Source organism: Talpa europaea (assembly GCF_964194135.1).
Source record: "Talpa europaea genome assembly, chromosome: 8".
NCBI classification, from domain to species: domain Eukaryota; kingdom Metazoa; phylum Chordata; class Mammalia; order Eulipotyphla; family Talpidae; genus Talpa; species Talpa europaea.
Window position 1 is genome coordinate 1,218,157 of NC_140075.1, and position 72,089 is coordinate 1,290,245.

General features: G+C 47.3%; 1 protein-coding gene across 1 annotated transcript; it reads right to left on the reverse strand.

Annotated features, from left to right (window-relative positions):
* Positions 1-6,562: 6,562 nt before the first annotated feature.
* LOC311176122 (olfactory receptor 14A16-like) lies at positions 6,563-30,692 on the reverse strand (the record flags this gene model as incomplete). Its single annotated transcript, XM_084241443.1, has 3 exons — positions 6,563-6,619; positions 8,513-9,027; positions 30,374-30,692. The coding sequence occupies 3 exons, from the start codon at positions 30,690-30,692 to the stop codon at positions 6,563-6,565; spliced, it is 891 nt and encodes a 296-aa protein (XP_084097569.1).
* Positions 30,693-72,089: the final 41,397 nt, after the last annotated feature.

Consider the following 72,089-nt stretch of genomic DNA (forward strand, 5'->3'; position numbering starts at 1 on the left):
CTCAGAGGAAGTTGCCCCATCAGGAATCGGAGCAGTGGGGCCCATGCAGATGACTCCCCTCCCTCCACAGGGACGGGCCTCAGGGGTGACACACACAGGCTGTGGGACTGAGCCCCAGGAATGGAGTCCTGTGACCGTGTGCTCCCGAGGATAGACCCCTTACCACTGCTGGATTTCATGAAAATGTTGGGGATATGTGAGTTCTAGAACATGCTTTCACATGCCAGCCGTGACATTTAAAGAACTAGAATTCACATGACGTATGTCACATGGATGGGTGTTTTGTAAATCGATGCCTTATTTTTGTAAGTAGATATTTGAAGAATAGAACAATGTTAAAATTTGCAAAGGAAATCTGTAATGAAAAGACTTAATTTACTATAAAGGTGACTGGTAATAGTTAGAGGGGAAATCTAAATAACTGCTGGGGTCATAAATGTAGGTTGCATGATTAATTTAGGAAAACAGTGATACCTCACATGCTGGTTATTGGGCCTTTAACAGTCTCCCCACAGCCGACTTCATGGCTTGGTTCCTCAGGCTGTATATGATGGGATTAAAGGTGGGGGGCACCATCGTGTAGAACATGGAAATGACCAGGTCAGACATGGACGGAGTCTCTGAGGTCGGCTTCAGATAATCAAAGCATCCAGTGGAGATAAACAGCACCACAACCAGCAGGTGGGGAAGGCAGGTGGAGTAGACTTTGTCCTTCCCTTCAGTGGATGGGATCTTCCTGACAGCAGAGAAGATGTGCACATAGGAAACGATGATGAAAATGAAACAGCAGATACTCCAGACCACACTGATGAGAATGGGGACAAGTTTCTTCATTAGATTTCTTGAGCAGGAAATAGGCAACAACTGGGGGACATCACAGAAGAACTGGTGGACCACTCTGGACCCACAGTAGGACAAGGAGAAGGTAGCAGATGTGAGCATCAAAGAGATGACACTCCCACCCAGCCAGGACACAACTGTCAGCTGCACACACCTGTCCCTGCTCATGATGACGTCATAGTGCAGGGGGTGGCAGATGGCAGCATAGCGGTCAAGGCTCATCACCGTGAGCAGGTGAAGCTCTGTAGATGCTGACATAATCACCATGAAGACCTGGACGACACAGCCCTGGAAGGAGATGGAGCTGCTGTGCCTCACAGAGTTGGCAATGGACTTGGGGACCGTGGTAGTGATGAGGCAGAGGTCCGAGAAGGACAGACTCCTCAGGAAGAAGTACATGGGGGTGTGGAGGTGCCGGTCCATGGTGGTGATGAGGACGATGAGCCAGTTCCCCAGCAGGGCGCACAGGTAGACCAGGGAGAAGAGCAGGGGGTGCAGGAAGCCCATGGTCCCCTGGGTGGGGAACCCCAGGAGGATGAATTCTGTCACGATGGACAGATTGGTCACCCCTAGAGCCGTCATCTGTACAAAAAAAAAAAAATAAGAGGAAGAAAACATTGTCATATCTTCCAATGTTGAACACAAAATGGGTTATCAACATATCACAATCACACAATCAATTTATGCTTATCGTTATCTGAGCAAATTTATATTTTATCTCATGTGAATGCGCTATTGATGTATTGTCAAAGCATGTGTCCATTAATTTGTGAAGAAATGAATTTTTAGGTGACCGTGATAAAACCTGAATATCAGATCGCTCTGTAAACTGAATTGGCAGACCACCAGTGCCCAGTCATTCCCTGGCCCATGGATCCCCCGCCTACCAGGCCCCAGCATCACTGCCCAGCACACCTCCCAGAGGTTGTCCAGGGCACAGCCCCAGAGGACACATGGTCAAGCCCAGCCCCTCCCCACCCTGGAGAGCTTGTCCCTGCTCCTCCAGCACAGACCTAGTCTGGGGAAGCCCCACAGTGATGGGTGTGCAGGGAGATGGGGTGTGTCTGTCCGCATATTTTTGCTCCCCAGGACCAGACACTGCCCTGGAACTGAATGATCTGGGCTCGGCGTCCCCGTGTGGCTTGTCCTGACACTTCCTCTGTCTGATTCCTGCCCCTTTGGCCTCACTGCTGCCTCCTGGTCCGTCCCCTTGTCTCCTCATCTCCCTGCCCCTGACTCCCCACATCTGAGGACCCAGAGACCACGTTTCCTGCAGTCTCCTCCTGGTCACACCCACACATCCCTCCTGCAGGATGGGCTAGTCCACCCCGGGTCCCTCCCCGGCCCCTCTGTCCCCCTCAGACGCATGCTCGTCTGTGCAGGGAGGAGGCCGCTCCGGAGCTGATTCGGATGGTCTGTCCGTGTGGCTGTCCCTGCCGGTCCCAGGGCCCAGGGTCCCCGTGGTGCGGGTTTATTCCTCCCCCCAGGCCCATTCATGAGTGGGGACACCTGGACACGGGGCAGCCCTGCCCTCTCTCCTCCACGCCAATCTCACCTTCTACCCCCTCTGTGGGGTGACGGAATGGCAGGCCCTGGGGAGGCAGGATTTTTTAGGAGAATATAGGAATATAAAATAATTGCAACACATTGGTGGGAATAAATCCAGAAATTTCATGAAAATATGAAAATAAATCAGGGTTCATGGTGGTGAAAAATGTTGTCATCTTTCGTGTGACCATATTTAAAATGGATAAAATAATGTGACATATCACCCCATGCCCTGATTAAATACTGTGACACATTTTAAAATTACACTGACAATCCCTGAATGTAGAGTTGGGGAAAAATCCCAAGTTCACATCCACAAATAGACAGATGTCAGTGCCACAATCTTGTTATGCCAGAGCCATGAAGACTTCAACAGTGTCACTGACAAATTACTGAATTTGTTCCTGACTCATATCTGTCATCATGTTCAGGAGAAAAGGACTCATATCTGTCATCATGTTCAGGAGAAAAGGCATAACATTCTGAATCGAACAATAGGTGTAATTTTTAATTCCCTCTGGAATGTCTTAATCACCATGTAATTCTATTGATTGCTATGATTTTATACAGCGCCCAGAACCCACTGAGTGTGCTGATGCTCATCCCAGGTGTGCAGCAGAAATCATCATGTCTCCCATGTATCAAAACCTATGCTCAATGTATTAAAAGTCAATGTGTTTGACTGTCATAAATTACAAGAGAAAATGTTTTCTCTCACGGAGTCTCACCCAGGCTGACAGGGCAGTGGGACATGATGACTTGGGCCCCGTCAGCATTAGTTGTTGTGATTTACAAAGTGAATAGTTTAACTACGGTGCATTCTCCAGTCTAAAATGAAGCTTGAGAGCCTCCCCGGTGGCGCAGCGGTTGAGCGCTGGGTTGTGAAGCTGCCCACGGCCTCTGCAGCACCAGTTCAATCCCTGGCTGCTCCCTGGCTACCGGAGGAGGGTCCCACATGGCGCGCTGACCTCTCCTGCCGCCCGCTACTCCCCTCAGCAGTGTACTTCGGTCCTTCTGCCTTCTCTGCTCCCCACTCTGGCTCTGGTGAATTCTCTCACCCTCCCGCGCTTCTGACTGTACCCAGTGCATGTATAAACAAAACAAACAAACAAACAAATAAATAAATAAAACACATGCCTCTATTAAAAAAAATAAATAAATAAAATATAAAATGAAGCTTGATCTGAAAACACTCAATTGTGAGTGGATTCTCCCCTGCAAATGGATGGGGGCAGATACCTGCATTCTGGGGAGGAAGTTCCCACTGTCATGTCGAGTCTCTGTCCTGAGGTTGTCCTCATGGCAGGAGAGACTGTGTCCCGGCTTCTCACTCCATGGCCGGGGTTCGTGGGGAGACTCTGAGCACTCACTGGTTGTTCCACCCAGTCCTGCGCCGCCTCATGGACAGAGCAGGGCCTCAGGGCTGGGCTATTTGAGCTCTGGAGCTGGTGTCCACATGTTGGACATGGCCCAAGTTCCATCCACCAAGTGACTTTACCCCAGAGGGACAAGCGCCCTTTCTCAGGTCACTGTCTTAATTGGTGTCATCTTGTGGCTCATCCCAGTGATCATTAGTGCCCTGAGTGTGTCAGAGGCCATTTCCTTAGTATTTACCCCTGTGAGGACAGAACCTGGGCCCCCCTCAGGGGCCCCTGATGTCTGGAGGTACCATGGTGGCCCCGTTGTCAGAGCCAGGAAGAGCCCGTCCACAGGGAGCAGGAAAGTCACCTCCACCCCCGTGTGCCCTCCTGGGCCTGGCAGGTGTTGGGTGATGTGTTGGCGGGTCGGGAGGGGCCAAGTGGTGGAAAGGGTGAGCAGGACAATGAGCACACACCCCAGACCGGGTGGAGACGGGGCAGAGGCTGAATCCCCTGAAGTGTGAGCATTAGCGCCGCAGCTACTATCCCTGTGTTGACGCTCCTGCCGGCCCCTCTATTGGTTGAGAGTCTGACTTGCTGCTGACCTCTTATGAACATCGCCTTCACGTGGACAGTCCTGCCCGGGTGAGCGTGGGGTGGACACGGCTGGGCTTGGGTCCCCTGGGGGGTGGAAGTCTGGGTCTGCCTGTGCCACCCAGGCCACCGCCTCGGCCACCGGAACCCAGCCAGCAGCTGGGGGATCGTGGTCAGCCACTGGGAGGGGAGGACAGGACTCAGGGCACGCTGAGGAACCTGCATGCCATGAGCCTCCTCCATGCTAGGAGTCGGCAGCAGGTCACTCTCTGGCATCAGAGCCAACCTGACAGTGGTCAGTGGAGAGCTATCTACGCCCAAGGGAGCTGTGTGGACCCTGAGGCCGGGGGAGGGACACAAAGTGACCGAAGTCCGTTTCCTCCCCTGACGCGAAGTGACCCCTTCATGTGAGGTCCCGGCTGGGCCCGCGGGACAGGAGGACACAGGATAGTCCCAGAACTCCCCAAAGGGCTCTGCGAGGCGGAGGCGGCCCCAAGGGCAGGAGGTGGGGGTCAGGCAGTATCTGCTCGGAGCCCGGGACTGGCCGAGTCCGGGGTGAGGGATCACGTGATGCCCAGCAGGGACAGATAATGGCCGCAGACAGGAGGACGCCTGGCGCTTCACCCAACTCTGATGATCCCCGTGGGTGCCGTTTAGGGTTACAGACCCTGTGCCCCAACTGCCCGCTCGTGTGCCCACATGCCCCCCCCACCTCAGCCTTGCAGAGGACACATGCCTACCCCTGGGGGATCCTGCCTCTGGGCACTGTGACCACCGGTGCTCTGGATGCCCTAGACCGCCCGGGGGACGACACCCAGTTCTTCCTGCTCTGCCTATGTGGTAGGGGCAGGCAGTGTCAGCACCGGGTGGGGTGTCCTTTAGGCCTCAGACAGAGGGTCATGGGTGGCTGGAGGGTCTGGGGTGCTGCTCACGTGGGTTGTGGGGGATCCCGCATCCTCATTTAAACTATTCTGGTAGAAACATCTCAGCCAATGAAGGGAATGGTCAGTCCTTCCTGCTCAACCCGGCTGAGAAAGGCTTCTCAGTCCCAGGAGCAGATTCCCCACATTTAAACGCTCCGGACACAGACTCGAGTCTGTCCACCGTGTGGATCCCGGTGTCCAGCACCCGGTGAGGGAAGGGGACATGTGGAAAGTGTGGGCTGGGTGTGAGGAGCTGAAGTGTCGTCATTGGCAGCTCTCAGAAGTCCCAGGAAGCAGCAGGGCAGAGTCCGCCCAGCTTATTAGACGTTAACGCTGAATAATGACATGATCACACCCTGGACTCCGCTGGTCCCGCAGAATGAGCCCATCCCAGGACGGGAACAAACACATCCATGCCGGAGTCATGACGCACCAGCAGCTCGGAGCAGGGTCTGGAGCCTGAATCCACCTGCCCGCGACTCTGCAGGCACTAGTGTGTCCTCCTTAGGGACTGTCCGTGTCAGCCTTGGCCCATGTCTTGACTGGGGTGCTGCTCCCTGTTGTGGTGAGACACACGTGTGTGGATGGAAACTCACCCTTGTCAGGAGTATGGGGTGCACATGGCTTCTCCCAGCGCATGGCCTGTGCTCTCAGTGGTTTCTGAGGCCCAGGAGAGATCTAGTGTGGGTTGGCCACTTGTTTATTACCCTTTGGGTTCCCTGTCCTTGAATTGTGGAGGCAGGAGGGAGTTCACATGGGTGTTCCGTGGAGTGTGAGGGTGGCACCACACACAGAGGGGCAGCAATGGAATCCCAAAACAGACAGCAAAGACATGACAAATGTCAATTATTACCATGACCACACATCACCGCTCTTGGAAGGTCAAATCCTCTTCTCAACAGAGTCTAGAAGCTTCACTCAAAGCCAAGACAGAAAGTGTGTAAAGGCTGTGGCCCGACAATGATGGAGGCCCAGCGGGGAGACACCTGCCTTCAGGGTCGTTCATAGAAAGATGAGCAACTTGGGGGACTTCCCCACACAGATTTTATTCTGAAATATCGATGGTCTCAGTCTAGTCATTAACATGCATGTTATCAGAGAAATATTGTCTGGACTGAGTCTGTTATGATCCTTCAGATGTGTTTGGAGGCACCGTGTCCCGCTGCAGAGAGGACGCGTGAGGGAGGAGCCTCCCCCCAGCTCATGTTCTCTGGATGGGTGAGCAGCCATGAGGGCCCGGCGTTTACAGCACAGAAGCTTCCAGAGAATAAAAATTTACAGATATTGCCGTGCTTCACTTTACATGATGTAGAAAGTGACATGAACTCCGATGTACCAGAAAGTGGAGAAGAAGACCTGGTGCAGGACATCAACAAACAACCTTGTGAACCCCTAAATGTGGACTCCTAAAAATAAACACAAGAGCAACAAGTGTCTTAAAAATTATAAAACTTAATTGACAAAACGTAGTTCTTCAAAAATAGTTCACATTTTTAAAACAAACACGCATTAATGGACTGCAATCAAATCAGAACAACGTATAAATGACCATGAAATAGAGGTTTCAATCATAGACTCCGATTCTTTTTTATTTTTCATTATTTTTATGTGTTTTTACATAATTCTTCATTTTTTGCACAATATATGCTTTCTCATATCAGATGTGGTCCCTGTGAGATCCCAGCACCCTCTCCCCCGCGAGAATCACTGATCACTGCCGTCCCCTGTGCCCATCCCACCTGTTCTGATCCTGCTCCCTCCTGCCCATTGTAGTGTGTCTGAATGATAGTCACCTGTTGGTGTTGATTTTTACTTTATTATAATTACTTTATTTTTCCTGTTCTCTTATTTGAATCCTCTATTTCCTGCTATGAGTGAGATCATCTGGTATTTTTCTTTTTCTGTCTGGCTTATTTCACTGAGCATGATCCATTCCACCCCATCCACGTGCTGTGAATGACACAAGTTTATCTTTTTGATTGCTGAGTTATATTCCATTGTGTGCATAGACCACATCTTCTTGATCCAGTCATCGATGAGGAGGCATCCAATGTGGAGAAACACGAACTCTCCTGCACTGCTGGTGGGAGTGTGAACTGGTCCAACCACTATGGAGAGCTGTGTGGAGATTCCTTACACTGATAAAAATGGAGCTTCCATATGATCCAGCAATCCCACTCCTAGGTACTTACCCAAAGGACAAAAACACATTAATTCAACAGGACGCCTGTACCGCTAGTTTATTGCAGCACTGTTTACAATAGGTAGGCTATGGAAACAACCCAGATTCAGATTGTTTAAGAAACTTCCACCCATCCATGGGAGATTCATTTCAAGTGCAATTCCTACTTAACTTTTGAATAGAATAATGAATTTCTCTTGGAGGATATTGGCCCATTATGAATCCTGAGGGTTGGGAGGCCCCACATTCTGTCTCCCCTCCCCTCCACTCCACAAGGCGGGGTCATCAGTGGAGACACACGCATGGGGCTATGGGTACCCAGTGCCCAGAACTGAGGTCCCGTGACCGTGTACTCCCAAGGACAGACTGCCTTTACAACTGCTGATTTCACATAAATGTTGGAGATGAGTGAGTTCCAGAACATTTTTTCATATACCAGCCATAATATTTAAAAAAAAAAAAACTAGGATTCATATATTGAATGTCACACAGATATGAGTTTTGAAAAATGGCTGCATTATTTTAGGAAATATATTTTTAAAGATTTATTTATTTATTTATACAAGCACTGGGAACAGTCAGAAGTGCGGGAGGGTGAGAGAATTCACTAGAGCCAGAGTGGGGAGCAGACGAGGCTAACTGACGAAATAAACTGCTGAGGGCAGCAGTGGGCACAGCAAGAGAGGTCTGTGAATCATTTTGGACCTTCATCGGTGACCAGAGATCGAACAAGCACTGCAGACTCTGCGGGCAGGTTCGCAACACAGTGCATAACCATTGCACCACATGGGAGGCCCAAGGTATATATTTTTGAAGAATAGAAAAATGTTAAATTTGTCAAAGGTAATCTGTACTGAAATGTCTTATTTACTTTAAAATGGTGATGGTAATAGTTAGAGGGAAAATATAAATAACTGCAGGATTCCTGAATGTAGATGGTGAAATTAATTAAGGAAAACAACGATATCTCACATGCTGGTGTACTGGCCCTTCATCAGTCTCCCTACAGCCGACTTCATGGCTTGGTTCCTCAGACTATATATGAGGGAATTAAAGCTGGGAGTCACCACCGTGTAGAACATAGAAATGACCAGGTCAGACATGGACAGGTTCTCTGAGGTGGGCTTCAGATAAGCAAAGCATCCAGTGGAGATAAACAGCACCACAACCAGCAGGTGGGGAAGGCAGGTGGAGTAGACTTTGGCCTTCCCTTCTGTGGATGGGATCTTCCTGACAGCAAAGAAAATGTGGACATAGGAAATGATGATGAAAATGAAACAGTAGATACCCAAAACCACACTAATGAGAATGGAGACAAGTTTTTTCATCAAATTTCCTGAGCAGGAAATAGCCAATAACTGGGGGATGCCACAGAAGAACTGGTGGACCACATTGGATCCACAGTAGGACAAGGAGAAGGTTCCAGCTGTGTTCATCATAGCATAGAGACTCCCACCCATCCAGGAAACAGCTGTCAGCTGCACACATCTGTCCCTGCTCATGATGACGTCATAGTGCAGGGGGTGACAGATGGCAGCATAGCGGTCAAGGCTCATCACTGTTAAGAGGGTCATCGCTGCACCTGCCAAAAAAGTCATCATGAAGAGCTGAATGACACATCCTGGGAATGAGATGGAGCTGCTGTGCCTCAGAGAGTTGACAATGGACTTGGGGACCGTGGCTGAGAAGAGGCAGAGGTCCGAGAAGGACAGATTCCTCAGGAAGAAGTACATGGGGGTGTGGAGGTGCCGGTCCAGGGTGGTGATGGGGACGATGAGCCCGTTCCCCAGCAGGGCACACAGGTAGACCAGAAAGAAGAGAAGCGGATGCAGGAAGCCCATGGTCCTCAGGGTGGGTAACCCCAGGAGGATGAATTATTTCACGGCAGTGAGATTTGTCACACCTGGAGCCATCATCTGTATAGAAGAGGAAAGAGGAACAAAATCTTAATTCTTCCTATATTGAAAATAGAATGGGTTATCAATACAAGATAATAACTGAATGTATTTTCTACATGATTATTCCTTCCAGTTTTATGGACACTAATATCAGATATGTCTGCTGTTTCATTCAACCCGTTTATTACCACCTCATGTGAATATGTCATTATTACACTCTCCACATAAGTCCTGAAAATTGGTGAAAACTGAAAATTTCATCTGTCCCCTACAAAACATGAACAAATTAGAATCTCGTATTTGTCAAGAAAATCAGCAGAGCTCCCACGCTATGCTCCTTGCCCAAGTTGTGCTGCTCCCCCTCCTGCCCAGGCTCCAGCGTCACTGCCCAGCACACCTCCCAGAAGTTGTCCAGGGCACAGCCCCAGAGGATAGGTGACCCTGCCCAGACCCTCCCCACCCTGGAGAATCTGTCCCTGCTCCTCCAGCAAAGCCCTCTCTGTGGAGGCCCCAAAGTGACGGGTGTGCAGGGAGATGTGGTGTGCGGGTCCCTGTATTATTGCTCCCCAGGACCCGACACTGTCCTGGAACTGAATGATCTGGGCTTCAGGTCCCCGTGTGACGTGTCCTGATGCCTCCTCTTTCAGATTCCTGCCCCTGTGGCCTCACTGCTGCCTCCAGGTCCGTCCCCTCCTCTCCTCATCTCCCTGGCCCCTACTCCCCACATCTGAGGACCCATAGACCACATTTCCCGCAGAGTCTCCTCTTGGGTCACACCCACATGTCCCTCCTGCAGGATGGGCTTGTCCACCCCGAGTCCCTCCCAGCCCTCTGTCCCCCTCAGACTCATGAATGTCTGTGCAGGGCAGAGGCCGCTCCAGGGCTGAGCCGGATTGTCTGGGTGTGTGGCTGTCCCTGCTGGTCCCCGGGCCCCGGGTCCCCCTGGTGTTGGTTTGTTCCTCCCCAGGCCCATGCGTGAGTGGGGACGTCTGGACACGGGGCAGCCCTGCCCACTCTCCTCCCCCCAATCTTATCCTCTCCCCCCTCTACTGGGTGATAGAGGGGCAGGCCCTGGGGATGCAGGATTTTTAGAAGAGTATAGTATTATAAAATAATTGAATCACATCGGTTTGAATATTCCAAAAAATTAATAAATACAAGATAATAAATCAGGATTTTGGTTGTGAAAAATATTGACATCTGCTGAGAGACCTTAACTAAATATTAAAATGGATAAAATAACTTGACACATCTCCTCCAGGCCCTGTTTAAATACTGTGGCTCATTTTGCAATTTTACGGACAATCCCTGAGTACGGAATTGGGTAAAAATCCCAAGTTCACATCCATAAATAGTCACACGTCCCTGCCAGAGCCACGTTCATGTCAGAGCCATGAAGCCATCAACATGTTGCTGCAAAAATTATTGATTTTCTACTTGACTCATTTATGTCATAATGATTGGGACAAAAAGGCACAACGTTCTGAATTTAACAACTAGTTTTATTTTTTTACTTTCTTCTGGAATTATTTTGTTACAATCTAATCCCATTCATCGTTGTGATTTTATTCAGTGCCCAAGACACAGTGAGCGTCCTAAAGCTAAATTCCCAGGTTTGAAGCAATAATCGTCACATCTCCCATATATCAAAACCTATGATGAATATATTAAAAGTCAGTAACTTTGAGCATCATAATTACAAGAGAATGTGTTTTCTCTCACCGAGTCTCACCCAGGCTCACAGGGCAGTGGAACATGACGACTTGGGCCCCATCAGCATTAGTTGTTGTGATTTACAAAGTGAATAGTGTAACTGTGGCACATTCTCTAGTCTAAAATGAAGCTTGATCTGAGAACCCTGAAGTGTGAGAGGATTCTCACCTGCAAACGGCTGGGGCTGGGGCCAGATACCTGCTGTCTGGGGGGGGGGGAGTTCCCGCTGCTGTGTCGAGTCTCTCTCCTGAGGTTGTCCCCATGGAAGGACAGAGGGCGTTCCGGCCTCTCACTCCGTGGTTGGGGCACGTGGGGAGCCGCTGAGCATTCACAGGATGTTGCACCCCGTCCTGTGCTGCCTCATGGACCGAGCAGGACCTCAGGGCTGGGCTATTTGAGCTCTGGAGCTGGTGTCCGCGTGTTGGACAGTGTCCAGATTCCATCCCTCAGGGACCTTCCTCCCGAGGGAAAGTGTGTGTTTAATTGACGGTGTTAATTGGAGCATCCTGCAGTGCGTCTCAGCGAGTAATTATCACACTCGGTGTGTAGAGTGATGTTGTGTTTGGCTCACGCCTCCCTGGACGTGAATAGACAAATCCCCATTTCCAGGTTCCATCTCCCACCTGTCGTGTCCGCCATGGTGGGCACCATCAGTCATAACAGTGCCCTGAGTCCCTGTCTAGACAGCTGGACAGTCACCCGTCACCCACCATGTGCTCTTCCCGGAGAGGCCCTGGGGATGGGTGTGAGATGGATGTGGGAAGTCTGGAGGTGGGAGGGAAGGGACATGGAGAAAGGCAGGAGGGACACAAGGGAGGGGGAGTGGGGTGGAAAGACAATGGACGTCCAGCAGAAGAGAGTGAGCACGGGGTCACCAGCCCTTCGGGAATAGAAACATTATTGGTCTCTGAAATTGTGTATCCTGTGGTTCTTTTCCACCCCAGCACCTGTCCCTGCACTTACATTAGAATTGTCATTTTGATGGGATAATTTGCTTTTAATCTTTAGGAAACAGTATTTTAGGGTTTCCACTCATGTTGTCATATCCTTAGGTTTGCTGCATGACGATGGTGATGTCATACATGGAAACAGGTGTTTATCTGCTAGAGTTTACTCTTCTGTAGGGGGTGGGCAGGACCTGCTTCACTCTGCTGTGTGTGTCTGTCTGCTTCTCCCAGCACCATCTCCCCACTTTCCTGCTCCAGTGCCTGCTCTGGCTCCTCTGTCGTAGAGTCACTGTCCATCCTGATGAGGGTGGGTCCCTGGGCCCTCGTTATGTTCCAATGGCCGGCCTGTTTTTCTCCCATTTCCATGCTGCTTTAACTATTAGAGCTTTATTGTATAGACTTAGGTCTGGAACGTGCTGCCTCCACCATGCTTCCTCATTTTTGTTATGGTTGTTTTGGCTGATTGGAGTTTTTGAGGTTCCATATACATTTGAGCATTTTTTATTATAAAATTTATTTTTATATTCTCCATACAATTGTGACCCTCTTATTTTTACTTACTTATAGTTATTCTTTTTCCTGGTCCCTTATTTAAGTTTTCTAGATTCCTGCTATGAGTGAGACCATCTGGTATTTTCTTTTTTTTTTTTTCTGGCTCATTTCGCTGAGCATAATCCCTTCCAGTGCCATCTATGTTGCTTTAAATTGCATGTGTCTATCTTTTTTGAATGATGACTAATATTCCATGGTGTGTATGTACCACATCTTCTTGATCCAGTCATCTATTTTTGGGCAATTGGGTTGTTTCCAAAGCTTAGCTATTGTAAATAGTGCTGCTATAATCATAGGGGTGGAGGTGCTCTTTGGAATTGATGTTTCTGTGTCCTTTGGGTAAATATCTAGGAGTGGAATTGCTGGATCATATGGAAGCTCTATGTTTAGTAGGTCAAGAAATCTCCATACAACTCTCCATAGTGGTTGGACCAGTTTGCACTCCCACCGGAAGTGCAGGAGTTCCTTTTTCTCCACAACCTTGCCAACATTTCTTGTTGCTCGTTTTTTTTTTTTTTTTTTTTTTTAATATGTGCCATTCTCACTGGTGTGAGATGGTATTTCACTGTAGTTTTGATTTGCATTTTCCTGATTACAAGTGATGTTGAACATCTTTTCATATGCCTGTTGGCCATTTGCATTTCCTATTCAAAGAAGTTTATTTTTAGCTCTTCTGTCAATTTTTTGGCAGGATTATTTTCTTTGTTGTTGTTGAATCTCATCAGCTCTTTGCAGATTTTTTTGATCAATTCTATATCATTAGTGTTGTGTGCAAAAATGTTCTCCCAATCTGTGGGGTTTCTCTTTGTTTTGGTTGTTGTCTCTTTTGCTGTGCGAGAAGTTCTTTAATTTGTTGTACTCCCAGCTGTTTATCTTTGACTTCACTATCACTGCTTTGGGTGATGTGTCTGCAAAGATGTATTTGATGTGCATATCACAATGTGTTTCGCCTATATTTCCTTCTATGCATTTTATGGTTTCAGGTTTTATGTCTAGTTCTTTTATCCATTATGAGTTGATTTTTGTGTATGGTGTGAGGTAGTAGTCAAGCTTCATTCTTTTGCATGTAGCGACCCAGTTTTCCCAGCACCACTTATTGAACAAACTTTCTTTGCTCCAGTGCATATTCTTTGCTCCTTTGTCAAAGATTAGTTGACCATACATCTGTGGGTTTATTTGTGGATTTTCTATTTGATTCCATTGGTCCATGTGTCTGTGCTTGTTTCAATACCATGCAGTTTTGATGATTATGGCTTTGTAGTTTAGTTTGAAATCTGGGAGTGTGATGCTTCCATTCCTTTTTTTTTTTTTTCAGGAGAGCTTTGACTATTCGGGGTTTTTGGTGATTCCTTATGAATTTCATCAAAAAATTGTTCTATTTCCTTGAAGAATGGCATTGAGATTTGTATTGGAATAGCATTGAATCTGTATAATGCTTTTGGTAGGATGGCCATTTGAATAATGTTTATTCTTCCAATCCATGAGCAGGGGATGTCTTTCCATTTTTTTGTGTCTTCTTCTATTTCTTTTAACAGTGTTTTATAGTTTTATTTGTATAGGTCTTTCTCTTGTCTTATTGCTCTGGCTAGGACTTCCAGTATTATGTTGAAAAGCAGTGGTGAGAGTGGATATCCTTGTCTTGTTCCAGATCTTAATGGAAATGCTTTCAGCTTTTCAACATTGAGAATGATACCGGCTGTTGGCTTGTTATATATATAGCCTTTATGATGTTGAGGTATGTTCCTTATATCCAAATAATTTCAAGGGCTTTTATCATGAATGGGTGTTGAACCATGTCGAAAGCTTTCTCAGCATTGATTGATATTATCATATGGATTTATATTTCTTTTTGTTGATGTGTTGGATAATGTTGATTGATTTTCGGATGTTGTCCCATTCTTATGTCCCTGGAATGAATCCTACTTGGTTGTGGTGAATTATCTTACGGATACATTGTTGGATTCTGATAGCTAAAAGTTTATTGAGACTTTTTGCATCAGTGTTCATTAGGGAGATTGGCCTGTTTTTTTCCTTTTTGGTGTTGTCCTTGTTCAGTTTGGGTATTAGTGTAATGTTGGCTTCATAGAAGGTGTTTGGTATTACTCCTTCCTTCTCAATTTTTTGGAAGATTTTGTGAAGGATAGGCACTAATTCATCTCTGAATGTTTGGTATAATTCATTTGTAAATCCATCAGGTCCTGGGCTTTTGTTTTTTGGGAGGTTTTTGATTACCATTTCAATTTTGCTGCTTGTAATTGGTCTGTTTAGGTGTTCTATTTCTTCTTTATCTAGTTTTGGGTGATTGTAGAGTTGTAGGAATTTGTCCATCTCCTCTGGATTGTTGAACTTGTTTCCATATAACTGTTCATAGTAGTTACTGATAATTATTTTTATTTCTGTGGTGTCCATTGTGATTTCTCCTCTTTCATTTATGATCCTATTTATTTGTGCTTTCTCCTTTTTTTTTCCTTTGTGAGCCTGGCTAGGGGTTTGTCTGTTTATTGATTTTTTTCAAAGAACTAGCTGTTGGTTTCATTGATCTTTTGGATTTTTTTTTGTTTGTTTCTATTTCATTTATTTCTACTTTGGTTTTTATTATTTCTTTTCTTCTAGTGTTTTTTTTTTGTTGTTGTTGTTCTTTTCTAGATCTTTGAGCTTTGAGATTAGGTTGTTTCTTTGAGTTCTTTCTTGTTTCTTGATGTGAGCCTCTATTGCTATATATTTTCCTCTTATTACTGTTATTGCTGTATCCCATACATTTAGGAAATTGGTATCCTCCTTGTCATTCAATTCAAATAATTTTTTAATTTCCTCTTTGATCTCCTTGTTAGTCCAGTGGTCTTCAAGTAGTGTTGTTTTAAATCTCCATTAGGCAGGAAAATTCCTTGCCTTCTTTTTATGGTTTATTTCTAGTTTGATGCCTTCATGGTCAGCAAAGATGGTTGGTATGATTTCAATCTTGGTGTATCTGTTGATATTTGTCTTGTGTCCCAGTATGTGATAGATCCTGGAGAATGATCCGTGTGCGCTTGAGAAAAATGTGTACTCCATTTTTTTTGGGGGTTTAGAGTTCTATTGATGTCTGTTAAGCGCAAGCGCTCTAGGTCCTTATTTAGAGCTTTAGTGTCTTTACTTATTTTTTGTCTGGTTGATCTATCCATTGTTGATAGTGGTGGGTTGAAGTCTCCCACTACGTATGTGTTTTCTCTGATGTCTGTTTTCAGAGATGACAATAGTTGTCTGATATATTTTGGTGCTCTTTCGTTTGGTGAATATATGTTTATGAGTGTTATTTCTTCTTGAAGTATTGTCCCCTTGATCATAATGTAGTTACTGTTGGGTTCTCTTTTTATCTTTTTGAATTTGAAGTCTATTTTATCTGATATAAGTATAGCTGTTCCTGCTTTCTTTTTTTGTCCATTTGCTTGTAGGATTGTACTCCATCCTTTAACTTTGAGTCCATTTTTAAATTTGTAGCTAAATGTGTTTCGTGGAGAGAGCAAAACATTGGATATTGTTTCTTTATCCAGACTGCTGCTCTGTGTCTTTTTATTGAAGAGTTTAGTCCATTTACATTTAGAGTTAATATTGATATGTTAGCATCTGTATTTGCATTGTGTTTGTCTTTCATTTGATTTTATTTAATTATTCTTTTAGTAATTTTTTTGGCCTTCTTTCTCTGTTATTTGTCCCTCTGAGGTTCTGGCTTTAGGACACCTTGTAATATTTTTTGGAGTGGGGGTTTAGTTGTAATGAAATTCCAGAGTTTCTGTTTGTCTGGGAAGGTCCTTATTCTTTCTTCATAGAGGAAGGAGAGCTTTGTGGGATAAAGTAGTCATGGTTGATATCTGTTTTCTTGGAGTCTGTTGACTTTGTCCCTCAACTCTCTCCTTGCCCGTAGTGTTTTTTCAGAGAAGTCTGATGTCAGCCTGATTGGTTTTCCTTTGAATGTTATCTATCTGTTTCTTCCCTCTTGTCAGCTTCATTATTTTTTTCCTTGTCCTGGATTCTTGGGAGCTTTACTATTATGTTTCTTGCTGTATTTTTCCTCTCGTCGTTTAAGTTTGGTGTTCTTCTTGCTTCTTGTATATCAATTTTCAGCTTCTTCTTCACATTTAGGAAGTTCTCTTCAATTATCTCCTTGACTATTTTCTCTGTTTCTACATCTCTCACCTCTCCTTCTGGGATTCCTATAACTCTTATATTTCCTTTCCTCATGGAGTCAGATAGTTCCCGAAGTCTTTCTTCGGTATTTTTCCTTCATACTTATCTTTCCTTTTCTGTTTTGGTTCTTTTTATTTCTGTGTCTTCAAGAGTACTTATTCGTTCTTCCATTTCATCTATTCTTCTTTCATTGCTTTTCACAGAATTCTTTAGCTTGTCTGTTAATCCTTTGATCTCCTGCATTCTTTCATTTCCCTGTTTAGTAACTCAATGTCATTCTTCTGATAGTTGATAATTTTTCCCTTATAATTGTTTTACTTTATGAGTTCTGTCTTTTTTTTTAATTATGGCAATTTTAAATTCTCTTTCTGGAAGTTTCAGAAGTTCTTCTAATTTACTGTTTTTGCAATCTAGGGGGTGGTTTTCTTTTTGTGGTATGTTTTTTTCCTGAGGATTTGCTGGGTTGCATGTGGTTCTTCTACTCCCTACAGTCTGTTTTCTAATTTGCCATATGCATTGTGACACTGTGTTGCTGGGACTGGCCGGCATCTTGGGTGAACTTCTCCACTCCCCTATGGCTCTTCCGGGATCCATCTGTCAGTTTCAAGCAGTCTTTACTGAAGAAAGGTCCCTGTTCTAAAATGCCGATGTGGGGACAAACTCTCCTCCATGTCTGGTCTGCCCCGGCGGTAGGTTCCAGCTCTCCCTCAGTGTTTGGACTGCAGGTCAGAAGGAGCCTGGCGTGGGCGAATTTCCCCACTCACCTCTGGCTCATGAGGGAGCCTTCTGCTTGTTTCAGGCAGTCTTTACTGAAGAAAGGTCCCTGTTCTAAAATGCCAGGGACGCACTCCCTGCGTGCCCGGTCTGCCCTGGCAGTGGGTTCCCGCTCCCCCTCTGGGTTTGGACTGCAGGTCAGAAGGAGCCTGGCATGGGCGATCTTCCCCATTCACCTCTGGCTCCTAATGGAGCCTTCTGCTGGTTTCAGGCAGTCTTTACTGAAGAATGTCCCTGATCTACAATGGCGATGTGTGACACACTCCCTTCGTGCCCGGTCTGCCCTGGCGGTGGATTCCCGCTCCCCCTCTGGGCTTGGGAAAACCTCAATGGCTTTGGGGTGCTGTGTCTCCCTTGTGCCCCACTGTCATGGGGATCACACATCCGGAATTTTGTGCCCCAGGTCTCAGTTCCAAAGCCCTCAGGTCTAGGACGCAGGCTATAGCCCAGTTCAGTGTCCAGAGAAATGGCGCCATTTGCTCCCCGCTCCCGTGTCTGGGCGCCTGGTTTCGGATTGCTCAGTGGGGGACATTCAACTCAGTAAGGGCCCCTGCACGTCTCCCCGCAAGCCTAGGTCGCAGGCATGGGGACCTGGGCAGCTGCGATCCGTGTTTGCTTTTCAAGAGTGCTGCTTCTCCGTGCAAGCTTGCTGGCTGGCCTGGGGCTGTGTGCTGGTCTCCAGGAGTCTCTGTTTTCCTCCAATGGCGCCTGGAGCTGTTCGCTCACTCTGCGGCAAATCCTGCAGTGTTCTCCACAGCTCCAGTTCCCGGGGTGTGGTGGCTAAAATAGTTCCTTTCCACTCACAGTCCTGCTTGATGCATAGTTTCTTCTTGTTAGTTGTTTTAGTTTTCTGTTTTGTTTTGTTTTTTCCTCCTTTCTTTTGGTCGGAGAGTGCCGACTTTGTGGGTGGAGAGGGTAAGAATGCCAACAATATTTAACTCTCATTTTTTAAAAAGGGGATTTTATTGTTGGCTAAAATGGTACCCTTAAAATGAATTTTATCCACTGTCAATGAAAGGAAGTCACTGACACAGAACAGACAGGTATTACCATGTCTATCTGTGACCTTTATTGTTTGTGACAGTGTGATTTTCAAGGTAGCAACAATGGAAACAGATGTTCTAGTCTCAACCCATTTGAGCAATGTTGAAATGGAATTGCACACATGCCCCATAAAATGGACATCCTCAACAACATTTCCACCCAAGATGTGAGAACACTCAAGCCTTCCCCATTCATCTTTCATTTTTTACATTGTCACGATCTTCAGAGGAAACCTGGGCTATTTACATGTAGCTCACTTTGAATTTCCACACCATCATGATGCAGCGGGACCATCGGGTGGGTGTCGCCACCGTGAGTCGTATCCTGCCATAGCCATGCTCCTGTAAGATTTGCAGTGAAGTCCCAGCTTGGGCCTGCGGGGTGGGGGGTGGTTATGGGGGGAGTGGGGCCAGCAGGGATTGGGGCAGGAACCTGGTCCTGTAGGACCCAGAAGGGTGGCACCCTCTGTGCTTCCATCTGGGCAGAAGGGGAGACCAGAGGGAGGCGAGATTGAGGAGCATCTTCTGTGGGTGGCTGATGGCAGAGTGGGGGGGCACTGGTCTGGAGGACCCAGAAGAGGGAGGGCTGGATGTGGAAAACTGCCAGGTGCTGGCAGGTTGTGTTGTGGGCACGGAGGAGCAGAGGTCCTGGTTCACTTCTGAGCAGCCCACTGGGTCAGAACCCGCACTGTGAAGGGGGGCCAGGAGATCCACCAGCACATGAAGCTGTGCTCTGAGTTCTCTGAGCGGAGGACTCAATGGAACAAAGGTAAAAATGCACCTAGATCTACCCCGGAGCTCGCCCTGCAGCTGTGGCCACCACACCCGGGTCCCGCTGGAGCTGGTCGCTGCCTGGGACAGAAGCTGCACAGACTCTCTGAGCACCTTCACCCTCCCTGTGGCTGGAAGCCCCACCCTGGGTGTGTGACAAATGCACCCTCTCCTCAATGCCCATGAAGGATGAGCGCCCGCCTGGCAGCATCATTCGAGGAGGCCCCTGACTGCTGAGAGAGAGGCTGGTGGGGCTGCCCCAGCACCTCCCCCCAGCAGGCGCCAGGGCTGCGCCTCTGACTGTACCGAGTAGGGGAGAGAGAGGAGCCAACAGGCCAGAGCCCAGAGACCACCCACTCTGACAAAATGGAAAGTTCTATGCTCATTAGGGAGGCCCAGGGGCAGTGAAGATAGTTTTTTCCCTTAATATCTGAGCCTCCGTTTCCTTATCTGCAAAGGAAAGTATCCCTTCGACTTGAGAGGCAGACATGACCCCTTAACATGTTGTTGCTGAGCGCCTACTGTCTGCTGGACAAGGACACGGGCTGAGCCAAGCCCACAGCTCAGAGCACCCACAGGAGCAATCGGGGCACAGGGAACCTCAAAAGACCCACAAGAATTGTGACAGGGAGCTTGAGATGCCACAGCCTTCCCTAGAAGGGACACCTGACATGCTCCTGGCCAAGGGGGCGACAAGCAGGGCTGCTGCGGAATGATCCTTGATACGGACTCGGTCAGGTGAATGGGGAAGCCGGAGAGAAGGAGGTTGTCAGAGAGGGGCCATGGGCCTGAGGCAGCAGGAGCAGATGGCAAGACTCTCTTAAGCTTGTCTGGAGGCTTGGACTTTAGCCTGAGCATGGACAGTGGGAGCCACTGAAGATATTTTTGAGGCTGTAAATAAATAACGTGACAAACAGGTTGTGTTCTGAAGGCAGCAAGGACCAAGGGAAGGACTGCTGACAGCCCTCGGGAAACATTTGGTTCCTCCCTTCCTCTCCCCAGGGAGGCAAAGATAGGGGGACGTGAAACAACCCACTGAAGACAGCAGCGATGTGCCCTTGCTCACCAGGTACAAATTCAGACCCCAGGGCCAGCTTCAGAAAGGACCATCCACGGATCAGTGGGTCTGACCCTGCCTTATCCATTGGTGGGTGACCAGCCCACAATCGAGGATTGTGGATTTTACAGACACACGTGACCAGAGACGTGGCTCTAACTTAATTATCAACTTCATGTTTTCCAGTTTCACGTTTTGAATTTCCTGACTTAATTCCTCTCCTTGATTCCTTTATAAAGCATGCAAGTAAGTCACTTAAGTGCAATATTTTCTCAGGTGGCACTATGAAGCAGATGACAACGTGACGATCTTACTGAGGGTTCCATCAGCAGAAAGGTGGAAGAATATCCTAATATTATATGATCAATAACTGGTCATCTATTATATGATAAAATGCCTTTGCCTTTCAATCTGAAATATTCCTTCTTCATCCGGAGAACAGACCTACTTTGTCTTTTTAGAATTTATAGAAAATAACACCTACATTTTTTTATTAACACTCTGTTTGATGAATGTTCCATAATTGGGAAAAGGTAACATGCTTAGATGGGGCATCCTATTTGTACACAATTTACAGATTCAGTGCAATTTCGATGAAACTTTAAATGGTGTTCTTCAACAAAATGGAACCAATACTGTTCAAATTCATATGGAATCACAAAACCTCAAGTAGCGAAAGATCTCCTGACTAAAAGAGAGGGATAATGGAGGCCTGAGACTCCCAGGCAGCTGACAACATGACAAAGCTATTCTCATAAAAACTGTGTTGTGAAAAAAACAGACAGAGACCAATGGAATCAAATTTAAGCTCAGAAATAAAACCACCCATATATGGTGAACTAACCTATGACAGAGGAGCAAAGAATATACATTGGAAAAAAAATAGCCTCTTCCATAAATGGTTCTGGGGAAACTGGATTGCAACATGCAAAAGAATGGAACTAGACCACTACCTCACACCACACACAAATCAACTCCAGTGGAAGAAAGACTTGCATGTGAACCTGGCACCACAGAATACACAGAACAGAACATAGGCCAACACTCAATGACACGATCCTCAGAAACGTCTTTGAGGAGTTGTCTCCAGAAGCAAGGAAACCAGGGAGAATGTAGATAGATGGGGCTACAGCAAGCGACAGTCATCAACACAGAGACACCCGCTGCATGAGGGAAAATATCAGCACACCACACCGCAGAACAGCTAAGGGACTGATATCAAAGATCTATAAAGAGCTTACACGACTCAACAAAAACAAAAAACCTGTCAAAAAATGCCAGAAGTAAAAAGACACTTTGCCAAAGAAGAAATGCAAATGGCCAACAGGCACAGAAAAGATGTTCAACATCACTGATATCAGGGAAACGCAAATCAAAACCACAATGAGCTGCCACCTCACTCCACTGAGAAGGCTCCACATTGAAAAAGAGAAATTGGAAACAACAAATGCTGGAGAAGTGGGGGAGAAAAAGGAGCCTCTGACACCACCGGTGGGCGAGCAAACTGGTCCAGCCACTATGGGCAGCTGTGTGGAGGGTCCTCTGAACACTGAAAATGGGTCTACACATGATCCGTTGTTCCACTCCTAGGAATCCACCAAAGGGACAAAAAAAAAAACAAAACAGGAAACCCAAACTGCTGTGTTCATTGCAGCCCTATTTATAATAGCCGTGACATGGAAACAACTAATGCCAGAAAACGGATGAATGGATCAACACGCTGTGGTACAGGTACACCACGGAATATTGCTCAGCAATCAAAAAAGACACTTTCATGCCACTGGTGGCGATACAGATGGAGCTGCAAGGGATGATGCTAGCCACAATAAGGCAAGAGAAAGATAAAAATCAGGTGGTTTCACTTACATGAAAAATAGAGAAACTGAACAAAAGGTAGAGAAAAAAACAACACTAGCAGGCTGACCAAGACTTGAGGCACCCAGCGGGGATGGGGAGGGAGTGGGGTGAACAGAGGGGAGGGAAGAGCACAAGGGATTATGGTAATGGAACACGGGGCCTATTTTGTGGGAGCACTATGGGGACCACCCCTGAGGGGAGACACCAATAACTAAAAAATGAACAATGATGCAAGAAAAGAAAAGAAAAAAAAAAGAGAGATGGTCTTTAAGGACAGGGAAGACCCTAAGACAATATAAATAAATAAATGCTCTAAAGGGGGTCTCACCTGAGCACTGCTGCAGGCACTGCCGAGGCATCCCCTCATCAGTTGTTCTAGATCTCAAGGAATTGTCTCTGGCCTGTGCAGCAAGTAAGCCTGCTGTGTGTGAATAATTAGAAAAATTCTATTTTTATTTTTGAATATGTATTTATTTATACAAGAACTGGGGTACAAGCCAGAGGTGCGGGGGTGAGAGGAGTCACCAGAGACAGAGTGGGGAGCAGAACTGGTGGATGGATAGAGATCCAGGGCTGAGGGGGGCAGCGGGGAGAAGGGGAGGTCTGCAGCCCCCTGAGGGCTGCCCCTGACCCGCGGGGGTGGACTCAATCTGCAGCGGCTGGCCAGAGCTGGGGATCTCCATCTGCACCCCCCATGCCCCACAGGACACCCATGAATATGACCTGAAATGGTCCCCAGTTCTCACCGGGAAGCTGAGCATGATCTGAGCTGTAGGAGAGATGGCTCTGCCATGGGGATGATGATGGCGAGACCTCGCTCAGGGCAGCGACCTCCTGCCCCAGGACCGTGCGGGGGCTCCTGAACCCAGCTCCCCCTGCGCGGGCAGCAGTTGCCGGCCACGTGCCAGTGCCCCCCGGCCCCCACCCCCTGCCAGGGCCTCTCAACCTGCTGGCTTTCAGCAGAGGCAGCGCCGCTCAATGCCCCGCCCCGCCCGGAATCCTGGATATCCAGTTGCTGCATCCCCAGGACTACCCAAAACCTCTGAGCACGCCCTGGCCCTGGCCACACTCGCCAGGGGCTAGAGGGTCACCTGCACCCTCCGTTCGCACTAACACTCCCAGAAGCAGCCTGGGCCAGGGCGAGGTCCCTTGTCAGGGAGCCTACCCCAATCTACCCACAGGCAGTGACCATGCCCACAGCCAGGAAATGCAAATAGGCCCCTCGCAGTCACCTCAACCCATTTAAGCCCCGGACAACCCGCATCCCTGATGGGGAAAAGCCTGCACCTGCCCCAGCTGACCTGAGAAACCCCAGGCTCAGCCCCCAGGTGAGCCAGGCCTCACCCACCCACTGTGAAGGCACAAAAGTGACAATTTCAGAACCGTGGGTAGGGGCCGCCAGAAACCCCCTAGGTCATCTACTCCCTGTCTTCTCAGTATGTGCTTCACAACGTGTCATTACTCCTCAGATACGTCTCAACACTCCTTACTGCAGTATTTCTCCTCAGAATTTTCTCCACAGAGGCCTGGCTTCTCGCCAGAATCTGCTTCCAAGGGTGTCACTCCTCAGATATTTCTCCTCAACACTCCTTACTGCAGTATTACTCCTCAGATTTTCTCTTCAGAGGCCTGTCTTCTCCTCAGAATCTGCTTCCCAACGTGTCATTTATCATCAGATATTTCTCCTCTACACTCCTAACTACAGTATTTCTCTTCAGTTTTTTTCTCCTCAGAGGCCTGTTCTCCACAGAATCTGCTTCCAAGGGGGTCATTTCTCCTCAGATATTTCTCCTCAGCAGTCCTTACTACAGTATTTCTCCTCATATTTTCTCTTCAGAGGCCTGTCTTCTCCTCAGAATGTGCATCCCAATGTGTCAATTCTCAACAGATATTCCTCAACACTCCTTACTGCAGTATTTCTCCTCACTTTTTTATCTTCAGAGGCTGGTCTTCTCCTCAGTTTGTGCTTCGCAACATGTCATTTCTCACCTGATATTTCTCCTCAACACTCCTTACTGCAGTATTTCTCCTCACTTTTTTCTCCTCAGAGGCCTGCCTTCTCCTCAGTTTGTGCTTCACAACATGCCATTACTTCTCATACACTTCTCCTCAATAATCCTTACTGCAGAATTTCTCCTCAGATTTTTCTCCACTAGGCCTGTCTTCTCGTCAGAATCTGATTCCAAGGGGTGTCATTTCTCCTCAGATATTTCTCCTCAACACTCCTTACTGCAGTATTCCACCTCAGATTTTCCCCTCAGAGGCCTGTGTTCTCTTCAGAATCTGCTTCCCAATGTGTCATTTATCATCAGATATTTCTCCTCTACACTCCTAACTACAGTATTTCTCCTCAGATTTTTCTCCTCAGAGGCCTGCCTTCTCCTCAGAATCTGCTTCCAACGGTGTTATTTCTCCTCAGATATTTCTCCTCAACACTCCTTACTGCAGTATTACTCCTCAGATTTTCTCTTCAGAGGTCTGTCTTCTCCTCAGAAGCTGCTTCCCAAAGTGTAATTTATCATCAGATATTTTTCCTCTACACTCCTAACTACAGTATTTCTCTTCAGTTTTTTTTCTCCTCAGAGGCCTGTCTTCTCCACAGAATCTGCTTCCAAGGGGGTCATTTCTCCTCAGATATTTCTCCTCAACACTCCTTACTGCAGTATTCCTCCTCAGATTTTCTCCTCAGAGACCTGTCTTCTCTTCAGAATCTGCTTCCCAACATGTCATTTCTTCTCAGATATTTCTCCTCAAGAGTCCTTACTACAGTATTTCTCCTCAGATTTTCACTTCAGAGGCCTGTCTTCTCCTCAGAATCTGCTTCCCAGGGAGTCATTTATGGTCAGATATTTCTCTTCTGCACTCCTACTAAAGTATTTCTCCTCACTTTTATCTCCTCAGAGGCCTGTGTTCTCTGTGCTTCACAACATGTCATTACTCCTCAGATACTTCTTCTCAGCACTCATTACTGCCATATTTCTCCTCAGATTTTTCTCCACTAGGCCTGTCTTCACATCAGAATCTGATTCCAAGTGTGACATTTCTCATCAGAAATTTCTCCTCAACAAGAATTATTGCAGTATTTCTCCTCAGATTTTCTCCTCAGAGGCCTGTCTTCTCCTCAGAATTTGCTTCCCAACGTGTCATTTATCATCAGATATTTCTCCTCTGCACTCCTACTAAAATATTTCTCCTCACCTTTTTCTCCTCAGAGGCCTGTGTTCTCACTAGGTGCTTCACATGTGTCATTACTCCTCAGATACTTCTTCTCAGCACTCATTACTGCCGTATTTCTCCTCAGATTTTTCTCCACTAGGCCTGTCTTCTTGTCAGAATCTGATTCCATGGGTGTCATTTTGCCTCAGATATTTCTCCTCAACAAGAATTTCTGTAGTATTTCTCCTCAAATTTTTTCTCCTCAGAAGCCTGTCTTCTTCTCAGAACCTGATTCCCAAAGTGTCATTTCTCCTCAGATACTTCTCCTCAACACCGCTTACTGGAGTATTTCTCCTCAGATTTTTCTCCTCAGAGTCCTGTCTTCTCCTCAGAATTTGCTTCCCAACGTGTCATTTCTCCTCAGATATTTCTCCTCTACACTCCTAACTACAGTATTTCTCCTCAACTTTTTCTCCTCAGAGGCCTGTGTTCTCACTCTATGCTTCCCAACGTGTCATTTCTCACCTGATATTTCTCCTCAACATTCCTTACTGCAGTATTTCTCCTCAGACTTTCTCCTCAGAGGCCTGTCTTCTCCTCAGAATCTTCTTCTCAATGTGTCATTTCTCCTTAGATATTTCTCCTCATCAAGACTTACTGCAATATTTCTCCTCAGTTTTTTTTTTTTCCTCAGAGTCTTGTCTTCTCCTCAGTATGTGCTTCCCAATGTGTTGTTTCTCCTTAGATACTTCTCCTCAACATGCCTTTGTACCGTATTTCTTCTCAGATTTTTCTCCTCAGAGGCATTTTTTCTCTCAGAATCTGCTTCCTTGGATGTCAGTTCTCCACAGATATTGCTCCTCAACACACCTTACTACAGTATTTCTCCTCAGATTTTTCTCCACAGAGGCCTGTCTTCTCCTCAGAATCTGCTTGCCAAGGTGTCATTTCTCATCAGATATTCCTCTTCAACACTCCTTACTGGAGTATTTCTCCTCAGTTTTTTCTCCTCATAGGCCTGTCTTCTACTCAGAATATGCATCCTAGGGTGTCATTTCTCAACAGATATTCCTAATTCATTGCCTTTGCAAAAAGAAATAGAGGACACAATAGAATGAAAATCCTGTATTCCAAGTCAACTGTCACAGATCGATATAAATCTAGTGTCCTGCCAAACAGAACACGTTCATTTTCTGTCTTATCCTAGAAATGAAAACCTGATTATTTCAGCAGATGTTCCATCATTGACAGGAAAGATGGTGGTGTCAAAATTTATACAGATTCTTTTGTGGTAGTTCAACAGTGGTTTTACTTCTGGGTAAACCTGTAAACTGTACAAGATCAGAAGTTTCATAAATGAAAAGGGTGCTAAGGCTCAAGGAAAAGGAAGAGAAAAAAAAAAAAAAGAACAACTGGGAATAGTGAGAGGCATCAAGGAAAAAAAGAATGCCAAAAATATTTAACTCCCGTTTTTTTAAAAATGAATTTTATTTTTGGCTAAAAAGGTCCCCTTGAAATGAATTTTATCCACTGTCATTGAAAGAAAGTCACTGACACAGAGCAGACAGGTATTGCCATGTCTATCGTTGACCTTTATTGTTTCTGACATGGTGACTTTCAAGGCAGCGACAACTGATGTTCTAGTCTCAACCCAATTGAGCAATGTTGAAATGGAATTGCTCACAGGCCCCACAAAATGGACATCCTCACCAACATTTCCACCCCAGACGTGAGGACACTCGAGCCTTCCCCATTCATCTTACAATTTTTACATTGTCACCATCTTCGGAGGAAATGTGGGCAATTTACCTCTATCTCACTTTGAATTTCCACACTGTCATGATGCATCGGGACCATCGGGTGGGTGTCGCCACCGTGAGTCCCGTCCTCTCCCATCCAGGCTCCCGTAAGATGGAGTGAAGTCCCGGCCTGGGCCTTCAGGTGGGAGAAGGATGGTTAAGGAGGGAGTGGGGCCGACAGGGTGGGGGTAGGAACCTGGTCCTGTAAGACGCAGCAGGGCGGCATGCTCTGTGCTTCCATCTGGGCAGAAGGGGAGCCCACAGAAGGGGGAGAGTGAGTAGCATCTCCTGTGGGCGGCTGATGGCAGAGTAGGGGGCACCAGTCGGGAGGACCCCAGGAAGGGAGGGCTGGATGTGGAAAACCGCCAGGCGCTGGCAGGTTGTGTTGTGGGCATGGAGCACAGAGGTCCGGGTTCACTTCTGAGCAGCCCACTGGGTCAGAAACCACAATGTGGGGGGGGGGCAGGAGGCCCACCAGCATGTGAAGATGTGCTCTGTGTGCTCTGAGCGAGGGCCCAATGGAACAAGGTAAAAATGCACTGCACTCCACCCCGGAGCTCGCCCTGCAGCTGTGTCCACCATACCCGGGTCCCACTGGAGATGGTCACCGTCTGGGACAGAAGCTGCACAGAGTCTCTGAGCCCCTGCACCCTCCCTGTGGCCGGAAGCCCCGCCCTGGATTGCGGCAACTGCACCCTCTCCTCACTGCCTAAAAGGGATGAGCGCACGCCTGGCAGCGTCATTCCAGGAGGCTCCTGACTGCTGAGAGAGGCAGGTGGGGCTGCCCCAGCACCTCCCCCCAGCAGGCGCCAGGGCCGCGCCTCTGCCAGCACCTAGTAGGGGAGAGAGAGGACCCGACAGGTCAGAGCCCAGAGACCACCTGCTCTGACAAAATGGAAGGTTTTATGCTGATAAGGCAGGCCTGGGGGCATGGAAGATAGTTTTTTCCTCTAATACCTGAACCTCCATTTCCTTATCTGTACAAAGGAAAGTATCCCTTCGACTTGAGAGGCAGACACGACCCTTTCACCTGTAGTTGCTGAGCGCCTACTGTCTGCTGGACAAGGACACGGGCTTAGCCGAGCCCACAGCTCAGAGCACCCTCAGGAGCAATCAAGGGCATAGGGAACCCCAATAGACCCACAAGAATTGTGACAGGGTGCTTGAGACGCCACAGCCTTCCCTGGAAGGGACACTTGACATGCTCCTGGCCAAGGGGGTGACCAGCAGGGCTGCTGAGGAATGCACCTTGATACGGACTCGGTCAGGTGAATGGGGAAGCCGGAGAGAAGGAGGTTGTCAGAGAGGGGCCGTGGCCTTAGACAGCAGGAGCAGATGGCAAGACTCTCTTAAGCTTGTCTGGAGGCTTGGACTCTATCCTGAGCACAGACAGTGGGAGCCACTGAAGATATATATATATATTTATAGAAAATGAGATGAATTTTAATTCCATTTTATTTTTTTCTTGGTGAATATGATTTTTTCCTAAATAATAAATTTTATTTTATATTCCCCATACAATTGCAACCCCCCCCATTCTGACCCCAATCCCTCCCCTCCCGCCCCCTACCCCCAAAAAAGTGTCTCTGATTCATAGTTTTTTGTTGATTTTGATTTTCACTTTCTTATGTTCTTTTTTATGGTCCCTTATTTAAGTTTTCTAGATTCCTGCTATGAGTGAGACTATCCGGTATTTTTATTTTTCTTTCTGGCTTATTTCACTGAGCATGATCCCTTCCAGCGCCATCCATGTTGCTGCAAATTGCATGTGTTTATCTTTTTTGAATGCTGAGTAATATTCCATGGTGTATATGTACCACCTCTTCTTGATCCAGGCATCTATTTTTGGTAATTTGGGTTGTTTCCAAAGCTTAGCTATTGTAAACAGTGCTGATATAAACATAGGGGTGCAGGTGTTCTGTGGAATTGATGTTTCTGTGTCCTTTGGGTAAATACCTAGGAGTGGAATTGCTGGATCATATGGAAGCTCTATGTTTAGTAGGTCCAGAAATATCCACACAGCTCTCCATAGTGGTTGGACCAGTTTGCACTCCCACCAGCAGTGCAGGAGAGTTCCTTTTTCTTCACATCCTCGCCAACATTTGTTGTTGCTAGTTTTTTTAATATGTGCCATTCTCACTGGTGTGAGATGGTATCTCATGGTAGTTTTGATTTGCATTTCCCTGATTACAAGTGATGTTGAACATTTTTTCATATGCCTGTTGGCCATTTGCATTTCTTCTCACTGAAGATATTTTTGAGGCTGTAAATAAATGACGTGACAAACAGGTTGTCTTGTGAGGGCAGCGAGGACCGAGGGAAGGACTACAGACAGTCCTCGGGAAACATCTGGTTCCTCCCTTTCCTCTCCTCAGGGAGGCAAAGATAGGAGGACATGAATCAAACCACCCAAGACAGCAGCAAGCTACACATTCAGACCCCAGGCCTAGCTTCAGAAAGGACCATCCACGGATCAGTGGGTCTGGCCCTGCCTTGTCCAGTGGCAGGTGACCAGCCCGCAATCAAGGATTGCGGATTTTACAGACACACGTGATGAGAGACGTGGCTCTAACTTCATTATCAACTTCATGTTTTCCAGTTTCACGTTTTGAATTTCCTGACTTAATTCCTCTCCTTGATTCCTTTATAAAGCATGCAAGTAAGTCACTTAAGTGCAATATTTTCTCTGGTGGCACCATGAAGCAGATGACAAAGTGACAATATTACTGAGGGTTCCATCAGCAGAAAGTTGGATTAATATCCTAATATTATATGATCAATAAGTGGTCATAATTCTATGATAAAATGCCATTGCCTTTCCATCTGAAACATTCTTTCTTCATCTCTACAGTACATACCTATTTTGTCTGTTTTAGATATCATAGAATATAACACCTTTTTAGAAATTACAGAAAATAACACCTACATTTTTTATTAGCAATCTGTTTTATGAATGTTCCATAATTGGAAAAAAAGAAACAAACCTAGACATGACTTCCTATTTGTATGCAATTTACAGATTCAATGCAATTCCAATACAAATCACAATGGTGTTCTTTAATAAAATGGAACCAATAGGGCTCAAATTCTTATGGGATCACAGCAACCTCTAGTAGGGAAAGTTCTTTTGATTAAAAGGGTGGAGATGGCAGCATAGCGATCAAAGCTCATCACCGTGAGCAGGTACAGCTCTGTACCTACAGATATAATCATCATGAAGACCTGGAGGACACAGCCTAAGAAGGAGATGGAGCTGCTGTGCCTCAGAGAGTTGGCAATGGACTTGGGGACCGTGGCTGAGATGAGGCAGAGGTCCATGAAGGACAGACTCCTCAGGAAGAAGTACATGGGGGTGTGGAGGTGCCGGTCCAGGGTGGTGATGAGGACGATGAGCCCGTTCCCCAGCAGGGCACACAGGTAGACCAGGGAGAAGAGAAGCGGGTGCAGGAAGCACATAGTCCCCTGGGTGGGGAACCCAAGGAGGACGAATTCTGTCACAGCTGAGAGATTGGTCATCCCTGGAGCCATCATCTGTGTAAAAGAGGAAAGAGAAACAAAATCTTAATTTTTCCAATATTGAAAATAAAATGGTTTATCAATACAAGATAATAACTCAGTTCATTTTCTACGTAATTAATCCTTCCAGTTCTATGGACACTAATATCATCTATGTCTGCTGTTTCATTCAACGCATTTATTAGCACCTCATGTGAATATGTCATTATTACACTCTCCACATAAGTCCTGAAAATTGGTGAAAACTGAATATTTCAACTTTCCCCTACAGAACTTGAACAATTAGAAACTTATCTCTGTCAAAAAAGTCAATACACAAAGCTCCCCCACAACACTCCATTCCTGCTGCTTCGCCTCCTGCCCAGGGCCTAGCGTCTCTGCCCAGCACACCTCCCAGAGGTTGTCCAGAGCATAGCCCCAGAGGACACATGACCATGCCCAGCCACTTCCCACCCTGGAGAGCCCGTCCCTGCTCCTCCAGCATAGCCCTTGTCTGGGGAGGCCCCACAGTGACGGGTGTGCAGCTAGACGTGTTGTGCGGGTCCCTGTTTTCTTGCCCCCAGGACCTGACACTGTCCTGGAACTAAATGATCTGGACTTGGTGTCCCCATGTGGCGTGTCCTGACGCCTTCTCTGTCAGATTCCTGCCCCTGTGGCCTCACTGCTGCGTCCTAGTCTGTCCCCTCGTCTCCTCATCTCCCTGCCCCTGACTGCCCACTTCTGAGGACCCAGAAACAACGTTTCCCGAAGAGTATCCTCCTGGGTCACACCCATAACACGTGCCTCCTGCAGGATGGGCTTGTCCACACCCGGGTCCCTCCCGGCCCCTCTGTCCCCCTCAGACTCCTGCACATCTGTGCAGGGAGGAGGCCACTCCGGTGCTGAGCCGGACGGTCTGTGCATGTGGCTGTCCCTGCCGGTCCCAGGGCCCGGGTCCCATGGGTGCGGGTTTGTTCCTCACTCCAGGCCCGTGCATGTGTGGGGACATCTGGACACGGGGCAGCCCTGCCTGCTCTCCTCCTCCCTGTTCCCAATCTCATCCTCGACTCCCTCTGTGGGGTGACGGAGGGGCAGGCCCAGGGGAGGGCAGGATTTCTAGGAGGATATAGTAATATAAAATAATTGCAACACGTTGTTGGGAATATTTCCAAAAATTTAATAAAATCAAGAACATAAATCAGGGTACGTGGTGGTGAAAAATGTTGACAGCTGTTGAGTGACTTTAAATACATGTTCAAATTGATAAAATAACATGACTTATCTCTCCCTGGCCCCGTTTAAATACTGTGACTTATTTTCCAATTACACTGACAATCCCTGCTTGTGGAGTTGGGGAAAAATCCCAAGTTCATGTCCATAAAAAGACAGATGTCAGTGCCACCATCATGTTAGTGCCAGAGCCTTTAAGATGTCAACATGTCACTGACAAGTTACTGAATTTCCACCTGACCCCTATCTGTCATCACATTTAGGAGAAAAGGCATAACATTCTGTATTAAACAATAAGTGTAATTTTTAATTCACTCTGTAATTAAAATAACCATCCAATTCTATTAATTGTTGTGATTTTTTTCAGTGACCAGAACACACTCAGTGTGCTGATGCTCATCCCAGGTGTGCAGCAGAAATCGTTATGTCTCCCCAAAATCAAAACCTATGATCAATGTATTAAAAGTCATTGTGTTTGACCATCGTAAATTACAAAAGAATATGTTTTCTCTCATGGAGTCTCAAACAGGCTGACAGGGCAGTGGGATATGACGACTTGGGCCCCATCAGCATTAGTTGTCGTGATTTACAAAGTGAATAGTTTAACTACGGAGCATTCTCCAGTCTAAAATGAGGCTTGACATCTAAAATTTTCCAAGTGTGAGTGGATTCTTCCCTGCAAGCGGCTGCGGTCAATTACCTGCAGTCTGGGGGGAAGTTCCCACTGCCGTGTCGAGTCTCTGTCCTGAGGTTGTCCCCATGCCAAGACAGAGGGCGTCCCGGCCTCTCACTTCATAGTTGGGTCTCATGGGGAGGCTCTGAGCACTCACTGGATGTTGCACCCTGTCCTGTGCCACATCATGGGCAGAGCAGGGCCTCAGGGCTGGGCTATTTGAGCTCTGGAGCTGGTGTCCGTGGGTTGGACACTGTCCAGATTGCAGCCCTCAGGGACCTTCCTCCCGAGCTGAGACACATACATTTTTTTTTTTTACTGTATTAATTGGTGTCGTCCTATATGTAGCACATTCAGTGATCATTAGTGCACCGCATGTGTCAGAAGCAATTTCCTTAGTTTTCCCACCTGTGAGGACAGGACCTGTCCCCCCAGGCCCATTAAACCCCCTGACTGCCGCGGGGACACAGGTGGCTCCGTCGTCAGAGCCAGGACGAGCCCCGTCCACAGGGAGTGGGAAAGTCGCTGCTACCCACATGTGCCCATCAGGCCTGGTAGGTGGGGGAAGCACTGGCTGGTGCAGGGGCGCAGAGTGGGGGACAGGGCGAGCCGGACAATGAGCAGACTCCCCTGTCTGGGAAAGAGAGTGGCAGAAGCCGGACTCTGAAGCCAAGTTGTAGGTGCCACAGCATCTCTCCCTGTCCTGACGCTCCCGCCGGCCCATCTAGTGCCTGAGAGTCTGACTTGCTACTGACCTTGTGTGAACATCGCCTTCACGTGGACAATCCTGCCCGGGTGAGCATGGGGTGGACACAGCTGGGCTGGGTTCCGATGGGGGGTGGGGGTCTGGGTCTGCCTGTGCCACCCAGGCCGCTGCCTCGACCACCCGAGCCTGGCCAGCAGCCGGGGGATCGTGGTCAGCTTCTGGGAGGGGAGGACAGGACTCAGGGGACGCTGAGGAACCTGCATGCCAGGAGCCTTAGCCACGTGAGCGGCCAGCAGGAGGTCACTCTCCGGCATCAGAGCCCACCTGACAGTGATCAGTGGAGATCTGTCTGTGCCCGGGGGAGCTGTGTGGCCCCTGACGCCGGGGGAGGGACACAAAGTGACCAAAGTCCGTTTCCTCCCCTGAAAGGAAGTGACTCCTTCATGTGAGATCCCGGCTGGGCCCGCGGGACTGAGGACACGCAGGACAGTCCCAGAACTCCCCAAAGGGCTCTGCAAGGTGGAGGCTGCCCTGAGGGCAGGAGGTGGGGTCAGGGAATATCTGCTCGGAGCCCGGGACTGGCCGAGTCTGGGGTGAGGGATCATGTGCTGCCCAGCAGGGAAGGGCCATGGCCACAGACGGGAGGGTGCCTGGTGTTTCACCCAACTCTGGGGATCCCCGTGGGTGCCGTTTAGGGGGACAGACCCCACGCTCCATCTGCCCACTCGTGTGCCCACATGTCCCTCTGACTTGGCCTTGCAGAGAACACATGCCTACCCCTGGGGGATCCTGCCTCTGGGCACTGTGACCACCTATGGTCTGGATGCCCTAGACCACCCAGGAGACGACACACACTTCTTCCTGCTCTGCCTGCGTGGTAGGGGCAGGCCGGGTCAGCACCAGGTGGGGAGTCCTTTTGGCCTCAGGGAGAAGGTCGTGGGTTGCTGCAGGGGCTGGGGTGCTGCTCACGCGGGTTGTGGGGGATCCTACGTTCCCACTTAAACTCTTGTGGTTGAAACTCCTCAGCCAATGAAGAGAATGATTAGTCCTTCCTGCTCACCCCGGCTGAGAAAAGCGTCTCAGCCCCAGGAGCACATTCCCCACATTTAATCTCTCCGGACACAGACTCAAGTCTGTCCACCGAATGGGCCCCGGTGTCCAGCACCCGCTGAGGGAAGGGGACATGGTGGAAAGTGTGGGCTGAGTGTGAGGAGCGGAAGTGTCATCACCGGCAGCTCTCAGAGATCCCAGGAAGCAGCAGGACAGAGTCCACCCAGCTTATTAGACATTAACGCTGAATAATGGCACAATCATGCCCTGGACTCCGCTGGCCCCGCAGGATGAGCCCAACCCAGAACGGGAACAAACACGACCATGCGGGGTTAGGATGTGCCAGAGAAGCTCAGAGCAGGGTCTAGAGCCTGAATCCACCTGCCCACGACTCTGCAGACACCGGGTGTCCTCCTTAGAGACTGTCCGCCTAGGCATTGGCCCGGGTCTAGACTGTGCGTTGTTCCCTGTTGTGGTGGGGTACACGTGTGTGGATGGACACTCGCCCTTGTCAGGACTGTGGGGTGCACGTGGCTTCTCCCCGCACAGGGCCTGTGCTCACAGCAGTTTCTGAGGCCCAGGAGTGCTCCAGTGTTGGGGGGCCACCTGTTTATTACCCTTGGGGTTCCCTGTCCTTGAAATGTGGAGGCAGGAGGGTGTTCACATGGGTGTTCTGTGGAGTGTGATGGGGGATCGCACACACAGAGGTGCAGAAATGGAGCCCCAAAACAAGACAGCAAAGACGTGATAAATGGCAATTATTAACATGACCCCACATCACCCCACTCCGGAGGTCAAATCCTCTTCTCAACAGAGTCTAGAGGATTCGCTCAAAGCCAAGACAGAAAGTGTGTAAAGGCCATGGCCCAAGAGTGATGGAGGCCCAGGGGGGAGACACCTGCCATCAGGGTCTTTCATGGAAACATGAGCAACTTGGGGGACTTCCCCACACAGATTTTATTCTGAAATCTCGGTGGACTCGGTCTGGTCCTTAACGTGCATGTTATAAGAGAAATATTGTCTGACTGAGTCTGTTATGATCCATCTGGCATGTTTGGAGACACCATGTCCTGCTGCAGAGAGGGGGTTAGCCTCCGTGAGGGGGGAGCCACACTCAGCTCATGTTCTCAGGGTGGGTGAGCAGACAAGAGGCCCGGCATTTACAGCACAGAAGCTGCTGAGTATAAAATTTACAAATATCGCCATGCTTTACTTTACATGATGTAGAAAGTGACATAATCTCTCCAGAAAGTGGAGAGGAAGACCTGGTGCAGGACATCCACAAACAACCTCGTGAACCCCTCAAATGTGAACTCCTAAAAATAAACACAAGAGCAACAAGTGTCTTAAAAATTTAAAAAAAAAACAACTTAATACACAAAACGTAGTTCTTCAAAAATAGTTCACATTAAAAAAAAAAAAAAACATGCTTTCAATGGACTATAATCAAATGAGAACACCGTATAAATGACCATGAAATAGAGGTTTCAATCATAGACTCCGATTCTTTTTTAATTATAATATTTTTTATATATTTTTACATTGTTCTCCATTTTTTGCACAACATATGCTTTCTCATCTCAGGTGTAGTCCCTGTGAGATCCCAGCACCCATTCCACCGCGACCATCACCGCCGTCCCCTGTGCCCTTCCCACATGTTTTGATCCTGCTCCCTCCTCCCCATTGTAGTGTGTCTGGTTTATAGTCGCCTGTTGGTGTTGATTTTTACTTTATTATAATTATTTCCCTGTTCTCTTATTTGGATCTTCTACATTCCTGCTATGAGTGAGACCATCTGGTATTTTTCTTTTTCATTCTGGCTTATTTCACTGAGCATGATCCCTCCCAGCTCCATCCGTGTTGCTGTCAATGCCACAAATTTATCTTTTTGATTGATGAGTAATATTCCATTGTGTGTATAGACCACATCTTCTTGAGGGGGCATCCAATGTGGAGAAAAACGAACTCTCCTGCACTGCTGGTGAGAGTATGAACTGGTCCAATCACTATGGAGAGCTGTGTGGAGATTCCTCAAACTGATAAGAATGGAGATTCCATATGATGCAGCAATCCCACTCCTAGGGATATACCCAAGGGACAAAAACACTTTAATTCAAGAGGACGCCTGTACCGCTAGTTTATTGCAGCACTGTTTACAATAGGTAGGCTACGGAAACAACCCAGATTCAGATTGTTTAAGAAACTTCCACCCATCTGTGGGAGATTCATTTCAAGTGCAATTCCAACTTGACTTTTGAATAGAAGAATTAATTTCTCTTGGAAGATGTTGCCCCATTACGAATCGTGAGGGTTGGGAGGCCCCACTTTCTGTCTCCCCTCCCCTCCACAAGGCAGGGTCCTCAGTGGAGACACACAACGGGGCTGTGAGTACCCAGTGCCCAGAACTGGGGTCCCGTGACCATGTACTCCCAAGGACAAACCCCCTTTGCAACTGCTTGATTTCATGTAAATGTTGTAGATGAGTGAGTTCTAGAACATTCTTTCATATACCAGCCATGATAGTTAAAAAACTAGGATTCATATATTGCATGTCACACAGATATGAGTTTTGAAAAATGGCTGCATTATTTTAGGAAATATATTATTTTATTTATTTATTTTTTTATTATAGAGGCATGTTATTTATTTAATTATTTATTTGTTTGTTTGTTTTGTTTTGTTTATACATGCTCTGGGTACAGTCAGAGGCGCGGGAGGGTGAGAGAATTCACCAGAGCCAGAGCGGGGAGCAGAGCAGGCAGAAGGACCGAAGGACACTGCTGAGGGGAGCAGCGGGCGGCAGGAGAGGTCTGTGCGCCATGTGGGACCCTCCTCCGGTGGCCAGGGAGCAGCCGGGGATCGAACTGGCGTGGCAGAGCCTGCAGGCAGCTTCGCAACCCAGCGCTCAACCGCTGCGCCACTGGGGAGGCCCAAAATATATTATTTTAAATATTTATTTATTTATTTACACAAGCACTGGGTACAGTCAGAAGCGCTGGAGGGTGAGTGAATTCACCAGCGCCAGAGCAGGGAGCAGAGCAGGCCGACTGACAAAATACACTGCTGAGGGGAGCAGCAGGTGCAGCAGGCAAGGTCTCCCTGCCACGTACGACCCTCGCCAGTGACTGGGGACCGAACCAGCAAGGCAGAGACTACGGGCAGCTTCACAACCCAGCACTCAACTGTTCTGCCACCTGGGAGGCTCAGGAAATATATTTTTGAAGAACAGTACAATGTAAAAATTTGCAAAGGAAATCTGTAATGAAGACTCACTTTACTTTAAAATGGTCACTGCTAAGAGTTGGATGGAAAATCTAAATAACTGCTGGATCCATAAATGTAGATGGTGTCATTAATTAATGGAAACAGTGATATCTCACATGCTGGTGTACTGAACCTTGATCAGTCTCACCACAGCCAACTTCATGGCTTGGTTCCTCAGACTGTATATTACGGGATTAAAGTTGGGAGGCACCACCGCGTAGAACATAGAAATGACCAGGTTAGATACAGACAGGGTCTCTGAGGCCGGCTTCAGATAAGCAAAGCATCCAGTGAAGAAATACAGCACCACAACTAACAGGTGGGGAAGGCAGGTAGAGTAGACTTTGATTTCCCTTCTGTGGATGGGATCTTACTGACAACAGAGAAAATGTGGATATAGGAAATGATGATGAAAATAAAACAGCAGATACCCAAAACCAAACTAATGAGAATGAACACAAATTTATTCATCAAATTTCCTGAGCAGGAAATAACCAATAACTGGGGGATGTCACATAAGAACTGGTGGACCAAGTTGGACCTGCAGTAGGAGAAGGAGAAGGTTCCAGCTGTGTTCATCACAGCATAGAATCCCCCACCCAGCCAGGACACAGCTGTCAGTTGCATACACCTGTCCCCGCTCATGAGGACCTCATAGTGCAGGGGGTGGCAGATGGCAGCATAGTGGTCAAGGCTCATCACTGTTAAGAGGGTCATCTCTGCACCTGCCGAAAAAATCATCATGAAGAGCTGAACGACACAGCCTGGGAAGGAGATGGAGCTGCTGTGCCTCAGAGAGTTGGCAATGGAGTTAAGGACCGTGGCTGAGATGAGGCAGAGATCCAAGAATGGCAGACCCCTTAGGAAAAAGTACATGGGGTTGTGGAGATGCCGGTCCAGGGTGGTGATGAGGATGATGAGCTTGTTCCCCAGCAGGGCACACAGGTAGACCAGTGAGGAGAGCAACGGGTGCAAGAAGCCCATGGTACACTGGGTGGGGAACACCAGGAGCACAAATTCTGTCATGGCTGTGATATTGGTCACCCCTGGGGCCATCATCTGTATAAAACAGGAAAAAGCAGCAAAATCTTAAATCTTCCAATGTTGAAAATATAATAGGTTATCAATACAACAACTGAATGTATTTTCTACATGATTATTCCTTCCAGTTATATGGACACTAATGTAATCTATGTCTGCTGTTTCATTCAACCCATTTAATACCAACTCATGTGAATATGTCATTATTACATTCTCCACATAAGTCCTGAAAATTGATGAAACCTGAAAAATTTATCTGTCCCCTACAAAACTTCAATAAATTAGAATCTCATATTTGTCAAAAATCTCAACAGAGCTCCCATGGTACGCTCCTCTCCCCAGTTGTGTTGCTCCCACCTGCAGCCCAGGCCCCAGTGTCTCCGCCCAGCACACCTCCCAGAGGGTTGTCCAGGGCACAGCCCTAGAAGACACATGACCATGCCCAGCCCCTCCCCACCCTGGAGAGCCTGTCCTTGCTCCTCCAGTACAGTCCTGGTTTGTGGAGGCCCCTCAGGGACGGGTGTGCAGGGAGATGGGGTGTGCGGGTCACCATTTTCCTGCTCCCCAGGACCCGACACTGTCCTGGAACTGAATGATCTGGGCTTGGTGTCCCCGTGTGGCATGTCCTGATGCCTCCTCTGTCAGAATCCTGCCCCAGTAGCCTCACTGCTGACTCTTGGTCGGTCCTCTCGTCTCCTCAGCTCCCTGCCCCTGACTCCCCACATCTGAGGACCATAGACCACGTTTCTCGCAGAGTCTCCTCCAGGGCCACACCGCCACGTCCCTCCTGCAGGATGGGCTTGTCTATCCCTGGTCCCTCCCAGCCCCTCTGTCCCCCTCAGACTCATGCACATCTGTGCAGGGAAGAGGCTGCTCCGGGGATGAGCTGGACGGTCTGTGCGTGTGGCTGTCCCTGCTGGTCTCAGGGCCCCGGGTCCCCCGGGTGTGGGTTTGTTCCTCCCCCCAGGCCCGTGCGTGAGTGGGGAGTCTGGACATGGGGCAACCCTGCCCTCTCTGCTCCTCGTCACATTCCACTTAAAGCAGGAATTTTGGGAGCATGTAGTAATATAAAATATTGCAACATATTGTTGGGAATAATGGCAAATAATTTAATGAAAATAAGGAAATAAATCAGGATACGTGTTGGTCAAGAATTTTGACATCTCTTTAGAGTTTTGTATACAAATTTAAAATGATGAAATAATTTTTGACATCTATCTCCTCCTGACCCTGTTTAAATATTGTGACTTTGTTTTATAAAATTGCTAACAATCCCTGAGTGAGGGAGTTGGCGAAAAATACCAAGTTCACGGCCATCAATAGTCACATGTCCCTGCCAGTCTCACGTTCATGTCAGGGCCATGAAGTGGTCAACATGTTGCTGTAAGAGTTACTGATTTTCTACTTGACTCGTCTCTGTTATACTATTTAGGATGAGAAGGCATAACATTCTTAATTTAACAACACGTAATTTTAATTTCCTCTGCATTTTCTTTTTTTTAATTTTTATTTATACAAGAACCTAGGTACAGTCCAGAGGTGCAGGGGTGAGAGGATTCCCCCGAGACAGAGCAGGGAGCAGAACAGGCAGAAGGACTGAAACACACTGCTGAGGGGAGCATCGGGTGTACAGGGGGTGTCTTTTGCGCCTCCTCTGGACTTTCTTTGCTACAATCTAATCTCATTAATTGTTGTGATTTTGTTCAGTACAAAAACATACTCAGTGTCCTGAATGCTAAAATCCAGGTATGAAGCAAAAACCATCACATCTCCCATAAATCAAAATCTTCTAATGTGATCAATGTATTAAAAGTCAGTATCTTTGGGCCTCCCCGGTGGCGCAGCGGTTGAGCGCTGGGTTGCGAAGTTGCCCGCGGCCTCTGCGGCGCCATTTTTATCCCCGGCTGCTCCCCGGCCACCAGAGGAGGGTCCCACATGGCGCCCAGACCTCTCCTGCCGCCCGCTGCTCCCCTCAGCAGTGTACTTCATTCCTTCTGCCTGCTCTGCTCCCTGCTTTGGCTCTGGTGAATTCTCTCACCCTCCCGCACTTCTGACTGTACCCAGTGCATGTATAAACCAACCAACCAACCAAACAAATAAATAAATAAATAAGACATGCCTCTAGAAAATTAAAAAAAAATAAATAAAAGTCAGTATCTTTGATCATCTTAAATATATATATATATATATATATATATATATATATATATATATATATATATATTCTGTCATTGAGTCTGTCCCCAGGCTGATATGGCAGTAGGATATTGAGTGGCTTGTGCTCATTTAGAATTCATTAGCTTGTATTATTATTTTTTTAAATAATAAATTTTATTTTTATATTCCCCATACAATTGCAACCCCACCATTCTGACCCCAATCTCTCCCCTCCCGCCCCCCACCCCCCAAAAAGTGTCTCTGGTTCATAGTTTTTTGTTGATTTTGATTTTCACTTTCTTATAGTTATTCATTTTCCTGGTCCCTTATTTAAGTTTTCATATTCCTGCTATGAGTGAGACCATCCAGTATTTTTCTTTTTCTTTCTGGCTTATTTCACTGAGCATGATCCCTTCCAGCGCCATCCATGTTGCTGCAAATTGCATGTGTTTATCTTTTTTGAATGCTGAGTAATATTCCATGGTGTATATGTACCACATCTTCTTGATCCAGTCATCTATTTTTGGGCATTTGGGCTGTTTCCAAAGCTTAGCTATTGTAAACAGTGCTGCTATAAACATAGGGGTGCAGGTGCTCTTTGTAATTGATGTTTCTGTGTCCTTTGGGTAAATACCTAGGAGTGGAATTGCTGGATCATATGGAAGCTCTATGTTTAGTAGGTCCAGAAATCTCCACACAGCTCTCCATAGTGGTTGGACCAGTTTGCACTCCCACCAGCAGTGCAGGAGAGTTTTCTCCACACCCTTGCCAACATTTGTTGTTGCTAGTTTTTTTTAATATGTGCCATTCTCACTGGTGTGAGATGGAAAATACATAGAAGGAAATATAGGTGAAACACTACGTGATATTCACATCAAAGACATCTTTATAGACACATCACCCAAAGCAGTAATAGTGAAGGCAAAGATAAACAGCTGGGACTACATCAAATTAAAGAGCTTCTGCACAGCAAAAGAGACAATAATAAAACCAAAGGTAAACCCCACGGACTGGGAGAACATTTTTGCACACAACACTAATGATAAAGGACTGATCACAAAAATCTGCAAAAAGCTGATGAGACTCAAGTAAAACAAGGAAATAATCCAGTCAAAAAATGGGCAGAAGAGCTAAAAAGAAACTTCTCTGAAGAGGAAATGCAAATGGCCAACAGGCATATGAAAAAATGTTCAACATCACTTGTAATCAGGGAAATGCAAAGCTTGTATTATTTTTAAAATGAGTAGTTTAATGACAGAGATTTCTCAAGTCTAAAAATGAAGGTTGACATCTAAAATATTTCAAGTGTGAGTGGATTCTCCCCTGCAAACGGCTGGAGGCAGATACCTGCAATCTGTGGGCGGGGGGGGGGAAGTTCCCACTGCTGTGTTGAGTCTCTCTCCTGAGGTTGTCCCCATGGCAGGGCAGACGGCGTCCCGGCCTCTCACTCCATGGTTGGGGATGGTGGAGAGCCTCTGAACACTTACAGGATATTCCACCCCATCCTGTGCCGCCTCATGGACAGAGCAGGGCCTCAGGGCTGGGCTATTTGAGCTCTGGAGCTGGCATCCACGTGTTGGACACTGTCCAGATTCCAGCCCTCAGGGACCTTCCTCCCGAGGGACAAGTGCTTTTTTTCAGGTCACTGTCTTAATTGGTGTTGTCCTGTGGCACATCCAAGTGATCGTTAGTGCCCTAAGTGTGTCAGAGGCCATTTCCTTAGTTTTTAACCCTGTGTGGCCAGGACCGTGGTTCCTCCTCAGGCCCCAGCACCTCCCCTGACCGCTGTGGGGACTGGGGGCTCCTGTCGTCAGAGCCAGGGCGAGCCCCGTCCACAGGGAGCAGGAAATTTGCCACCACCCTCATGTGCCCTCCTGGGCCTGGCAGGTGGGGAGAGGCACTGGCAGGGCAGGAAGGCAGAGTTGGGGACAGTGCAAGCAGGACAACGAGCCGACACCCCGGACCTGGATGAGACGGGGCAGAAGCCAGATCCCTGAAGCGCGAGTTGTTGGCACCGCAACAACATCCCTGTCCTGACGCACCCGCTGGCCCCTCCAGTACCTGAGAGTCTGACTTGCTGCAGACCTCGCGTGGGGGTCACCTTCATGTGGACAATCCTGCCTGGGGCATGGGGTGGACACAGCCGGGCTGGGGTCCCATGGGGGGCCGAGGGTGAGGGTGGCCAGGAGGGTGGGCGGGGTCTGTGTCTGCCTCAGCTGCCCAAGCCTGGGCCAGCAGCCGGGGGGACCCGTGGGCAGCCGTGTGGAGGGAGGACAGTGCTCTGGGGCACTGAGGCACGCAGGGGTCGAGGAGCCTCCTCCAGATGAGTGGCTGGCAGGGAATCTCTCTCTGGCATTGTCACCAACTGGACAGTGGTCAACTCAGAGCTGGCCGCCGTGGGGAAGCTGCATGGACCGTGAGGCCATGTGTGGAGGGACACGGAGTGACCAAAGTCCATGTCCTCCTCTGACAGGAGTGACCCCTTCATGTGCGGTCCCGGCTGGGCCTGCGGGACGAGAGGACACACAGGACAAGTCCCTGAACCTCCCTAATGCGTGTTCGCCTTTGACTGAAATGTGAATATTTGTGCCCTAAGGGCTCTGCAAGGCGGACGCAATCCCAACGGCAGGCAGGGTGGAGTCAGGAGCATCTGCTCAGAACCTGGGGCTGGCCGAGGCCTGGGTGAGGGACATGCGCTGCCCAGCGGGTATGGGCCATGGCTGCAGAAGGGTGAGTGGCTGGCTCTTTTCCCAACTTTGGGGATCCCCGTGGGCGTGTTTAGGGGGACACACACTGCGGCCCCGTGTCCCCCCCCCTTGGCCTCAAGGACGACCCATGCCCCGTCCCTGGGGGATTCGGCCTGTGGCCACTGTGACACCTGATGCTCTGGACCTCTGAGACCCCTGGGAGATGACACCCCCTTTGTCCTGCTTCTCCTGGGTGCCAGCGGCAGATGGGGTCATCGCCTCAGGCTGGGTGTCCTTTAGGGGCTCAGGTCGTAGGGCGCTGGAGGAGCTGGGGTGCTTCTGGTGGGGATCGCAGGGATCCCGTGTCCTCACTAAAACTTTTCTAGCTGAAACTTCTCAGCCAGTGAAGAGAATGTCCATCCTTCCCTCTGTCCTGGCTGTGCAGTGTCCAGCCTTGTTGCCCACGTGTGAGTGTCAGAAAACAGAATCAGGTGCTCTGTCACCCCGGAGGCCCTGGGGGGAGACAGGGGACAGCGAGCGGGAGGGATGGAAAGGATCATTTTGACACAGTCAGATGCCACAGGAAATGACATGACACAATTAATTCAGGACACTCAGATTCTATCCAATGATAAAATCAAAAGAAGCATCAGGAATGCAAGAGATTTTATGCAGCGCAAACCGGCATCTGTGGCTCGGTCACTGGCTCAGCAGCGGGTCTGCTTCAACCTCAGCAGTAAGTGTGAGAGGCCACGGGCTCCTGACCTGTGAGGAAAGCGTCTCTGGGGGCCTGAGGCCATGTTGGGTTGGGGTGTCCTTCATGCTTTTGCATTCGTGAGGTTTTGTGTACTTTGGACACTTGCCTTTGCCAGGCATGTGTTGTGCACACAGCTTCCCCTGGTGCAGGTGTCTGTTTTGTGATGGCATCTTCTGAGGCATGGGAGCTCGCTAGTGTGGTGGGGCCACTTGTTTTTGCTGGTTTCTCTGTCCTTGGCCTTGTGTCCCCAAGTCCACCTGTGGGTGGGGGGTGTCCAGTAGGGCTTCCCTGTGTTCTTTCTGGTGTTTTACGGTTTTGTGTCTTATCCAGACTTTAACCATGAAGCCTGCTCCCCTCCAAAATGGTACGGCCCGCAGTGGACACACACACAGACTGAGGGAACCGATGCCCAGGACTGGGGTCCCTTCCCCAGGTGCTCCCCAGGAGAGACGCCCCTTTACCACTGTTTCATTTCACGTAAATGCCTGTGATCTGTGAGTTCTAGAACATTCTTTCTATAGCATGTACATGTTTTTAGTCCTGAGCTGGATTATAAACATTATAAACATCACACGGGGGGGGGGTTGGCAAAGGATTTCAATATTTTTGGAAACTACATCTTATGGAAGAATATGAGAATAAATTTCTGCCAAGGGATTAAAACCTAATGACAGGAGTCATTGCATTGTAATGATGACATATCAAAGTTAGAGGGAGAATCTGTATAAATGACAAGAGTATAATTGTACAATGTGATATCTCATTTGAATGGGAATGGACCCTTCATCAGTCTCCCCACAACCAACTTTTTGATTTGGTTCCTCAGACTGTATATGACAGGATTAAAGATGGGGGACACCATCGTGTAGAACATAGAAATGACCAGGACAGACAATGACGGGATCTCTGAAGTCGGCTTCAGATGAGCAAAGAATGCAGTGGAGACAAACAGCACCACAACCAGCAGGTGGGGAAGGCAGGTGGAGTAGGCCTTAGCCTTCCCTTCTGTGGATGGGACCTTCCTGACAGAAGAGAAGATGTGGACATAGGAAATGACAAGGAAAATGAAACAGCAGGTTATAAACACCATACCATTGACCATGGGGACAAGTTCATTCATTAAATTTCCTGAGCAGGAAAAAAAACAATAACTGGGGGACGTTACAGAAGAACTGGTGGAAAATGTTGGACCCACAGTAGGACAAGCAGAAGGTTCAAGCTGTGAGCATCAAAGAGATGACACCCCCATCCAGCCAGGACACAGCTGTCAGCTGCACACACCTGTCCCTGCTCATGATGACATCATAGTGCAAGTGGTGACAGATGGCAGCATAGCAGTCAAGGCTAATCACTGTGAGCAGTGTCAGCTCTGTAGCTCCTGAAACCACCAGCATGAAGACCTGGAAGACACAGCCCAGGAAGGAGATGGAGCTGCTGTGCCTCAGAGAGTTGGCAATGGACTTGGGGACCATGGCTGATATGAGGCAGAGGTCCGTGAGGGACAGACTCCTCAGGAAGAAGTACATGGGGGTGTGGAGATGCCGGTCCAGGGTGGTGATGGGGATGATGAACCCGTTCCCCAGCAGGGCACACAGGTAGACAAGGGAGAAGAGCAGTGGGTGCAAGAAGCCCATGGTCCCCTGGGTGGGGAAGCCCAGGAGGACGAATTCTGTCACGGCTGTGAGATTGGTCAACCCTGGAGCCGTCATCTGTGTAAAAATATTGAGCAGAATACAACATATGTGAAACCTTCCAGTCTGACTTTAGATGACACTTACAAGGACAGTCACAGGCATGTCCCAGTAGTCACTCTCAGGGTGTGGAGTGGAGAGGCTGATTGTGGGATTATGCTCTGGTTGATCTCATAGCCTGACTGAAAGCCCCTCCCCACTGCCCCAATCTTGCTTTCCCACCTCCTGCCCAGGCCCCAGAGTCTCAGCCAAGCACACCTCCCAGAGGTTGTCCAGGGCACAGCCCCAGAGGACACGTGACCATGCCCAGCCCCTCCAAACCCTGGAGAGCCTGTCCCTGCTCCTCCAACACAGCCCTGGTCTGGGGAGGCCCCACAGAGACTGGTGTGCAGGGAGATGGGGTGTGCGGGTCCCCATTTTCCTGTTTCTCAGGACCCGACACTGTCCTGAAACTGAATGATCAGGGCTCGATTTCCCCATGCTGTGTGTCCTGACAACTCCTCTGTCAGATTCCTGCCCATGTGGCCTCACTGCTGCCTCCTTGTCCGTCCCCTCGTCTCCTCATCTCCCTGCCCCTGACTCCCCTCATCTGAGGACCCAGAGACCAATTTTCCCGCAGAGTCTCCTCCTGGGTCACACCCTCATATCCCTCCTGCAGGATGGGCTCATCAAACCCGGTTCCCACCCCGGCTCCTCTATTCCCCCCAGACTCCTGCACATCTCTGCAGGGAGGAGGCCGCTCTGGAGCTGAGCTGGACATTCTGTGCCTGTGGCTGTCTCTGCCATTCCCAGGGCTCCAGGTCCCCCGGGTGCGGGTTTGTTCCTCCCCCCAGGCCCGTGCGTGAGTGGGGACGTCTGGACACAGGGCAGCCCTGCCCACTTTTCCCCTCCCCAATCTCATCCTCCCCCCATGGGATGACGGATGGGAGGCCCTGGGAAGGCAGGGTTTTTTGGAGAATGTGCTGCTATAGAATTATTGTATAAGACTAAAGGAACAATTTATGCTATTGTAATGGAAACAAGAAAACAAATTCAGAACCTGCTGTTTTGTGCCCTCTGCCAAATCCTTTTCAGTGACATAAAATAATATTTATGTTGATAGTATTGTATTTTATATAGCTGTGTTGCTGTGTGGAGTCAGGTAAAATGTTCACATCCATGATAGACTGATTTCTACACGTGACTATCACTTCAGTGTGAAGGAAAAAAAAAGGTCAATATTTATTGCCTTAAAAATTTAGGAATTTCTGACTCCCGATTGTGTCATATTCTGGGGATGAACATGTGAAGCTTTCCCTTTTAAACTACTAGTGTGAATTTTAACTTCCTCTTAAGATTCTTCCTCACTGTTCCTAAATAGCTTTCGTACGTGTGATATTTAACATGTGATGCACTTTCATCTCAGTGTTCTCAATGCCGAAATATCATGGCTATGGGCAATAATTGTCAGATAGACCATAATTAAAATATTATATGACCACAAATATATTAAAAACCTAAGCTGCAGAAGTCCTTTAGTTGAAGAAAAGTAAATATATATATATATATATATATATATATTTCCCTCTTTGAAATTCATCCCACAAAATATGGCACTGTGAAATTGAACTGTGAGTTTTAAATATTAGCTTTCAGTTATAAGATGAATATTTTAACTACTGCTCCTCTGAAATGCAAAATGCATTGTGAAATGATACCGGGTTGTAAAACACGTTACCTCAAACGAGAGAAAATAAAATTCCCTTTTGTAGGACAACAAAATAAGGTCAGTTGTTCCTATTGAAAGACTGACACTTTGAAATGCAGTTCAATGGAATATATATTTATACTGAATAGAAAACATTTCATTACAAGGGGAACTTCTCAACCTCATTTGACCCACACGTCCAGTCTGCCGGGTAGCGCCCAGCGCAGAGACAGGAGGAAACATAAACCTCTCTTGACAGCCTGGTCACCCGCTGCCCTCCGTGGCGCTGGCCTCTGGCATCAAGGGTCCATGCCTCTGGCTCACTGACTCCGCAGACGGGCCTGAGGGCTCATTATCTCCGTCCCCTGCTGCCCCCTCAGGCCCTGACACCGTCCCTGGCTCCCCTTCCTCAGGGACTTCGCCCGAGGGGCCCGGGTGTCCCTTGTCCCTGTGGACTTCTTGGCGGAATCCCCGGTAATGAGCCTCCCGAGTCAGCAGCACCATCAGGGCGTCCTAGGGGACTCCGTGAGCAGGACCTGGTCCCCCCCATCAGGCCCCATCACCTCCCCTGACCACCGCAGGGACTCGGTGTGGCCCCCTCAGAGCTCCAGGTGAGCCCCATCCACAGGGAGCTGGAAAGTCACCGCCACCCCCTGTGCACCATCCAGGGGCCTGGCAGGTGGGGGGGCAGGAGGAAGGATAAACAGACAGGAGGGAAGGAGCACGGGGAGGAACAGTGGGAGAGACAGGAAGGGCAGCAGAACCAGAGGGCAGCAGGATGGAGCCGGTGCCTCAGGATTGGGAATGTTCCTGTCATTTTAGAAATCCCTGTGTCAACCCCGTGCTGCCACCTCAGCCCCACATGCGCTGGAGCCGAGATGTGCCCGGCGGGTGTGTCTCCCCTTGGCCAGCGCGGCCTGTGTGCGCCCGGGGTGGCCATCGCTGGGCTGTCTCTGGGTTGGTGTTGCATCAGGCCTGTGTGCATCTGGACGGGGCTTATTTGTGGTTCCTGCAGGGGGGCACACCCAGGAGTTGTCCTTATATTGGAGATACTTGTTGGCTTGGGTGGGGACAGGCCCAGAGGGTGGTGTCGTGATATTTAAAAAATTAATTAATATTCAGCTGTGGACTTAATGCACAGTGCACACGCATTCACTCTCAGGAGAGGTTCTGAGGTCCCTGGGGCTACAGTGTCCCTGGGGTCAGCATGGTGTCCTCTGTGCTCACCGAGGGTCAGGAAGAAAGAACATTGTCAGGGCTGGGTCCTGAACCCCAGTGAGCCCTGAGCAGTAGTGACCACAGCAGCCCCAACCTCTGAACCCCAGTGATTTCTGCACTCCAAAGACCCCAGAAATCCAGTGACCCCGGAACCCCAGTGACCCCTGGACCCCAGTGACCTCAGAACCTCAGTGATGCCGGAGCCCCCGTGACCTCAGAACCTCTCCTGAGAGTGAGCATGCATACATGGTGCGTTAAGGCCACAGCTGAATATTAATGAATTTGTAAAATCTTGGGTCCTCTTGTAAAATAATTCTGCAAGTGTCATAAGTACTCATTTAGTTTGGGAAAGGATTTATTTAGTGGAGACTGTCCCGGAATGTTTTCATCCACGTGGAATGAGAAGTTGTCTGAGTGCAAAACTAGTGATTTTGTAGGAGTTAAAATACAACTGAAGACTGGCGTACATGGGAAAACAAAGAACCGGCAGCAGGGCTCTGAGCCCACGCAGGGAGGGTGCTCGTGTATGGGCAGGAGAACCCTGCTGCGGCGGGCAGGGGAGGTAGAGGCGTCTCCGTGGAGCGAGCCTGCATGCAAAGGCCTGGGTCCCAGAGGACAGGCCTGAGGCCAGGCAGACCATGGAGCAGCTTGGCACCGGGGAGGACGAGCTGTCAGCATCGGGGGTGGAGGAGCTAGGGAGGCTCAGAGGCCAGGAAGGTCGTGTGTCCTGCTCTTCCCACTCTGCAACATTCTGCAACCACAAAACTACCAAGACAACCAAAAGGCTGGGGTGGGTGGGGAGGGGAGAGAAACGGGAAGCAGAGAGCTCTGTGGGCTCCTGTAATATTAGTATGCTGACTCAGGCCATTTGGGGTTGTTTAAACCCACAAAGTGTGGCGCCCCGAGAAGGCGCTGTGCGTGATGCATGCGGAGCCCTAAGACGTGCCAGGACAGAGACGTGCTTGATTCTCTGAAAATTCTTGACTTTCAACATTCTGGCTTCTCTGACACCCAGACAGACAGACAGACAGACACTGACCCTGCAGCGCTTGGCTATTTCACCCTCATGCTGCTCCCATCCCCAGGCTGCTGCCCCGGGGCCAGCTGCCTGCATTGTGCCTTCCCCTTCAGCCCCACGTGCTGAACTAGCAGCTGCTCTTTTGGCTCCTTCTTCATTTCCTTCACAGTCACTTAACATAATTTCTGACTCCTCATCTCCTTGTACCTCCCAGTACAAGACATGCCCTCTGCTCTTCTTAATACTAATAATGATGAAGCCCTATACAAAGGTCAGAACTGTCCAGTCACAGTCCTATGAGCCAAACCTTACCAGGTGCCTTTTCTATCAATCAAAAGCAGAAAGTTTGATCACTCTGGGAAGGGTGTGCATCAAGAGGTATAACCGGGAATGCCCAGGGGGCTGAGGACGGACACATGAACTTACCTCCAACTCATGCATCATGAGGTATGACTGGGACACCGGGGATGAAAGGACCGATGTATGACAATGGGCCCCAGAAGCTGATCAGTTGATATGATTAGGACAGTGCCCGAGGGGCCCGGGGTTGAGTTTTGATGACAACACTTGGTCATCAAGGTGATAACATGGTCAGGAGACTCATGTCCCCCATGCCCTAGATAACATTCCTGAGTTTCACCCATCCTTCTCTCCTTGTCCTCCAAATGCACATGGCTGATGCTCTATGATTATTCTATCAATAAAAACAGCCAGGATCTTGCTCTCAGCAGCATCCTGCCTTGTGCAGCCTGCTCCACAACCCCCATGTCTTCATCATTGTGGTTTTGCACAACACAACATCCACCATCAACAGAAAAAATTGGACTCTAATCTCAAACCGTACATAAAAGTTAGCTCAAATGAATTAAACACTAAAAATAACAGGTGGGATAGTAACAATCCTGGTGAAACACGGGAAAGCATTCTTTACATTGGTGTCAAGAATGATCTTTGGAAAGTGCTACCAAAAGCACAATCCACAGGAAAGAAAATAAACATGCCAGGCTACATGAAAGTACAAAGTTTCTGTATGGCAAAGGGAGTAGCAGCAGCATAATGTGAAGGCTTCCAGGGACTGGGAGAAAAGGTTGCAAACCATATACGTGATAAATGATTAATATATAATGTATAAGGATCTCGTACCACTCAACAGGGAAAAGCTAAATTCCCCACTTCAAAGTGACAAAGAATATGAATACACTTTTCTAAGCCTTTTTCTTCTGTTCACTTCAACACATTGTTTCCATTGGGTTTCTTCTGTCAGTTAATATCAATTACTTTGCCTTTTACTTTCAAATCAGAAGCTTCACACACTCCCTGTGCAACCCCAGTCCCTCAGTTCATCATCGGAGGTGGGACATTGGCATGGGAGTTTGCATCATGAGCAGAGCCAGTGCACAGCTAAGCTTCCTTGGGAAGGGGATGCAGAGGATTTGAAAGGTCTTGAATACTCGTTTTTAAAGGAGTCGATTTTTCCAGAAAGGACCTCCACACATTATTATACCAATTTAATATAAAGCTGCTCATTCGAATTTGTAAAAGATCTTGAGATGCAACCAAGGGCTTCAAGATAGAGTCTCTTTTCAATGAAGATCTCTTTTGTGGATAATTGGCCCCCTTCCACCACTGTGCAAAGCCTGGTGTCTCCAAGGCTTCTTTCTGCTGCCACCTCCGTCAATTTGAGAACTGTTTTGCTTAATTGCACTGGGTTTTCATTCCTCTTGGGGAACTTTCTAACTAGTGCTTCAATCACATGGTCTCTTAATTGGCTTGTCTGATCCATTTTTCCATTATTCAATGTTGGCACAAAACATGCTTCAGAGACTCAGGCATTCCTGCCAGGTTACATGATAGGTAATTGTTCACAATCAGCCATTATTCTCTTTTTTATCTGTGTGGTACCAGTTGCAATCCCTCTTTTATTTTTTTTTATGTTATTCAGCTCCTGTCTTTTTCCTCCTGGTCTCACTAAGGGCTTGCCTATCTTATCTTTCACAGAAAAGCACTCATTTTTTTGGGTGGATTTTTCTACTATTTATTTCATTTGTTTGTTGCACTGACATGGGTGTTTGTGTCTCTTTATTGTCCAATATGCATGTATCTGTAGAGTGGAATTACTGGGTCATATAACATTTATGTTCTTAATTTTTAAAAGAAACCTCCACAGCTTTCCATATGAGGGCACTGATCTGTACCCCCAACAGCAGTGCCCAGGTGCTCCCTTCTCCCCAATTCCCTTGACTCCCAGATGACATGCCATTGTTGCCTCGAGATTTGACTGTGTTCCCAGGGGATGAGTGATGTCAAGCACTTTCTCAAGGGCCTGTGGCCATGTCTGTTCAGATCGTCTGCCTGTTTTTTAGTCTGATTGTTGAGGCTTTGCTACGGGGTGTAGGAGTTGTCAATATTTTTGCAAATTATGTCTTATCAAATATATAATTTGCAAATACATTCCTCCATTTAATCAGTTAGTTTCTTTTTGTTGATGGATCATACTTTTTTATTTAATGAAAATATTTCATGTTTTTTAGCTATTTTCTTAAAATCAGCAAAGAAACTATATTTATGTTCAATGTATTACCTTTTCTTGAGGCAAGATTATCTAAGTCCCTAAGAGTCCAGAAATGTTATTACATAAAGAGATCTATTGTGCTAAAGAGCCATATTGCCTAAAAATACTTAATGAAAATGATATTTTGTTCACTTAGACACGGGCTTATATTTCTATGCATTGAGTCAAGTTTGGGCCACGCCACAGCATGAATAAAAGGGGTGCTCAGCACAGCCCCAAAGAAACAGACTCAATGGAGCACGGAGGCGCCTCCCAGCCCGGGTTCCCAATGGCCGGGGTGACGCTGCTCAGGGAGAGGCAGCAAAGGTCCAGGGGTGGCTTGAGGCATGAGTGCGGGGGAGCTCCCACACGCCCCGATTCCCTCAGGGGGCCACGTCTGCCTGGCCGCGCTCGCCCAGACAGAACTACACCTTCTGTGCGACACCCCATACTGGGGCTGTGCTGTGTTCACACGCGGGGCCTCTTGTTGTGGTGCAGGGGGGGACCCCTGTGCATCTGAGTGCACCTCAGCCCCCTCTATGCCACAGGGCTCCAGCCACAGTGTCCACCAGGTGCAGGGCCCCGTGTGCCTCACTGGGCCACACTGGGCCTCCCAGAGCAGCCCAGGTATATAATGTGAAAACTTACAATATGTGTCTCATAATGGAGTCATGACGTCAACTTCTCTGTTACATATTGCTGAGTCTCCCCTTCATCAGTCTCCCCACCGTCGACTTCATGGCTTGGTTCCTCAGACTGCCCTCTATATTCCAGAGGTCTGTGTGTCTGTTTATGTCCCAGTGCCATGCTGCTTTAAGTATTAGAGCTTTAGCGTATGGACTGGAGTCTGGAATGTGCTGTCTCCACCATGCTTCCTCAGTTTTGTCAGGATTTTTGGTTGTTGCATATGCATTTCTGTAATGTTTGTTTTATATCCTTGGAGAATGCCATTGAACTCCTTATTGGGATTGCATTGAATCTGTAAACTGCTTTGGGTCAGATGGGCATTTGGTAATGTTGATTCTTCCAAGCCCAGAGCAGGGAATATCTTTCCATTTGTCTTTTCTATTTCTTTTAACAATGCCGCACTCTATTCTTGTATTTTCACCACCTTAAGTGCCACTCCATGGCACTTAGTCTCATGGTTATAAGTGGGATTGTTTTCTTCACATCTCTTCTAGTTCAATTTTTGGGTATAAGAAGGCAATTGATTTCATGTGTTGATTTTGTAAACTACTAGCTACACTGAAGTGGCTTATTGATTTAATTTGTTTTTATAGTGGAATCTTTAGTGTTCTTAGTGTGTATTATACGTCCACAACAAATTTAATTGTACTTAACTGTTTCAAGCCATATAACCTAGAGACAGTTAATGTTTTATTAATTTAAAAAATTCAATTTTGTTATACAAAGGTGACAAAATGAATTGTCTACTATAGTCTTAGTATAAATTTATATGTCTTAATACGAATAATCTTAGTATAAATTTATCATAGTCTGATTCAGCTTATTCATTCAATACATGTTTTGAATTCTCATTGTATCCCATAACCTATTCTTATTATATCCCATATCTTTTATTGACCAGTAAGCTATGACAGTATCAAAAATTGATATTAAGAAAATTATTTATCAGTTGATAAATAGAAATGCCAATGATTTAAAAGAACAGTAGCAAGTTGTCAACCTAGAAGTTTATATATTGAGTTTTTCCCATCTTTTAACTATTCCTGGCTACCTCTAATCTGACATTGTGCACATGTGGAACTCGCCTGGGCTGAAGGCAAGTTCAACCTGATTAGCACCCTCAGAGCATGAATGCCTGAGAATGAGTTAAATGTCTGATATCCAGTTGGAGCTACATTTTACCATGAAATATTTTGGTGTGAACTTTTCAAACATTGGACATCACAGATGGGCAAGCGGGGGTCGATGCAGAAGAGAGGAGCTGAGGCCAGACAGCAGCCACACATTTGGGCATTTCACTTCCCAATTTTAAATCTTCTTCAAATTATTTATGTCTTTACATCTACACTAAATGATAGCATTATTTATGATATGTAAATCTGATGAGTTTTCTCGTTTGAACAACTCCATATGGAAACACAAACACTCTGAGACCCCACAATAATGTGCCCAAAAAGATATTGCCCTCAAATTCCCAGGAGTTCTTGGTAATTATATAAATGTGGATAAACACATGTGTAAAGTGTGGTGTGATGCTGTGAGTGCCATTCCTCAACTATTTCTGGAAATATTAGAATATTGTGCAGTCCACTAGCTATTATTTTGTTTTTACCGTTATTGCTTCCTGAGTTCCTTTATTGTTTCTTAAAAAACCCTACCCATTATATATTCATAACTTTTTAGTGATTATACTGCACATGAAATTAACTGCTTTCACTCACTGTCTTATTTCTGGTGTCCACTGTATGCTGAGTGTGTTTACAGTAAATGCCATAAGCACCCACACCAGAGCTTCCCGAAGGGTCTCTACCACATCAGGTGTGGTCCTTATCGACAGAAGGTCATGACTATTCAGATTCTACTACAGATCCCAAGGCCTTATTTATTCTATGACAGCCTCACTCACTAAGTAAAGGGGCCTCCTATCCGTGACCCTTGATCAGTGACATGAAAGGGGAAGAACCATAGAGACGGGAGATGCTGCCCCATGAGAGAACTTCTGCTGATGACTGAGATGAAATCCAAACATCGCCTCCCTCGGCCAGGAGCACAGAATGGAGAACAGTAGAAAGATGCTGAAGTCCAAATACCGCAGTACACACAGAATACCAAAGAACATCTCAGTGCTCAAAAGAGCAAAATATAAGGTATTGGAGTATATGAAGTATCTTAAATATAATTTAAAAATAAGCATATATTTTCAATTATACAATGGAATTAAATGTAACTATAAGAATATAAATGGGAAAATGATGCAAAGATTTAAAATAAAATAAATGTCTGTGATAGAGTCATGACGTCATCTTCTCTATTACATTTGGGTGAGTCTCCCCTTCATCAGTCTCCCCACAGCCGACTTCATGGCTTGGTTACTCAGATTGTATATGACAGGGTTAAAGGTGGGGGGCACCATCGTGTAGAACATAGAAATGACCAGGTCAGACATGGATGGGTTCCCTGAGGTCAGCTTCAGAAAAGCAAAAGCCCAGTGGAGACAAACAGTACCACAACCAGCAGGTGTGGAAGGCAGGTGGAGAAGGATTTGCATTTCTTTTACTTCCCTCTTTAGGGACTCAATTTCATTCTTCTGATTTTTGATTATTTTTTCCCTTATCATTGTTTTCCTTTATGATTTCTGTCAGTTTTTTTATCGTGGCAATTTTAAATTATCTTTCTGGAAGTCTCAGAAGTTCTTCCAAGTTACTGTCGTTGCAATCTGTGGGGGGGTGGTTTTCTTTTTGTGGTGTGCTTTTTTCCTGAGGAGTTGCTGGGTTGTGTGTGGTTTTTCTACTCCCTACTGCCTGTTTTCTAATTTGCCGTATGCATTGGGACACTGTGTTGCTGGGACAGGCTGGCATCTTGGGAGAACTTTCCAGCTCTCCATTGGCTCTTCCAGGAGCCATCTGCCGGTTTCAAGCAGGCTTTACCAAAGAAATGTCCCTGTTTCAAAGTGGCAAAGTGGGGACGAACTCCCTGCGCGCCCAGTCTGACCCAGCGGTGGGTTCCCGCTCCTCCTCTGGGCTTGGACTGCAGGCCAGAAGGGGCCTGGCGTGGGCGAAATTTGAGCAATTTTTTTTTTATATCTTTGGAAAATGCCATTGAAGTTTTTATTGGGATTGCATTGAATCTGTAAATTGCTTTGGGTCAGATGCACATTTGGTATGTTGATTGTCCCAAGCCAAGGGCAGGGAATATATTTCCATTTCTCTGTCTTTTCTATTTCTTTTTTTTTTTTTTAGAGGCATGCTTTATTTATTTGTTTGTTTGTTTGTTTTGTTTATACATGCACTGGGCACAGTCAGAAGCGTGGGAGGGTGAGAGAATTCACCAGAGCCAGAGTGGAGAGCAGAGCAGGCAGAAGGACCGAAGTACACTGCTGAGGGGAGCAGTGGGCGGCAGGAGAGGTCTGCGCGCCATGTGGGACCCTCCTGTGGTGGCCGGGGAGCAGCCGGGGATCGAACCGGCACCACAGAGGCCGTGGGCAGCTTCGCAACCCAGCGCTCAACCGCTGCGCCACCGGGAAGGCCCTGTCTTTTCTATTTCTATTAACAATATTTTACTCTTTTCTTTGTATCTTTACCTCCTTTGTTATGTTTACTCCATGGTACTTCATCTCATGATTATATGTGGGATTGTTTTCTTAACTTCTTTTATAGTTAATTTTAGTGTAGATGCAAAGACAAATAATTTGAAGAAGATTTAAAATTGGGAAGTGAAATGCATATAGTGCATATGGAAGGCAATTGATTTTTCTGTGTTTTTTTTAAAGGTTGGTTTATTTATTAAGTTAACACAAGTTGACAACATTGTGTTTATTTATTTATTTATTTATTTATTTATTTATTTATTTATACAAGCACTGAGTACAGTCAGAAGTGCAGGAGGGTGAGAGAACTCACCAGAGCCAGAGCGGGGAACAGAAGATGCAGACTGACGAAGTACACTGCTGAGGGGAGCAGTGGCTGGCAGGAGAGGTTTGCGCGCCATGAGGGACCCTCATTGGAGGCCAGGGATTGGACTAGCACTGTGGAGGCTGCGGGCAAGGTCGCAGCCCAGCACGCAACTGCTGTGCCACCGGGGAGGCCCTGTGTGTTGATTTTTTACACTTTCAACTACACTGAAGTGGCTTATTATTTTAATTTGTTTTTTAAGTGGAATCTTTTGTTTTCTTAGTGTAAATTACATTGTCCACAACAGCTTTAATTGTGCTGAAATGTTTAAATCCATACAACTGAGAGATAGTTAATGTTTTATTATTTAAAAATTTTAATTATGTTACACAAAACTGACAAATTGTAGGCAATGAATAGTCTCAGTATATGTTTATAATAGTCTGATTCAGCTTCTTCATTCAATACGTGTATTGAATTCTCATGATATTCCATAACCTTCTCTTGATATCCCATAAGTTTATTGACCTGTAAACTATGACAGTAACTAGAATTAATATTAAGAATGTTATCTATCATCAAAAAAATAAAAATGCCAATGATTTAAAAGAACGGCAGCAAGCTGTCAACCCAGAAGTTCAAAGATGGAGATGTTGCCATCTTTTAACCATTCCTGGCTGCCTCCAAACTGACATTGTGCCCATATGGGCCTCACCTGGGCTGTAGGCAAGATCAGCCTGATTAGCACCCTCAAAGCACGAATGTCTAAGAATGAGTTAAATGTCTGATATCAAGTTGGAACTGCATATTATCATGAAATATTTTGGTGTGAAATTTTCAAACATTTGATGTCACAGATGGGCAAGCAGGGGCCGATGCAGTCACCAGAGAGGAGCTGAGGCCACACAGCAGCCACACACTTGGGAATTTCACTTCCCAATTTTAAACCTTCTTCAAATTCTTTGTCTTCGCATCTACACTAAATGATAGTGTTATTTATGATATGTAAATACGATGAGGTTTCTCGTTGAACTATTCCACATACAAATGCAAACACTCTGAGATCCCATAATAATGTGGCCAAAAGGACATTGTCCTCAAATTCCCAGAAATTCTAGGAAATAAATATATGGGGATAAACACACAAGGAAAGTGTGGTGTGATGTTGTGAGCACTCTTCCTCAACTATCCTTGGAAATATTAGAATATTGTGTAGTCCACTAGCTAGTATTTTTTTTACCATTATACCTTCCGAAGTTCCTTTATTGTTTCTTGAAAAAACCTAATCACTATTTTAATATTTTTTTTAGTAATTATACTGCACATGAAATTAACAGCTTTCACATCCACTGTCTTATTTCTGGTGTCCACTGTGCACTGTGTTTATGGTAAATGCCGGTGGCACCCACACCAGAGCCTCCAGGGGTGTCTCTACCCTGTCATGTGTGGGTCCTTGTCCACAGAAGGTCGTGAACACTCAGTTTCCAATTTGGGCCCTCAGGTCTTCCTTACGCGATGAAGGCCTCTGTTCCACCCGTAGCCCCTGATCCCACACGTGCCAGCTAGAGTCAGTAACATGAAAGGGGAATTGTCTTAGAGACTAGAGATGCTGCCCCAGTGAGAAACTTCTGCTGATGACTGAGATGAAACCCCACCATCGCCCCTCGGCCGAGAGCAAGGGAATGGAGAAGTGCAGACAGATGCTGAAATTAGGTGGCCTTCATTGTACAGAGAATATCAAAGTGCAACTAAGTGTTGAAAAGAGGAACAATTAATGCTAATTGAGTGAATGTGCAGAAGAATATATGAAGTCATTGTAAATATATTTTAAAAATGAGCATATATTTTTAAATTGTACAATAGAAATATATGAATTTAAAAGAATATAAAGGGGACAATAATGTGAAAATTTAAAATAATTGTCTCATAATGGAGTTATGACCGAATCTTCTCTATTATATTTTGGTGAGTCTCCCCTTCATCAGTCTCCCCATGGCCGGCTTCATGTCTTGGTTCCTCAAACTGTATATGACGGGATTAAAGGTGGGGGGCACCACCGTGTAGAACATAGAAATGACCAGGTCAGACACTGACGAGGTCCCTGAGGTCGGCTTCAGATAAGCAAACCATGCAGTGGAGACAAACAGCACCACAACCAGCAGGTGGGGAAGGCAGGTGGAGTAGATTTTGGCCTTCCCTTCTGTGGATGGGATCTTCCTGACAGCAGAGAAGTGGACATAGGAAATGACGATGAATATGAAATAGCAGATATCCAACACCACAGCAATGGCAATAGGGACAATTTCATTCAATAAATTTCCTGAGCAGGAAATAGCCAATAACTGGGGGATGTCACAGAAGAACTTATGGACCACTTTGTACCCAAAGTAGGACAACAGAAGGTTCTAGCTGTGTTCATCACAGCATAGAGACCCCCACCCAGCCAGGACACAGCTGTCAGCAGCACACACTTTTCCCTGCTCATGATGACGTCATAGTGCAGGGGTGGCAGATGGCAGCATAGCGGTCAAGGCTCATCACCGTAAGCAGGTGCATCTCTGCACCTGATGACATAACCAGCATGAAGACCTGGAGGACACAGCCCAGGAAGGAGATGGAGCTGCTGTGCCTCAGAGAGTTGGCAATGGACTTGGGGACCACGGTTGTGATGAGGCAGAGGTCCAAGAAGGACAGACTTCACAGGAAGACATACATGGGGCTGTGGAGGTGCCGGTCCAGGTTGGTGATGAGGACGATGAGCCCGTTCCCCAGCAGGGCGCACAGGTAGACCAGGGAGAACAGCAGCGGGTGCAGAAAGCCCATGGTCCCCTGGGTGGGGAACCCCAGGAGGACAAATTCTGTCACGGCCGTGAGATTGGTCACCCCTGGAGCCATCATCTGTGTAAAAACATCGAGCTGAACAAAACATGACACCTACAAGGACAGTCATAGGCATGTCCCAGTGGTCACTCTTAGGCTGTGGAGTGAAGCAGCTCCATGTCTCTCGGTCTCTGTTGAGCCTTTTGTGTTCAGTTCTAGAAACGCGCCTTTATCACACTGGATCTGAGGTTGGGAAGGACATTTCGGTGATCATAGTATTCTGCTCTGGTTGATCTCATAGCCCTACTGAGAGCCCCTTCCCACTGCCCCAGCCCCACTCTCCTGCCTCCTGCCAGGCCCCAGCGTCTCGGCCCAGCACACCTCCCAGAGGTTGTCCAGGGCACAGCACCAGAGGACATGTGACCATGCACAGCCCCTTCCCACCCTGGAGAGCCTGTCCCTGCTCCTCCAGCACAGCCCTGGTCTGGGGAGGTCCCACAGGGACCTGTGTGAAGGGAGATGGGGTTTGCGGGTCCCTGTTTTCCTGACCCCAGGACTCGACACTGTCCAGGAGCTGAATGATTTGGGTTTGACATCCCCGTGCAGCGTGTCCTGATGCCTCCTCTGTCAGATCCCTGCCCCTATGGCCTCACTGCTGCCTCCTGGTCCATCCCCTCGTCTCCTCATCTCCCTGCCCCAGACTCCCCACATCTGAGGACCCAGAGACCACGATTCCGCAGAGTCTCCTCCTGGGTCACACGCACACGTCCCATCCTGCAGGATGGGCTCGTGCACCCCGGGTCCCTCCCGGCCCCTCTGGCCCCCTCAGACTCATGCACGTCTGTGCAGGGAGGAGGCTGCTCCTGGGCTGAGCCGGAAAATCTGTGCGTGTGGCTGTCCTTGCCAGTCCCAGGGCCCCGGGTCCCCTGGGTGCGGGTTTGTTCCTCCCCACAGGCCCTTGCGTGAGTGGGGATGTCTGGACATGCAGCAGCCCTGCCCACTCTCCTCTCCCATCCTCATCCTTTCCCCTCTCTGTGGGGTGACAGAGGGGCAGGCCCTTGGGAGGCAGGACTTTTATGGGGAATGTGGGGAATAAACTTGATGCTATGCATCAGTGTACATACAATTCCAAGTAATTTAATAAAAACTAGAAGATAAATGAAAATTCCAGGTCATCATACATGTAGACGTCTTAGGAGTGATTTAAAATACTATTTGTAATGATGAAATACTTTTTGATACATCTCTTTCCAGGTATTGTTAAAATATTGTGTTTATTTCATTTTAATATCACTAACAATCCTTGAGTGATGAGTTGGGGAAAAATCCCAATTCCATGTACAAAAGTCGCAGACGTCCGTGCCGCCCTCCCTCTAGTGTTAGAGCCATGAAGTGGTGATCATGTTGCTTTAAAAAGCTTTTGAATTTCCACTTGTCTCTTATATCTGTTGCTTATTTCAGAAAAAATGGCTTAAGATTCTAATTTTTACTATGAGTATTTTTTATTTGATTTTGAGTTTTTTAATCCCAATTTAATTTTATCAAATTTTTTTATTTTACTTGATACTTAATACACACTGACTCTTTGAGCTGAGGCCCATATCATAGTTATTAAGTCATATGCATCGTATATTAAAATCTACTAATATGATGATGCTATTAAAATTCATAATGTTCGGATTTATCAATTAAAAAAAGTTATTTTCTGTCATCGAATCTTAACCCCAGGATGATACGGCAGTGCATTGTAGAGGAAGTTGTGCAACTCTAGAAGCAATAGTTTTCATTATTTATGAAATGACTATTTTGGATGATGTGCTTTCTCTAATCTACAACGAAGCTTGAAATCTAAAAACTTTCAAGTCTGAACGATTTATATTCTGAAAACTGTTTACGAACAGAATACCTGCAGTCTGAGGGGGGCGTTTCCAGCTGCCTTGAAGAGTCTGTGTCCTGAGGTTGTCCCCATGGCAGGGTAGAGGGCTTCCCGGCCTTTCACTCCTTGGTCAGGGCCCGTGGGGAGCCTCTGAGCACTCACAGGATGTTCTACCCTGTTCTGTGCCGCCTCATGGACAGAGCAGGGCCTCAGGCCTGGGCTATTTGAGCTCTGGAGCTGGTGTCCACGTGTTGGACACTGTCCAGATTCCAGCCCTCAGGGACCTTCCTCCCAAGGGAAAGTGTGTGTGTTTACTTGACTGTGGTAATTGGAGCATCCTGTAGCACAATCAGTGAGCAATTAGTGCACTGAGTGTGTCAGAGGCAATTTTGTTAGTTTTTACACCTGTGAGGACAGGTCAGTTTTTACTCCTTGCAAGTCTCCATCACCCTCTACTGACTGGCCACGGGGGAGCTGGGTGTGGCCCAGCAGACTTCATGCTCTTGCTCTGATAGAATCCTGGTTTTTACTTTTGTCTCCTTAAAAGCCTTAAAAGCCGTCCTTAAAAGCCACATGATGTGCCACGTCCAAAGGGAGCTGGAAAGTCACCGTCACCCACTGTGCACCATTGGGGGAGGGTAATGGGGCGGGGTGGAGGCACGGGTGATGGGTGGGGATAGCGAGGTGGACAGACAAGGGAAAACTAAGCAGATGTGAAGTTTAATGGGTGGAGCCTGAATCTCCTGAAATGTGTGTCTTCGTGTCACTTAAATATTATTTACGGGATTTGTTCCACTCTCAATATCTGTAACTCTGCATTTCAGCTTGCATAGTTACTACTGTTAAGCATTTTGACTTTACCTTAATAAATGAGATAGGTTTTGTCTTCTGTGCATGGAGGCTTTTCCTGGGGTCTTGATCTTGTGATTAGAGTGGCTTTTCATGTTGGAAAGTTCTTGGAAAAGACCTTTTTTATTTATGGATTTAAATAGTGTAATATGGTTAGACACAGGCTCATAAAAATTAAAGACGTATTTATTTGACAACATTAGGTAGATTCAAGGTGACTGTGTGTGCATGTGTGCATGGGTGTGCATGTGTACATGTGTGTGCACACGCAGGTGTGTGGGTGTGCACACGTGCATGGTCTTTGCACTTTCCTTGTGGGGAGGTTGGAACACGGGTGATATGTGACCTCTGTGGTTCCGCCAAATCCCACAGCATGTATGGTGTTATCCACTGAACATCCCAGCGTCTGTTAACATGCATATGTGATGGGTTCTCGTGGGCTCGCAGTAGTTCTGCTTATATTTCAACATGACACAGATGTTACAGTAGCATTTATGACAAACTTAGAATAACCTCATTTTCAATCAACTACTGAAGATAATTTCAATACCCTTTCAAAACACAAGGTAAAGGAAATGCATTAGTAAAGTCAAAACATTATTAATTTCTAAAGAACAGAAGACCTGTGCATGGTGGGTTGTGCAGGACCTGGAGCGGCCTGGCCTGGGGAGCGGGGCCACATCCCATTCAGGCCGTGCTACCAGCTCCAGGGGACTTTCGTCTTTGGTCAAATGTTTCTGTAGTTCTTATGTCTGTTTTTCATTGAGTTGTTTGTTTTTTTGTTGACTCTTTGTTTGAGTATTTATATTTCTTGGTTATTAAGCCCTGGTGGAATGGTGGTTTGCAAATACTCCCCCATTCAGTAAGTTGACTTTTTATTTTGGATGTTGGTGGTGGAGGAATCCTTGCTCTGATCTAATCCTGGGGTTTTGCTTTTGTTTCCTTTGCTGGTGGCTTTTAATCCTCACAGACATCTCTGAAGCTGCAGTCAAAGAGTCTATGTTTTCTTCCCTGTATTTTATTGTTTTATATCTTACATTAAATTAATAATTGTATTTATTAACTTTTGTATATAGTGCGAGATAATGGTCTAGTTTCTTTTGCATGTGGTTGTCCAGACACCCCCATACCATTTATTGAAGAGACCCCTATTAGTCATTGCTGCAAGAGTTGTGTGTATATATATGTGTGGGGCCTAGTTCCATTGATCCATGTGTGGTTTCCTCCCAACAATGTGCTCTTTTGATTACTATCACTTTGTAGTATGGTTTGAATCAGGAACATAAAACCTCCATTTTGCTTTTCTTGCTCAATTGCTTTGCTAGTCAAGATCTTCTGTGCTTCCTACAAATGTTAGGGATATTTTTTTGTTCTAATTCTGTGAAGAATGCCACTGGTATTTCGATAGGCATTGTATGAATTTGTACATTCCTTTGTACATTATCCATGGATAATGACCATATTAAAAATGCTATTTTTTCTGATCCATGAGAAAAGTATTTTTTTTCCAATTTCTTTGTCCTTTCTAACTTATTTCATTGCTGTCATAGATCTTAGTGTGTGGGTGTTTAACCCACTAATTAAATTTATCCTAGGTATTTTATTCTTGTAAACGTCATTGTAATGGGCTTGTCTTTATTTCCCTTTCAGATAGATTTTGTCTGTGTACAGAAACACAACTGAAATTTGTATAGTGATTTTGTAATGTGCAACTTTGCACTATTTATTATTTTCAGTTTTTTGCTTGAGTCATAAGGGCATGTACATCTACCTCCATGTCACCTACACAAAGGAGCCACTTTACTGCAGTCTGGATACCATTTAAGTCTTGTACCTGCCTGATCCCCCTGCTGGGACCTGCAGCACCAGGTTGAACAGCACTGGTGAGAGAGGCCACTCAGTCTCCATCCTGACCGTAGAGGAAGAGCTTTCAGTTTTGTGTTTTTTTTTTTTTTGCCACCAACTGTGATGTTAGGTATGGATCGTCATTTATGATTTATTTATTGTTAGTACTTGTTTCTTATACCCATTTTATTTAGAATATTTTTTTTCTGATCAAATGGATGCTGTATCTTGACAATTGTTCCTGCTGAATCTATTCAATTAATTTCATGATATCCCCTTCATTTATATTACATTGATTTGACCAGACCCTATACAAAGTTTAACTCCAAATGGATCAAGGGCCTTATGTAAAACACCATAGCATAAACACAGCAATTGACACAGCCGGAAGACTAGGTAACCTTGAGTGCGGTGATTCTTTGTAGATGCATTCCCAAAGACATGAAGCATGAAAAGGAAAAATGATACCCTGGAGTTCAGGAAAATTAAAAACTTACCTGGGGAGGAAAATACCAAGAGAGGAGAAAAAAGCCACACGCTGTGAGAAAATACCTACCAGAAATGCACTTGACAAAAGACCTTTATACAAAATAAGCAAATGCTTGTAGGACTCAACAAGAACAGAGACAGTTCTAGGCCTCCCCTGGTGGCACAGCGGTTAAGCGCTGGGCTGTGAGGCTGCCTTCAGCCTCTGCAGTGATGGTTCGATGCCTGGCCGCTGGCGAGGGTAACACACACACACACACGCAAAAAAAAAAAAAAAAAAAAAAACAGAGACGGTTCCACCAGAGGGGCCGACAAGCTCACTAGACACTCTGCAGAGCAGGCATCGGCCAAGCAAGCTGCTGAAAGTCGTTTCCCCTCGTCCATCACCAAGAACAACAGAGGGCATTTGAGATGCCCCCAAACTCCTGCCCAGAAACTGAACCCCACACACTAATGATGAAAGGAACATCAGGGCCTCTCACATGTCCCCTGTGGGAAGAAGCCCACTGGACACTCATTTATAAGACAGTTTAACGGGGGAAACTGAAGTGTCTCTCACCTCGTGGTCAAGCGTTCACTAACTCTGTGTTAACCCAAAGGTGGGAAATCTTCTGCACTCACAAACAGCTTCACAAGTGTTTACAGTAACTTCATTCCTCTTGCCAAAATTTGGAAGGAAGTGAGTCACACCTCAGAATGGATAAATGGTGGCCAGGCACGTAGACGATGGCTGTAACCCAGTGAGAGCGGAGGGGGCTCCTTGCCTGCGAAGGAAGTGGAGGAAGCTGAGCTGGACTCTGCAAAGTAGAAGAAGTCAAACTGAAAAGTTGGACCTGTCCAACTCCATGGCGTTCTGGAAAGACCTGAATGATGGTGACAGGGAGAAGATCAGCGGTCTGCAGGGCGAGAGGGTGACACTGTCAGGGTCCAGATGTTTGGGGGACTGGTGAGGTGCTGTGATGATGATGAGTGTCTGTCATAATGTATTGGCCCAAACCCACAGAATGCAAAACACTGAGGGGGAAGCCCGAGAGTGAGACATGGGCTGGACTCCACGACGAGGTGCCAAAGTGGACACATCCTTGGTTAAAACTGCACGATTCTGATGAATCATGCTGCTTTGGTAGGGAGACGGTGCATTTGTGAATTGAAGAGAGTATGGAAAACCTGCATCTCCCTCACACTATTTTTGTTTACAAAGTACTGCAAATATTCAAGTCTTCGAAAATAAATATTCAAATTAAAATATTAAAAAATATTGGAAATAGAGATGTACAAGGTAACTATTATTGTAAACAAGAAGTAGAGATTTCACATTTTGGTGAGTATCCCCTTGAACAGAATGGTCACAGCCGACTTCATAGCTTGGTTTCTCAGACTGTATATGCCAGGATTAAAGGTGGGGGGCACCACCATGTAGAACATAGAAATGACCAGGTCAGACGTGGATGGAGTCCCTGAAATTGGCTTCAGGTAAGAAAAACATCCAGTGGAGAGAAACAGCACCACAACCAGCAGGTGGGGAAGGCAGTTGGAGTAGGCTTTGACCTTCACTTCTGTGGATGGGATCATCCTGAAAGCAGAGAAGATGTGGACATAGGAAATGACAATGAAAATAAAAGAGCAGATACTCGACACCACACTAATGAGAATGGGGACAAGTTCATTCATCATATTTCCTGAGCAGGAAATAGCCAATAACTGGGGGATGTCTCAGAAGAACTGGTGGACCACGCTGGAACCACAGTAGGACAAGGAGAAGGTTACAGCTGTGTTCATCACAGCATAGAGACCCCCACCCAGCCAGGACACAGCTGTCAGCTGCACACACCTGTCCCTGCTCATGATGACGCCATAGTGCAAGGGGTGGCAGATGGCAGCATAACAGTCAAGGCTGATCACCACAAGGATGTAAAACTTTGTAGCACCTGAAAGAATCAGCACAAAGACCTGGAGGACACAGCCCGGGAAGGAGATGGAGCTGCTGTGCCTCAGATAGTTGGCAATGGACTTGGGGACTGTGGATGAGATGAAGCAGAGGTCCGAGAAGGACAGACTCCTCAGGAAGAAGTACAAGGGGGTGTGGAGGTGCCAATCCAGGGTGGTGATAAGGACGAAGAGCCCGTTCCCCAGCAGGGTGCACAGGTAGACCAGGAAGAAGAGCAGTGGGTGCAAGAAGCCCATGGTCCCCTGGGTGGGGAACCCCAGGAGGATGAATTCTGTCACAGCCGTGAGATTGGTCACCCATGGAGATGACATCGTATAAAAAATAAAGTGGAATAAAACATTTTGAAATCTACCAGTATTGAAAATGAAATGGGTTATCAGCACAGGATAGTGGATTCAATCTCTCTATGGGATAATTTGCCGGGGACCAGCCTCCAGCAAAATGTCGTGTCAGGGGTTCCTGAAAGGATGAGATGGCGCTGGCGAAAATGAAAGGACTGAGGGGAAGGGGATGAGGTAGAATGAGGAGACACTGACACTTGGTGAGGAGCTAGTATCTTCTGCCGAGAGGCTCACCAGGTTATTTATTTATGCATTTTTGCAAGCAGTGAGATTACATTATCACATGCATAGAAACAAAGCAGAAACAATCAGTGCATCCCTCTTTCCATAGACTTTTGGCCACTACGTGCTCTCAGCTAGATGGCAACCTTCAAAGTTAATAAAAAAACTAAGCCTTACACTAAAACTCATTGTTTCAGTTTAACAATAACCTGAGACAGTAGAGAGCTGCCAGTACATCCCTATCAGCTAAAGCCTAAGCAAGAAAAAAACTTTTCTTATTTGTATGGCCTTCTGCTGGGGACCGGCTGCTACTCAGCTATAGGAACTTTTTCTACCTAGAAACTCCTAACTCAAATAGCTTCATTTAAAAACTTTCCCAAGAAACTTCAAGAGGAGGCAAAAGATGGACCTACTATAATCATCGTGTTTTAATGCTTGTCAGGCATGACAAGCTCACACACGGGCCTGTGTGTGAGCCCGTATTCCACTTTATTTTTTATACGATGTCATCTCCCATTGTCAAGTGGGCCAAGCTGTCCAACAACTAATTTCTAAAAGACAATTTTCCGTGCCATATTCTGACAGTATGCTGATACATATAATTTATTGTCTAATATACTTTCTGATAAAATTTTTCTCTCTCTATGACCAAGAACAAAAAGCAAAGGGATGCCAGATCTTCAGCCCCACGGTGTGAGGCCCTTTCTCTTTGCTGCTTGTCAGTATCCTATCTGGCTGGGGCAACAAGACCCCCTGCAGCAGTAATTACATTTTCTAGGTCCTACAGAGTCTAATATTCTCATCTGCGTGTCCTGCTGTCTTCAACCTTCCATTTCCATGTCATTTATCATTGTGATGTTGTTCAACTTGTCTCTGAAATTTGTTAAAGAGCTGAAAATTTCAACTCTCTGCACAAAACATTAACAAGTTAATATCTCTTATGTGTCAACAAACTCAACTGACAACAAACTCAACCCCTTCCTGCCACCATAGCCCCACTGCTTCTGCCTCCTGCCCTGGCCCCAGTGTCTCCGCCCAGCATCCCTCCCAGAGGTTGTCCAGTGCAGTCCTGGAGGACCCTTGACTATGCACAGCTCCTCCCCCACCCTAGAGAGCCTGTCCCTGTTTCTCCAGCAAAACCCTGGTCTGGGGAGGCTCTCACAGTGACAGGTCAGTGCAGGGAGATGGGTGGGGTGTGCTGGTCACAGGGCCCTGGGTTCACTGGGTGCTGGGTTGTTCCTCCCCCAGGCCCGTGTGTGAGTGGGGACGCCTGGACATGGGGCAGCCCTGCCCTCTCTCCTCCCCAACAATCTCACCCTCTCCCCCCTCTGTGGGGTGATGGAGGGGCAGGCCCTGGGGAGGAATTATTTTTAGAAGAATGTAATAATATAAAATAATTGTAATAGATTAGTGGAAATAATTCCACATAGTTCTAATAAAAACAAGTTAATAAATCAGGATAAGCGGTGATCCTGCATGTAAACAACATTTCACTGATTTAAAATACATATAATTATGATATGTTGCTAAATAGTCTCTTCCTGGTTCTTTTAAAATCTGTCTCTTTTCCATTTTAAAATATGAATAAGAATTCATCACTGATGGAGTTAAAAAATTCAAGTTCACGTTGATAATGCTCAGATTTCCACACTCATAATCACTTCAGTATCCAAGCCACAAACAGTCCACAGTGTTTCTGTAAAAGTTATTTAATTTCCACTTGTCTTTCATGTCTCATAGTATTTAGGGACAAAAGTGAACAACAATCTGAAATTGAATAAGAAGTATTATTTTTAATTTTGTTCTCATTATATCTTTATTTCAATTTAAGTTCATTCATTTGTGATTTATTCCTTATTAATACACTCCCACTTCATGTGGCAAATGTTAAAATTACAGTTATGAACCAATAATTTTCTTATGCAATAAATCAATGTTTCTTGATATCTTAAACATATAAAAATGTCATAATCTTTGGAACAATGTAAAGAAAAAAAAATACCCCATTGAAAGATATCGTAGATTAATACAGCATTGTGAAATTCAACTTTTTGCCCACCTTTTATTTTAATAGTTTTCTTTATTAATCAGTATTTTATTTATGGTACTTTCTCAACACTAAAATGAAGCTTAAAGTTTTTGAAATTTTTAAACTTTATAATCAGACTAGATTCTCCTCTGACAATGGCTGGGGGGCAGATACCTGCAGTATGAGTAGAAACTTCCAGGTGTATCAAGTCTCTCTCCTGAGGTTGCCCCCATGGCAGGACAGAGGGTGTTCCAGCCTCTCACTCCATGGTCGTGGCTCGTGGGGATCCTCTGAGCACTCACAGGATGTTCCACCCCGTCCTGCGCCACCTCATGGACAGAGCAGGGCCTCAGGGCTGGGCTATTTGAGCTCTGGAGCCAGTGTCCATGTGTTGGACACTGTCCAGATTCCAGCCCTCAGGGACCATCCTCCAGAGGGAAAAGAGCCCTCTTTGAGTTGACTGTGTTAATGGGCATCATCCTGTACCACATCTCAGTGAGCAATTCCTGCACTGAGGGTGCCAGAGGCAATTTCCTTAGTGGTTCACACCTGTGTGGACAGGACTGCGGCTCCTCCTCCTCCAGGCTCCATCACCCTCCCCTGACTAGTCACAGGGGACCCGGGTGTGGGGCTCATGATGTGCCATGTCCAAAGGACGCTGGAAAGTCAGAGTCACCCACTGTGTGCCCTCCGTGAGGAGACCTGGGAGATGGGCATGAGGGGGATGGAGAAATGTGGATGCAGGAGGGGAGGGGAGGAGGAAAGCCAATAAATATGTGAATTTGTTCATGTTACTAAATATTTTTAAATTCCATTTTATTATTCGCACATATATGTGATACAACCTGAGTCCTCGTGTTTTACTAAATCTTGTGTTTCTCTTACAATTCGGGCGAGTCCCGAGGGCTGCTGTCTTTGGCTTGTCCACGTCCTGGTCTGTGTCTTGGGCTCTGAGACAGCAATGGGGGGACCCTCTCCCAGGGGTGTCCCCCGCGTGCTCACAACCACCGGGGCAGGGTGCATGGAGAAGGGGCTATTTGGGAGGGAGACGGGGCAGTCCTGGGCCACATGCCCCGTCCTGCCCCGGGCACGGTGTCCGCCAGGCCCAGCCTATGGCTGCTTCAGCAAGACGGTGCCCGCCACGGAGGTGGCTGAGCTGGACACCCTGGGGTGGGGGGGAGGGAGACGCAGCCCGGGCTGTGCTGTGCTCAGAGGCACCACTCCAGGCCCCGCTGCCGCCAGCTCCTAACCCCAAAGTCTCCAACCCCGTCGAGGACCCGCCCGCCCTGGGGCCGCTGGAGACACCCGGTTCCAGACACGAGGGCCACACTCCACCCCGTGTGCCCGGCGGGGTCAGCCTGGCCCATCCACAGGCAGCTCGGGCTTCGGCGCCTGCCCCGGCCCCGCGTCCACCCGCCGCGCAGGCCAGCGGCTGCCGTGCGGGCGCCGGCGTCCCGCCCGATGGAGCCCAGAAGTGGACGCTGCCCCAGGCACGCGGGCAGCTCCGGCCAGCGGCCGTGGTCACCCCCGGTCACCGCGTGGCCGGGCGCACGGGTCAGGGGCGCTCGCGGAGGTTCCCCCTGGCCCGGGGCGGCGTCAGAGCCCGAGTGTCCCCCGCTCCGGGGTCCGGACAGCGCCCCGCTCTGAGGCGCAGGCCGGGCCTCCGGCCGCCTCGGCCAGCGGGGACACAGGACAGGACCAAGCCCGCGCCTGGACGGGCATCGGCTTCTCCGCCCGCCCCTGCTGTGCCCGTGGCGCCTCTTCCCCTCAGCCTCCGAGTCCCTGTCCTGGACCCAGGTGCGTGGTCCCCCCTCCCCTCAGAGCCCGCCCTGCTCTCCTCAGGGTGCCGGCTCCTGCCTCAGGCCGCCACCCGGCCCCCTGCGGCCCTCCCGGTGATGGTGGTGACCACCACGGATGCTGTGGGGTGAGAAGCCGCCGGGTGTGGCCCGAGCGCTCTTCATTTCCCTGTTTGAGAGATGGACTCCATGCTGGCGTCCCGGGCCCTGAGGTGCCCGCGGTGTGCGCGGGGGAGCCCCACAACGGTGACTGTCCCCTCGCCCAGCACTACTACCCTTTGGGAGGCTCCAGCCCCCGGGCCCTGCTGTAGGGTGTCGTGTAGCTCCAGCTCTTGGTTTTGGGTTTTGGCCTCTTGCGGCTTTGCTGTGGCTCTCAGGCCTGGAAGGCCGGGCAGGGGGCGGCTGCTCCGTAGTCCATCCGCCTCCTGCCTGGGGCCCTTTTGTAGCCCTCTCTGCCCGTGTCACCCTCAGGGAGGCTCGGGAGGGCCCCTGCACAAGAAGGCTCATCACTGCAACCTGTAGCAGATGTTTGAAAAGGTCAGATACCAAAGAGAGAATCACTCAGGCACTGCGTTTCAGCAAATGAATAAGTATTGGTTCCTATTCCAAAGGAAGTGAAGACACATACCAGAAACAGAATGTAAACCCAGAGAGCAGAACAGCACGGGCTCCAAGTACAAATGGGGGCGCGCGGCATGTGTCAAGATTAGGTTTTATTAATGATACCAGGGCATTCTCATCCCTCTGAAAAGAGAGGCACAGACTTTGACAAAAATTAATTCAGCAGCAGAGCGCTCTCCGGTAGTGTGAATGTGAACTAAGAATGACATAAAGTAAGACAAAAGAGACATTTTCAAAAATTTACAAAAATGCTTATATGGCCTTTGTCTAGAAAACGG